At 50.1% G+C, this 58,512-nt stretch overlaps 21 protein-coding genes across 21 annotated transcripts; 11 read left to right on the top strand and 10 right to left on the bottom strand.

The window, feature by feature from the left end:
* Positions 1-668: 668 nt before the first annotated feature.
* CDV56_100219 (putative pH signal transduction protein PalA) lies at positions 669-3,416 on the bottom strand (the record flags this gene model as incomplete). Its single annotated transcript, XM_026753838.1, has 6 exons — positions 669-993; positions 1,041-2,018; positions 2,066-2,960; positions 3,010-3,064; positions 3,119-3,356; positions 3,409-3,416. 6 exons carry the CDS (start codon positions 3,414-3,416, stop codon positions 669-671), a joined length of 2,499 nt encoding a protein of 832 aa, XP_026612002.1.
* Positions 3,417-3,775: 359 nt separating this feature from the next.
* CDV56_100787 (putative mitochondrial carrier protein) lies at positions 3,776-5,043 on the bottom strand (the record flags this gene model as incomplete). Its single annotated transcript, XM_026754406.1, has 6 exons — positions 3,776-3,982; positions 4,033-4,370; positions 4,418-4,636; positions 4,695-4,768; positions 4,830-4,864; positions 4,930-5,043. 6 exons carry the CDS (start codon positions 5,041-5,043, stop codon positions 3,776-3,778), a joined length of 987 nt encoding a protein of 328 aa, XP_026612003.1.
* A 4,476-nt stretch (positions 5,044-9,519) lies between these two features.
* On the top strand, positions 9,520-10,959 carry CDV56_101643 (putative sterol carrier protein; the record flags this gene model as incomplete). The annotated part of the gene is made up of 2 exons (XM_026755262.1): positions 9,520-10,013; positions 10,077-10,959. 2 exons carry the CDS (start codon positions 9,520-9,522, stop codon positions 10,957-10,959), a joined length of 1,377 nt encoding a protein of 458 aa, XP_026612004.1.
* Positions 10,960-12,596: 1,637 nt separating this feature from the next.
* CDV56_102060 (uncharacterized protein) lies at positions 12,597-13,070 on the top strand (the record flags this gene model as incomplete). Its single annotated transcript, XM_026755679.1, has 2 exons — positions 12,597-12,731; positions 12,801-13,070. The coding sequence occupies 2 exons, from the start codon at positions 12,597-12,599 to the stop codon at positions 13,068-13,070; spliced, it is 405 nt and encodes a 134-aa protein (XP_026612005.1).
* An 875-nt stretch (positions 13,071-13,945) lies between these two features.
* Positions 13,946-14,641, bottom strand: CDV56_102253 (uncharacterized protein; the record flags this gene model as incomplete). Its single annotated transcript, XM_026755872.1, has 4 exons — positions 13,946-14,052; positions 14,109-14,220; positions 14,276-14,488; positions 14,540-14,641. 4 exons carry the CDS (start codon positions 14,639-14,641, stop codon positions 13,946-13,948), a joined length of 534 nt encoding a protein of 177 aa, XP_026612006.1.
* A 214-nt stretch (positions 14,642-14,855) lies between these two features.
* Positions 14,856-16,430, top strand: CDV56_102368 (RNA-binding protein; the record flags this gene model as incomplete). The annotated part of the gene is made up of 3 exons (XM_026755987.1): positions 14,856-14,889; positions 14,953-15,613; positions 15,683-16,430. 3 exons carry the CDS (start codon positions 14,856-14,858, stop codon positions 16,428-16,430), a joined length of 1,443 nt encoding a protein of 480 aa, XP_026612007.1.
* Positions 16,431-17,556: 1,126 nt separating this feature from the next.
* GET1 (guided entry of tail-anchored proteins factor 1) lies at positions 17,557-18,351 on the bottom strand (the record flags this gene model as incomplete). The annotated part of the gene is made up of 3 exons (XM_026756326.1): positions 17,557-17,885; positions 17,978-18,164; positions 18,265-18,351. The coding sequence occupies 3 exons, from the start codon at positions 18,349-18,351 to the stop codon at positions 17,557-17,559; spliced, it is 603 nt and encodes a 200-aa protein (XP_026612008.1).
* A 408-nt stretch (positions 18,352-18,759) lies between these two features.
* Positions 18,760-19,911, top strand: CDV56_102863 (uncharacterized protein; the record flags this gene model as incomplete). The annotated part of the gene is made up of 1 exon (XM_026756482.1): positions 18,760-19,911. The coding sequence occupies one exon, from the start codon at positions 18,760-18,762 to the stop codon at positions 19,909-19,911; it is 1,152 nt and encodes a 383-aa protein (XP_026612009.1).
* Positions 19,912-22,778: 2,867 nt separating this feature from the next.
* On the top strand, positions 22,779-23,666 carry CDV56_103335 (uncharacterized protein; the record flags this gene model as incomplete). Its single annotated transcript, XM_026756954.1, has 3 exons — positions 22,779-22,968; positions 23,030-23,271; positions 23,334-23,666. The coding sequence occupies 3 exons, from the start codon at positions 22,779-22,781 to the stop codon at positions 23,664-23,666; spliced, it is 765 nt and encodes a 254-aa protein (XP_026612010.1).
* Positions 23,667-24,064: 398 nt separating this feature from the next.
* CDV56_103461 (uncharacterized protein) lies at positions 24,065-25,269 on the top strand (the record flags this gene model as incomplete). The annotated part of the gene is made up of 2 exons (XM_026757080.1): positions 24,065-24,093; positions 24,150-25,269. 2 exons carry the CDS (start codon positions 24,065-24,067, stop codon positions 25,267-25,269), a joined length of 1,149 nt encoding a protein of 382 aa, XP_026612011.1.
* A 1,126-nt stretch (positions 25,270-26,395) lies between these two features.
* On the top strand, positions 26,396-28,002 carry CDV56_103704 (putative longevity-assurance protein (LAC1); the record flags this gene model as incomplete). Its single annotated transcript, XM_026757323.1, has 4 exons — positions 26,396-26,519; positions 26,687-26,997; positions 27,056-27,343; positions 27,403-28,002. The coding sequence occupies 4 exons, from the start codon at positions 26,396-26,398 to the stop codon at positions 28,000-28,002; spliced, it is 1,323 nt and encodes a 440-aa protein (XP_026612012.1).
* Positions 28,003-28,734: 732 nt separating this feature from the next.
* Positions 28,735-30,926, bottom strand: CDV56_103943 (uncharacterized protein; the record flags this gene model as incomplete). The annotated part of the gene is made up of 4 exons (XM_026757562.1): positions 28,735-29,608; positions 29,665-29,789; positions 29,843-30,129; positions 30,257-30,926. The coding sequence occupies 4 exons, from the start codon at positions 30,924-30,926 to the stop codon at positions 28,735-28,737; spliced, it is 1,956 nt and encodes a 651-aa protein (XP_026612013.1).
* A 1,038-nt stretch (positions 30,927-31,964) lies between these two features.
* Positions 31,965-32,993, bottom strand: CDV56_104261 (DNA repair protein RAD10; the record flags this gene model as incomplete). Its single annotated transcript, XM_026757880.1, has 1 exon — positions 31,965-32,993. The coding sequence occupies one exon, from the start codon at positions 32,991-32,993 to the stop codon at positions 31,965-31,967; it is 1,029 nt and encodes a 342-aa protein (XP_026612014.1).
* A 188-nt stretch (positions 32,994-33,181) lies between these two features.
* Positions 33,182-35,428, top strand: CDV56_104392 (mRNA-binding ribosome biosynthesis protein NOP4; the record flags this gene model as incomplete). The annotated part of the gene is made up of 1 exon (XM_026758011.1): positions 33,182-35,428. One exon carries the CDS (start codon positions 33,182-33,184, stop codon positions 35,426-35,428), a length of 2,247 nt encoding a protein of 748 aa, XP_026612015.1.
* A 226-nt stretch (positions 35,429-35,654) lies between these two features.
* Positions 35,655-36,183, bottom strand: CDV56_104614 (putative progesterone binding protein; the record flags this gene model as incomplete). The annotated part of the gene is made up of 3 exons (XM_026758233.1): positions 35,655-35,833; positions 35,916-36,011; positions 36,075-36,183. The coding sequence occupies 3 exons, from the start codon at positions 36,181-36,183 to the stop codon at positions 35,655-35,657; spliced, it is 384 nt and encodes a 127-aa protein (XP_026612016.1).
* Positions 36,184-39,811: 3,628 nt separating this feature from the next.
* Positions 39,812-42,201, top strand: CDV56_104970 (putative general amino acid permease (Agp2); the record flags this gene model as incomplete). Its single annotated transcript, XM_026758589.1, has 5 exons — positions 39,812-40,167; positions 40,541-40,584; positions 40,713-40,935; positions 41,013-41,748; positions 41,821-42,201. 5 exons carry the CDS (start codon positions 39,812-39,814, stop codon positions 42,199-42,201), a joined length of 1,740 nt encoding a protein of 579 aa, XP_026612017.1.
* A 302-nt stretch (positions 42,202-42,503) lies between these two features.
* CDV56_105173 (uncharacterized protein) lies at positions 42,504-43,082 on the bottom strand (the record flags this gene model as incomplete). Its single annotated transcript, XM_026758792.1, has 1 exon — positions 42,504-43,082. The coding sequence occupies one exon, from the start codon at positions 43,080-43,082 to the stop codon at positions 42,504-42,506; it is 579 nt and encodes a 192-aa protein (XP_026612018.1).
* Positions 43,083-43,388: 306 nt separating this feature from the next.
* Positions 43,389-44,417, bottom strand: CDV56_105241 (putative JmjC domain protein; the record flags this gene model as incomplete). The annotated part of the gene is made up of 1 exon (XM_026758860.1): positions 43,389-44,417. One exon carries the CDS (start codon positions 44,415-44,417, stop codon positions 43,389-43,391), a length of 1,029 nt encoding a protein of 342 aa, XP_026612019.1.
* Positions 44,418-45,148: 731 nt separating this feature from the next.
* Positions 45,149-47,159, top strand: CDV56_105390 (flavin-containing monooxygenase; the record flags this gene model as incomplete). The annotated part of the gene is made up of 3 exons (XM_026759009.1): positions 45,149-45,369; positions 45,432-46,826; positions 46,892-47,159. 3 exons carry the CDS (start codon positions 45,149-45,151, stop codon positions 47,157-47,159), a joined length of 1,884 nt encoding a protein of 627 aa, XP_026612020.1.
* A 319-nt stretch (positions 47,160-47,478) lies between these two features.
* Positions 47,479-52,255, top strand: CDV56_105564 (transcription factor domain-containing protein; the record flags this gene model as incomplete). The annotated part of the gene is made up of 8 exons (XM_026759183.1): positions 47,479-47,636; positions 47,781-47,857; positions 47,950-47,995; positions 48,075-48,816; positions 48,879-49,130; positions 49,186-49,210; positions 49,280-50,055; positions 50,987-52,255. The coding sequence occupies 8 exons, from the start codon at positions 47,479-47,481 to the stop codon at positions 52,253-52,255; spliced, it is 3,345 nt and encodes a 1,114-aa protein (XP_026612021.1).
* Positions 52,256-56,512: 4,257 nt separating this feature from the next.
* On the bottom strand, positions 56,513-57,528 carry CDV56_106195 (bZIP transcription factor; the record flags this gene model as incomplete). Its single annotated transcript, XM_026759814.1, has 3 exons — positions 56,513-56,644; positions 56,725-57,287; positions 57,354-57,528. The coding sequence occupies 3 exons, from the start codon at positions 57,526-57,528 to the stop codon at positions 56,513-56,515; spliced, it is 870 nt and encodes a 289-aa protein (XP_026612022.1).
* Positions 57,529-58,512: the final 984 nt, after the last annotated feature.

Genomic DNA, 58,512 nt, shown 5'->3' on the forward strand with positions numbered 1-58,512 from the left:
GTCACAATCGCAGCTGGCAGCCGCCATCGCCGACATTCTATCCGAGTACGAGGATGAGGACGAGGACGAGAATGCCGACTCATCCGAAAACGAAAATGAAAATGAGACTGCGACTGGGACTGGGACCGGGACCGGGACGAGCAAAGAGCAATGGGAGAATCTCCACGCCTTCTTGGCGTTTATTACCAAGGAGGGGATCGTGGGGTTGGAGGATGTGGGGATTCATATATTAAGAATTGCGCTGGAGAGGGGGGAGGATCATCACCACCACCATCCTCACCACCACCACCAGGCGAGTGCAGGGGAGAAAAGGGCGGTGTTTGTTTCGTGTGCGGCCATCTGGGCGTTGGTCATGGGGGAGGAACTGTGGGAGCGGAGGCATGAGGCGGAGGAAGTACCCGTGGGATTATCCCTGTCGCCGCGCTCGTCTGTTGCTGTTCAAGACCACGGTCAGGATCAGGGGCAGGAGGGGCAGGCGACTGTTTCCAAAAGCCGCTGGCAGATGTGGATTGATCGGTTCCAGTTTCTGAGTCTTACCGAAGATCTAGACATCAAGACCAGGGAATTGGCCGCCGAGGCTGCGGCCGTGATGCGAAGGGTAACTTAAGTCGTTAACGCATGCTACCTCTCTATATTCTTGTATATACATCTTGTCCTTTACCATATTATCACCCGAATCGGATTCCATCGCTACGATCCCATGCCCCCGGCTGTCCTCGGTTGTTGGCTCCCCCGAACCGGATCCCCATCTCCGGCGACCACATGCCAGGCGTCGGTACCGCGGGCGGTGCCACCGGCGCTCGAGTCGGTTGCGGCGCCGTCAGCGGTTCTGCAGGTGGCCGTGACGGTTGCACCTGGACGGGCGGTAGAATGGGTGCTGGAGCTGACGATAGTTGTGCTTGTGGCTGCGGGGGCTGCGGCTGCGGCGGCTGCTGGCGGAGGTGAGGTTGCGAGATATTCAGCGAAGCCATCGCTGCAACACTTGCAATATCACTAAAACAATCAGTACCGCCCCAAGAACGATCGACGGGGGGATATACCTCTCTAGTTGACTCGCCTCCATGCGGCGCTGATGCACAAACGCCTTGCAGTCGTCCCGGAACCTCCCCACAATCTTGGCCAGATCGTTGTAGAACTTCCGTCCCACTTCAATGTTCGAGATGATCTCCTTGTACTTCAGATACCCATTCTCCAGCTCCTGCAGCGCCTTCTCTCGCTCCTTGGTCGACGCATCCCCCTTGTGTGCCCGCGTGAATGCCCGGTTGGCTTCGCGTACCTGCGCCGCAATCTGGTCCTGATCATGCTGCTCCTGCGCAACCATCTCCAGGTCCGTGTCATACAGATGAAGCTCCTCCTCGAACAGATCCTCGAATTGGCTTGCCTGGATCGGCTGCATGGGAAACTCCCGCTCCAACCGCGCTGTCTCCTTCAAAAGCGCCTGGCTGATATCGTCCCCCCGAGCCTTCTCCTTCAACGCCTGCGCTCGCCGCTTCCTTCGGCTCTCTAACCGACTCACTTCGCTCAAGCATCCCCGCAGCCGGATCAACTCCCGCTCCACCTCCGGCGGGATCGCAGCGCGCCTGCTGCTGGGCACGTACATCTCCAGATCGCGATTGGTGCCTGTGAGCACCCGAAAGACCGCCTCCGAGTCCCTTAGTTTCTGCTCCACCAGATTGTCGCTGCTTTGCGCGGACGTAAAATACCCGCTGATCTCGCTGGACGTGGTGTACAGTTTCGGCGCCGCCGCCTCGGACGTCTCCCGGTTCCATCGATCAGTCCCGTATTTCCGCCGTGAAGCATCATCCTCCGCCTTCTCGGCCGCCAGGAGCTCTACGCCCTCATTGTAGACCGCCTTGTCGTTGGCCTTGACCTTGGCGGTATCTTCAAGCGACCTCCGCAGCCGGTGCAAACCGTCCTGCTGTCGCATCTCCTCGGCGTGAGCTACCAGCGCTGGAGGCAGTCCAAGCGGCTTTTCAAGCGCTTGCAAAGATCCGGGCAAGTTCAGCGACGATAGCAAACTAAATAAAGTCAGCATATATCACTACAAGTTGCCAATAGAACGTACTCCCGTAGTTTGTCCGTCATAGTCTCCAACTCCCCAATGATCGTCTCGTTGACCAGCCGATCGCGACGGTCCGAGTAAATACTGGCCGCAATATGAACGGCATACGGCACCAATCTAGCAAACAGCGGCTGCCCCAAAGGCCCCTTCTCCCCCAGCATGGATATCGCATCCGTCACCTGAGACGGCGCCTTGGCCGCAACCATACACGCCCGGTCGATGAGCTTGAGCTCCGACTTGGGCGGCACAGGGTTGAGATAGATGATATCATTGTCCTTGGTCGCCCGCTTGAGGTCTTCCGACACACGGCTCTTCAGCCCATTGAGATCCCCCAGCACGGCCCGGTTTATCCAGCGAGACTCCTTGAGCGCCTCGTTGACGCACGCCTCACTGTCCCGCAGCCGCGCCACTTCTTCACCGTACTTTCGCTTCTCCAGGCAGTCCAGCGACTGCCGGTATTGCGCCGCGGCCGCAAAGTGATGGTGCTTGGCCGTCATGTGGTGGATCCACTCAGGACTGATCGCGTTGGACTTGACCGCGTGGTCGCCGGCCTCGGCGTACAAGTCAGAAACCTTGGCCGCCAGCCGGGCGATCGAGGCATCCTTCAGTCCGTCCTTGACGGCCTTTTGCCAGAAGCACTCCTGGGCCTGGGCCAGAAGAAGTTGCTCCAGACTCTGCAGGGTCATTTCATCCATATCCTCGGGCGGGGACGTTCGCAGGTCGGGCAGGATATCGGTTCGCAGGTGCAGGAGAACCCCAGCAGACTGGCAAAAGTAATTGCATGCCTGCTTGAGTCCGTCTGAAGTCGTCCGGTTGAGTGAAAAGGCTAGCTGGGAGTATAGCGCGGCCAGGTTGAACAGGATGTTGGCCAATTCGAAGCGAAGGTTATTCTGTGAAACTTGACGACTGTCAGCGCTCATCCCCGGTATACGACTGTAATCACATACTAGGTCTTGTCATATTGAATCCAAAGGCAGGATACCATGGAAATTCCACCCCCACCTGTCACACCCAGTCAGCTTGTCGTACGCACAGAGATCGTTCCAGTACACTCACATCAACCGGAAACTTCCCACCCAGCCATTTCAGTTGCGCCGCATACGTGACCAGTCGACTGATCCCACTGACATGGGGCTCCTGAACATTGATAGCCTCATTTCGCAAACGGTCGATGATCAAGAGATCATCTGCGAACATATCCGGTCGCTGGTCATATTTGGACGAAATGTATCGAGTGATTGCATCGGATAAGGACACGGCATGGGAGCGCCGAAATGGAACCTGAAGGATATTGCTAGGCAAAACATCAGTAAACGCATCATTGAAAAGGTTTCAGCAGCACGTACGATGTCATTGTGGTGGTTGAGACATGGGGAAGCATCGCAGGCAAAAGAGGCCGTCGGCAAGGAACTTTTTGTTGACAGCGAGAGACGCCCAACCCCGCCTGCCTGGCCTGGCAACGGATGACGTCCTTGCTGCCTGAGGCATCCTACTCTGTACATCGTACGGAGTACATCGATAAGAATCGTCCATTATTAGAATTCATTGATTGCTATCATCAATTCATTCATTCTGGTATTTGCTACGAGCTTCTAGCTCATGTATTATGTACTCGAAACATAAGCCCAAACCATGCAAGAAATACAATGCATATCCCAGTGTCCCAAAGACCAGCTTCGCCGGTTGCAAGAAAAATCAACAATGCAATTTCCGCTAGCCCTCCAGCTGGTTGATCCGCATCTTAATGTATTCAAACATACTCAGGAGAATCATATTGTTGACTCCCGTACGAATAAGAATGATCGATAGACCCTTGTACATACTCGACTTGGAGACGGCCGCTGATGCCTCGCCCACCTCCTTGGACTTGCCAAGCAGCACGCTCTGGGCACGGGTCTTGCGAGTATCAAGTGGATAGGTCTGGGAAACGTTAGCAATTGAGCGTCTCACGACAATAACCTGTGCCTTACGCAGAACCAGGGCACCGTGCTACAAATGGCACCGGCAATCATCGGACCTCCGAAAGGAGATTTGTCCGGACCGAGTTCCCTTGCCGCGACCTGCTTGACAGTTTCGTAGACACTGAAATACAGGCCGGATCCGATTGTATCGCGCATCGCATGGAGATGGAAGCCGGTGTACAAGCCGCGAAACCCATAACGGCGAACAATCTGCCTGATCGCCTCGATGGTACCGAGGCGTGGTTTGCTGCGCAGAGATGGATCCCGGACCGCATCGGGAGATGCCTGAGCACGATTGGAGACCAAGACTGATGTCTGCACAACATTCTTGGCCAGCTCGAAGGGGCCTACCGAATCAGCCATTGTAGCGGTTGAATTCAATCACGAAACTTACATGCAAGCGGGGAGGTGATGAGGCCGGCAATGAAGCCGGCGGTAGTAAAGGTCAACAGAGTGGACACAGTGGGACTGCTGCCAGGCGTGTTGTAGGTTGCCAGAGGAGACTCGCCGGTAATTCTCTCGACAAACTCAGAAATGCGGTGTTTGGCTGCATTGTACGTGGAAAAATTCACGACACGGACGGCGGTGACGCTTGCCAGAGGAGGCAGAGCTCCTGCATTTGACGTATTAGATCATGGGTTGGGTAGAAGGCAAGAGCAATGTCAACCTACCAGCAACGTAGCCACGGGGTCCCTCGGTACGCCAGAGGTAGCGAACACATTGAAAGACATTTTGAAAGTTGTGTCTGTTCCAGTCAGTCCTGCCAACTCCCTTTTCGCAGTAACTTTCCCGGAAGGGTAACATACGTCTGCATACGAGTTTTGATATTCTCAAGAGGAGTCTTTAGACAACCAGGCATATCAGCATCCATCCTAACCAGGTCGACAGTGGACAATCCAAACCTACCACAGCGAGAGTCGCGCAGATCGTCGAAGTCGCCGACGCCACCTGGGTTTTGTAGTTCTTCAGGAGTTTGTTGCGTGTGGCATCATCCATAATCCAGGTGTTGTCCGCTGGCATTATGATAGTGGAAGGTTGTGGAGGTGAAGAAGCAAAGGGCGCATGTTCAGAGTGTTTGTCCAGAGTCATCCCCGAAAGCTGCCCATCTGGGGCAGAAAATAGAGGAGTTCTGCTAGGATTGATTGCTTAGTCGCCAGAAGCCAGGGTGTGACGCGCAAACATTCAATATCGTGAGCAGCAGGCTGGGGAACCCTATGGAACGCAAAGCGGTCTCTCAGGGTGCGAGCAGACCGTTCAGCGTCCCACAATTGTCCATGAAGCGGACTGAAACAGCCCTTGTATATATATGGTCCTCTTTCGTCTTTGAGGGGAACCAGAGGGTAGGATGGCCGGTAATGGAGGACCGCGATCTGGCAGAGCTTTGGCGACAATGTTGATCCACGAGCAAACCACCGCCGCAACCCAGCAACTTCAGCTAATTCCCGTAACAAAGGTAGCGGGCAATTCGATCGCACTCAACCTAGACAGTGACAGAGTTTCAATCAGCAAACCTCCTTCGACATCTCTCCTCTTTTGCGAGCAAGTAAGAAGATCCCGAACCTCGCATGGGGCGGACCATAGTCAAGCACTTACCTCGTGCCAGGTCGATGTCCCCTCTACAGTGGAAATACCAGTAGAATGGTCACCACTTGACCGAGTATGAAGAGGAGAGATTGCTACACGGGCAAACAGACACACAGAGAACGACTCGTCCAGTCGTGAACCGAGTTAATTACTCCCACCAGTGACTAGTCTAGTTCAAACAGCTAAACCTCAGAATTCGGGCAGGCATGTGGGCCGTCCTGCGGTGGTGGATCACTGACTGCTCGAAACGGCTTAGGCGCTCTGGCTCAGTGACGTCGTCGTGAAGCATCCAGTGCGCCCGTCTGGAGGAGTCGCATGTCATGAAGAAGGGGATCGTGGCCAGGTACAGGGTCGCTTGCAGCTCAATTCAGTCCTGATCTTGCTCGAGACGCTGTTCTACAGCTTACCAGCCGTTAAGCTTGAGCTATGGGCATAATTGCTGCTGAACTACTATCTATGAAGAACTAACTACCTAAGGCAAGTGTTGTCCACAGTTGACTAACAGACGAACCAATTATCGTGCAGAACTGTAGATGTGGCGGTCGTGGCAAGGGAGATGCTGCTTCGGACCAAGCCAGTCCGGTGCTGGTCGCGTTTACCCCGCCCTCTCTAGCGGCCATTTCGATTGGCTCATACATCGAAAAAAGGGTGTGCTCATCCTCAGGCATGGATCCAATGATGCTGTTATTGGATAGACACATCCAGCAGTGATCAGATCACAGTCTCAGGCCATTGCTGATGTCTGCTGTGAGGTTGAGAGTGCATAAGGTCATTCTAGGTACAGAAGAGGAGTGTTCACCGGAGCACGAGCAGAATTTCCCAATGGATAAGTACTCCGTACTACCTTACCTACCTACCAGTGGGATCGATCGATCAAGCACACATGGAATCAATGATGGCATTGACTCGGCTTCCTCAAGACGTCCCTTGAACTCAGTAGTGGTTGCTCCTATGGGGAAGATCATCTAATGATCCATGAATCTTATTCGGTCAGGTAAAATCCGATGCCCACCTTCACCCTGCAGGCCATAATAGTTAGAGTACGGAGTAGTAAGGTACAGCCCATACAATAGGTTGGGAAGTTGCCCTGATGGAACTATTTCAGACAAAGTTCAATGACGATCAATCCATTCAGCAAAGGTGCCATTGGTCAGGATGAAGTTGGGAACTTGGAACTTGGAATAGTCTATCTCAAACACATCCATAACTTGCTAAAGCAGGTGTTGACTATCTTGGTAGGTGCCGGCTCAGGAATCAGCAATGATGTCTATATGCATGAGTTGAAGGTTTTTATGTGCTTTCAGCTGTATGATCTGTGAGACTTGAATCATGCCTGGCGTCTTAATCTTAGAGCCGGAGATTTAACATTCCTTTCTGCATGTGTTTGAGTACAAGTATATATATCTACCTAGGCCTTCGATCATAGGAGTGGACAAGAGCAGAATCTCTATTGATACTATCCCCACCAGTCTTTAATACTGATTCGCTCCATGAATCATTTTCCCAGCTTATTGCTTTATTTGTTTACTGCTTTCTTTTGTCAGCTCCTGTTTGCTTGCGCTGGCTTGTTTTTATGTATTTTGGTATGCAAAGAAGGGAGAGGCTGCATGATGACTGCAATGAATCTTATGCAAGGGATAAACCATGATTTGATGGGTCTTGAGGAACAAATAATGAGACAATAATGATTTTGATAAGTCTCAATGAATGCATGATGAGATGCTAATAATCATAGGTTTAAGTGAAAGTGCAATCCTCACATCTAGTCCTACTCAGGTGGAGTATCTCTCTTGTCCATGCAACTATCTAAGAACTGCTTGCTTAACCCAAACCTAAGAATGTATCATTCACTACAGATAAAGGCAGTGAAATCAGCAGACCCTTTGTAGAGTCATTCACCCATAGTTAAGACACTTCAGTATCAATGAATTATACTAGAGACATCTAATATAAAAAGGAGATGTCTAAATCATTAGAGCTATAAATCACTAAGACGTCGCCATTATGCTCTATATCATGGGTATAAAACCTTCTCTATCTTGCTCTCCTTCTCTCTTCCAAATACCTTTGCATTTTTGCATCTATCCTACACCTCTACAAAGCTACAAGCTTCAGACACACCCTGCGACTCGTCACCAATATCAGAACCAATGCCACGACACCTCGTACATCTACATTGCCTAACTCGAGGGGAAACCAGAGAACTTACCATCGAAGGAACGGCGATAGCTAATGGCATCAATGAAGTTAAAGAGTCCCAACAATCGGCAACGCACCGGTCGAAATTCCGGAATGGTGACCTGGTACTCATTCGGGACTCCCAGCTTGACAAGGATCACAGCCGAAAATTGACGCCTCGCTGTACACAATCACATAAATCTCCACAGAGATATTCAAATCTTAAAGATATTAACCATGGCACAATCTACTGAAACCTTGACTATGTGTCTAAGGTGCTGACCTGAAGGGAAAGACCATCCATACCCTCGAAAGCATGTCCTCCGGGTCTAAAATGATCCCATCAGAGTTCTTGACCTTTGTACTTCTGGTCTCTGGTTGATGTTGAATCACCAGAGGATGAATCTCAGGCAGACAGCCTTCCTAAAGGTCAATGAGCTCTGGCCTCAGTGAGTGATATCCTTGACCGACCAGCCCTATCAGAACTAACAACCCCTCTAGGAGCGCAAACAAACATGCATGCTACGAATGCCGCACAATGCTCCCAGGCTTGGGGTCTTTGACACGCCAAAATATGGGACAGTTCTGATGTCTTCTGTTAAAATATACGATTATGGACATGTAATTTCCTAGACTAAGGAGTACATCGTCCGGACACCTTTTTAGCCTAGTGGTATTAGATTTCTATATCTTCAGTGACGAGCAATCACAGACTGGCTTATACTTGACTGCCGGACAACACAACCTCATCCCTACGGTAAGTGCATCCCATTACCTGTTGTACTTCTGCCGCTAAGCCGCTCATCACCCTGCAGGCGTGGGACATGGCCATCTTAGTCTTCACGATAAAACTTCCTTTCGGCAGAGATCTTGGACTCTACTAATTTTGTTGTATTCGAGAGATTCCCCTTGGCGTCACAGCACCCGCGTTGACCTCAGGTTAAAGAGACAAGGACAGCAGACTACTGCTATCACTGCGACCACAAGAGACAAGTGGCCGGCGTTGGAGACCCTTGAAGTTTTTTGGTCTCATTGTGCACAAACCATTTGCCCAAGGCCTACCTTGCCTAGGTTGTATGATTACATAGTAATGCCGCTGTCAGCGTCTGGCGCGACGAAGTTCGTCATATGTTCAGAGCCATCAACCTAGTTTGCAGCATTGAATGCAATCGGTCATGTGGCGTTCATGTCCATATCTCCCCGCCGGATAACTCCCCTGGAGTTGTATCTATTGGTGATGGGATTCTTGAATCTGACATTAAGACCGAGAGTGGAGGATTAAACAAGCTCTCGAGAACATTTGGCGCTATGGCTCCACGCAGAGAAATCACCCTGTGGTACGGAGTATATGGATACACTTTGTATTTGCGAGCCAAGTTCACCGTTGGTAGGGTAAAGCAAATAATTCCGGCCATGCAGGGACAATCATATGAATGAACCATACGACTACCACGTATAGATTCGCCTTTATGCGCTCTGGTGGCTGCATAATCGGCCAAATATCCTCGGGACCTCGGTCGCGGCAGCGGCTTTCTCCCCCGCAATCCAATGGAGATGCATTCAAACAACAGTTCTCCGCATTAAAGGAGCTCTCCACGCGCTCGCCGACTGCAAATCATATATATCTATGACAGTAATATCTCCGCTTGATTTGGTGCTCAAAATCTTCAACCTTTTACCACCCAACAGTACAACATTTACCTACCCCTCGGCCTCGACGTCCAACGAATCAACATGGGAAAGAAGCAAGTAGCGCCCGCCTATGTCCTAGGTGTGGGCATGACCAAGTTTATCAAGCCTCGTGGCAAGGTCGACTACCATGAACTCGGATTTGAGGCTGGTGTCAAGGCTATGTTGGACGCTCATATCAATTACGATGATGTCGACCAAGGCGTTGCATGCTACGTCTACGGTGATAGCACGTGCGGTCAGCGTGTCTTCTACCAGTTCGGTCTGACCAACATTCCCATCTACAATGTCAACAACAACTGCTCAACCGGCTCAACCGGTCTGGCCATGGCTCGCACCATGGTCTCCCACGGTGCGGCGGACTGTGTTCTGGTTATTGGTTTCGAGAAGATGAGCCCTGGAAGCTTGCAGTCGGTCTACAACGACCGGGCCAATCCGACTGGTCTCTTCGGTATGATGATGGCTGAGACGAGAGGAATCACCAACGCCCCCGGTGCTGCACAGATGTTCGGCAATGCTGGTCGGGAGTACATGGAGAAGTATGTTGGACCAAACCATACTCTATGCTGCATCATTCACCCTCCCGTACTGACTTCCTCCAGGTATGGAGCCAAGAACGAAGACTTTGCGGAAATCGCTCGTATCAACCATGAACACTCCAAGCGCAACCCCTACTCGCAGTTCCAGGATGAATACACGCTCGAGCAGATTCTCAAGGCGCCTATGATCCACGAGCCCCTGACCAAGCTGCAGTGCTGCCCAACCTCGGACGGAGGTGCTGCCGCTGTGATCGTCTCCCAGGCATTCCTGGATGCTCGTCCTCACCTCAAAGAACAGGCGATCCTGATCGCAGGTCAGCAACTTGCAACGGACACACCCACTCTCTACAATAGAAGCTCGATCGATCTGATGGGCTTTGGGATGAGCCGCTACGCCTGTCGGGCGGCCGCTGCTGAGGCTGGCGTCAACGTTAAGGACATCAAGGTCTGCGAACTGCACGACTGCTTCTCTGCCAATGAGATGATCACGATCGACGCACTCGAGCTCTGTGAGCCCGGCAAGGCGCATGAAATGGTCCGCAAAGGGGATATCACCTATGGAGGCAAGATGGTCATCAATCCCTCGGGCGGTCTCATCTCCAAGGGCCATCCCTTGGGTGCTACCGGTCTCGCGCAGTGTGCTGAGCTGGTCTGGCACCTGCGTGGCTGGGCCAACAACCGACTGGTCGAGGGAACCGATGCGGCACTACAGCACAACCTCGGCTTGGGGGGTGCCGTGGTCGTAACTGTGTACAAGCGTGCGGACGGCAAGGTTGCGGCCTCAGTTCCTTCAGACGTTGTCGGCAGAATCACTGGACTTGGATACAATCCAGCCGTCGAGGCAAAGGGCTTCACAATCGAGCAAGTTAAGTCGGTCCTGAGCAAGAAGCACAGCGACGAGTGGGCCCTGGGCGACACTCAGGAGAGAGTGCTCGCTCGTTTCTAAGTCAAAGGACGTTTTTAGTCAGAAACGATAAACATGACGCTTGTCATTTAATGAGGTTCTAAAGACTGCGATATATCCATTATTTCATAATTTATGAAACATGAAAGCCATTGTTTATGAATTCATACACTACTTCAGGTCTGCTTCGGCGTCGGCTGGAAGTTTGACCGCACAAGCCAACAGTGCTTACCTAATTCTAGAATCTCCCCCCACGGAATAAATTTTGCATTTCTCCTTCATCTCCCTTCGTCTCTTCTTTCTTTACCAGGTCTCCAACATACCCTTGTTGATGGATTGTTTTGTCCATCAAAGCTTATCCGTTCCGTCTGCAAATTTGAGATTTGAGACCGAGAGCGATCATCGCGTGCTCGTTCTAATCCCAACACCTGCCATACATGCACGAGGTGGTTGGGTTCGCTTTTGAGCATACATCCCTTGAAGGGAGTCCACTTCGCTATCTTCTTGGACGGATAGTTTGAATTACTTACTACTTTTCTTTTTGTTTCAATTGCAATCGCTGATCTTGCGGAATGGATATCCAAACGAGATGAAGATGATCATCTCCTGGACACCCTCCGTCGATCAATGCTCAATGCTCCCTCGCGAACTAACGTACAGGTCACTGTGGTATTGACTCACCGTATGCCACAACTTTCTCGCTTCTCTACACTTGATCATCAGGCATTTTCGAAGTCTCGTCCGTCATCTCTTCCATGATATTCGAGGTCAAAATCGTGCCGAGAATGAGTCAACATCTTGTTGCTTAAGACCTCCCTCGTGTTGCGTCCGCTCTAAGTTACATGGAGCGGTACGTGTCAAAAGAAGGGAGGTACATTCCAGTAGTACTATTCGCATGACTGCATGATCATCGACAGGTATCAACTAGCAGTAACATCGATGGTGGAATGTGTTGTGGTCGCTTAGTTGTCACAAATTCTGAACCTTGAATAAATCGAATCTACCTCTCATTGATGCTCTACCACCCATCCATCGTACTTCATCAACGCTGTCGCCATCTCTGTTTCAAATATCATTAAGCTTTTTCAAGTATCTTGACTCAAAGGGTGGACTCTCCTCATCAAGCCAACTACGTAAAGTGGCGCTTCCAAGGGTAGACGATGATCTACATTCTTTCCCTGTCTCTTTGGGTCAGAATGTAAATCGGTTTTGAAACCCTCAAGGGCCAATGCCGTGCCCTTCAAAGTTGCAGGAGTGAGCTTGATATTCCTCCCTTGCTTGGTACCAAGGCACGTAGCTGACCCGCGGAACTTGCATACGCAAACCTTCGTCAGGAGAAGATGCTTTTACATTCGGAAAACGAGGTTGGAGACATTCCTTCCTTAAGTATTCTCGTAGAGACGCGGTATTCGATAAGGGGAGCAGGGGCTCTCCCAGTTGACATTCCGATCCCCCTTCCACCTCCCAGGACGAGAATGTTGTCTATAAAGCATGGCCTCGACCTCGCTGATGGTCATCTGTTGAGTTCTCCTCCTTGACTGTCTCGTGGGAAGCACTGCAATTGCAAGCCAGATAACACTCTTGTTGTTGGTCGACGGCTGTCCTCTCCTTCAATATATCCTTTCCTTTCAGTATCACATTTACGATAATCGCAATACCCCATCTTCACCTCATCCAAAATGGCCCGTTTCAGCTTGTCCTTCCTTGCTCTCTGCTTCTTCCTGGCCCTCATGGCCTCCGCCTTGCCCGCCAAGCGTGACGACGGCGACTTGAACCCCTCTGATGCCGTTGCGGCCGCTTTCGATGCTCTCAAGGTGCGTATTTCTGCCGCTGACCCTTTCTCTCTGCAAGTTCAAACCAGGCTCACACACTATCTCGATCAGGCCTTTGACAATCTGGATCAGAAGCAGAAGGACACCGCTGATAAGACCTCGGCTGCTCATGGGGCCAACATGAATGAGGGAACCACCACGCCCCAGCCCATCCCTTCAGGCACTCGCACCACAGTGCAGACGCCGGCCGCTGCCAGCAGCTCTGGTGCCGCTGCTCCGAAGAAGTCGACCAGCTCGGACAACATGCTCTCGCACATTCCAATTTTGGGAGGTGTTTTGGGAGGTGGTGCGGGTCTGGGCAGCCTCCTGCCAACTCGGTGAACCATGCGCGTCGAAGACGAAGTGAGGGCGTGTAGCTCGCCCATGGTCGGTTGAACATTGTTGACTATAGTTTTCTGATTTCTCGGGGAGGGGATTATTTATCGGGACTGTCGAGTGCAGCCCCCGCCTTTCTGTTCTACTGTGAAGCGAGATTGTGCTGGATGTTTTGTGGTGCGGTGGGAAACAAGATTGGCCCTTTGACTGGTAGATTAATTAGATATCTCAAATGATTATGAAATTCCTTTCTACCTCCACTTCGAGTTTGATTCATTTGGGATATATCACGGACCTGCGGCATGTTACGATGGTAGAACAGGCTGTAAACTTCTGTCTTTGGGTGCACTGCACCGATGTTTTAATATCCAGTAGCTTGCTCGGGACAGACTGGAAACACGTGTTGAGTCGAATTGAGGGAAACAGGGCACCGATATCACGCCTAGATCGAAGATGATTAAAGGTCTCGATTTCCTGCCTGAGTTTCGCCTTGAACCTGAACACTATAGCACCTAGCCAAATTCTGTTGTAACGCTCCTGGCGAGCTTATATGTACAATAATGGAGATCATGGCGGCGGATGGACAGTGCTTGGTTTGTGCAAAGCACAATAAGCTGATGATCAAATAAACGCCTTCTTGTCTTCTCCATCCCCGCTCAAGCTGTCTGCCAGTATGACCTGATTGCTTCCAAAGATGTAGACTCACATGTGGAGATATATGTACATCCTACCACACCATTCTGGGTAGTCTCGTGGAACCAGTTCTGCTCTGGGGCGTGGACTCTTCTTGTGAGCTGTTTCCCATGTCGCAAAGCAGGCCCCTAAACTGACTGGCTGGTTCATATTTCAGAGTGGCATTCTTTTCGAGTATAAAGATAACATCATGAGCTGTTGTTCTGGCTCGCTCGTTGTTGCCCTTCATATAGACCGGTGTAGTACCCGGCGAAATACCAGGCCATCATCAGATTCTTCAGCCCTTCGTCCTGGACTAAAATGTTCAAAAGTTAGTTACCGCCGGCGCTTAGACTATGCAGGAAAGTTTACCTTGTGCTAAAGCAGCTTGTGGCATCGCAGCTGCTCCCATAGGAGCAGGCTCAGTTGGATGTTTCGTCTCGGAGGGCTGATGATCAGTCGCTGTCGGAAGCCCCTCCGCAGCCTGAAAAGAGTCAAAAGACAAATCCGCCTGCTCAACCAACAAGGAGACGACTCACATTCGGTGCATTCATTGATGAGCTTTGTTGTGCTGTAGCCGACGCTGTCGCAGCGCTGGGGTTCGTGACGGACGCCTCGCCATCATCCTCCATGGCATCGACAGCTTCATCAGGCTGCTGTACATCCTGACCCATCTCGGCATGCTCTGCAGCCTCTGCCTCTCTGAGAACATCTTCGACGTTCTCTCCTTTGGCATGGATGCTGTGATACAACTGTTGCAACTGTGTTAGATACATGTCACGTGAAAGATACAAGAAACGTACCTTGTACTCTTCGACCGCTTCATCCCAGCTTTGAACGAGGGCGGAATCGTCCCATATTTCTTCTTGTGTCAGAGGCCTATTCGTATTTCTGGCTTTCCCCATTTTATGAGCCGTTGTGATGGTCTCAAGGTGAATTTATGTTGATGATCAGTTACTGGTTCCTCTGTGATGCCTGCGGAGACCAAACTCACCGCTTGGCGGTTGACCCGTCGGAGAAAAAAATGGGAGACCAAAAAAAAGTTTCCCGCACCTTTTTTTGGTAGGGTCAGATCGCGGTGCTTCAACATAGCATACAACCCGCACAATAACCAGAAATATGGCTCCCGACAAGAAGGATAAGAAGCGCAAGGGTAGGTCCATACCGTGTTCATTTTTTATCCTATTGCCGTCATATTTTTTCTAACACCATACAGCTGCGACCACAGTAGCCGCCGACTCGCCCGCAAAGAAGACCAAGAAGGTCGAGGCCAAGCCCAGCGAAGCTCCCAAAGAAGCCCCCAAGTCCATTCTGAAGAAGAACAAGAAGGATGCCCCCGCTACGGAGGAAAAGTCCGCTTCCAAATTGAAGCTCAATGGCGAGCCGGCAAGACAGGTCAAGCCTCGCAAGCGTGCGGCCGATTTCCTCAGCGACGACGAGAACGAGCCGGAAGTTGCTGCGACCGAACCCAAGGCAGATATTGAGGAGAAGAAGCAGCCCAGTAAGAAGAAGTCGAAGAAGGAAGACGGCACCCCTGCGCCCGCTACAAAAGCCAAGACAAGAGCTGCTGCTTCGAAGCCCAAGGCGAAGAAGCCCGAGCCTGTGGTCGAAAAGTCGGACGATGAGGATAACGAGGAGGTCCCTGTGGTCTCTGAAGATAGCTCTGAAGACGAGGAAGACGGTGTACTAGACGATCAGACAGCCGCTTTGATCAAGGGTTTCGAGAGCAGCGGCGATGAGGACGAGTCTGGAGATGAAGGATTTGACCCTGACCAGCCGGTTCCGAAGATCCCCGACTCCAAGAAGGCGAAGCGCAAGATCTTGAAGAAGCAGAAGAAGCACGGTGAGCCTGAAGAGCCCGGAACGGTTTATATTGGGTAAGTTCCGCAGTCCTCCTCTGCTTGGCTCTTCCGTCATGACAATGTCTCATCATCTCATTTCCATAGACGTATCCCCCACGGTTTCTACGAACATCAGATGCGCGCTTACTTCTCCCAATTCGGCGATATCACTCGCCTGCGTCTCTCCCGTAACCGCATCACGGGTCGCTCGAAGCACTACGCTTTCGTGGAGTTCGCTTCGAACACTGTTGCCAAGATTGTCGCAGAGACTATGGACAACTACCTGATGTATGGTCATATCCTGAAATGCAAATACGTCCCCTCCGAACAGTTGCACCCGGAGGTTTGGAAGGGTGCCAACAGACGATTCAAACGCACCCCGTGGAACCGCATCGAGAAGAAGAGGCTGGAAAAGGGCAAGACGAGAGAACAATGGTCGGAGCGCATTGACCGGGAACAGAAGAGACGACTTGCAAAGGCCGAGAAGCTGAAGGCTCTGGGTTACGAGTTTGAGCTTCCCCAGCTGAAGAGCGTCGACGAAGTTCCTGTCCAAGAACAGACCAAGGCGATTGAAGCTGCCGATGCGACTGCCGATGAGCCCGTGAAGGCTATCGAGGCACCATCGGCCCAGGAGTCCAAAGAGGAGACTACCGTGGACGAGACGCCTAAGAAGTCTAAAAAGGAGAAGAAGGGAAGCCAATCGACTCCTAAGCAGGAGACACCCAAGCAGGCTGGTGAAAAGGCGTTGGCGAAAAAGGGAGTAAATGGAGCTGCCGCTTCGCCAGCTACCAAGGTTGGGGCCAAGGACAAGAAGGCGGAAAAGGCGAAGGGTAAGGCCAAGGTGAAGGCGTAAGTCAATTCTTTCTATGTTCTCTGTATTTTGTTAGCACAAAAGGGTTCTGCTATATGTTTGGGATAAATTGTTGAATGTATATGTCTGTGACAAGAGTTGCTGTGACCACTCTAGCCTACTCAGCCCCAAGTAGAATCTCGCAAGACTTTAACACTCAAGTCCATGATTTTAAAATATATATCTCAACGTATCCTACTTGTAATATTTGTTATTGATGTGCAGTGCATAGTTATTCTAAAGGTATGGACATCTTTGAGATGTCAAACGCAAAACATGAAGATGATTGGCGGACTTCGAGCTACATCACGTGGTACACTAATCCTCAAATAGACTAGACTCTACCAGCGGGGCAACCGAGCAATAAAAAACCGAAACTTTTTTTCTGCTAACTTCGTTTCTTCCTCAACTCCTCGCTCAAAGGATCGCATTCAAAGCTCACACACAGAATATCTACCCGATATTCTCGTTCCTCCACCAGAGGAACCTAGCTTTGGGAGAAAGTCCCCGGACACCCTGCCCGATCCTCTGGATTCGTGGCAGGCAATGCGGAAACGCGCCGCCATAGAAGCAATTTGATAGCGGCTGACTGCCCTACTCCCTCCCGGCGCCCATGACTATATCCGACGCCTTCGCGGTGGAAACAATGGTGGTATAGCGGGGTGTCGGAGAGGGGTTGTTTCATTGGGTTGCCTTTCGTCGTGTTTGGATAGTCATGCGATTGCCTGATCCTCTCTTTTGGAGGATCGGGTAACTCAATGGGGCTCATTCTTGAGGCGAGGAGTTCATCACTCTTTACTTTTGAGTCTGTAGCTTATTGCAAAGCGGTGGCTGGATCTATGGTCACAGAAGCCCTGTCGAAGGGGCCGGACTCGTTTTTCCATTTTTGTTTTTATGTTGTTGCCCATCTACATGCACATGCGTTCGTATGATGATATACCAATCATAGAGTCAAGCCCTGATACTCCTGCTACGGCATGGGGTTGTGACGATAAACGATTGTTTTCATATCTGACGAACTTTTTCACTCCTATGTGCTCATCATAGAACGAAACAATCAAGTTCCTGCATTTATCTTAGTCTACATTTTCCGTATGCGTAGTATATAACATGGTGAACATCATTCTATTCATTGCGTCTTTTGAGCCTTTGCTGCCGAAGCAGGGCTTGCGGTCCGACTTCTCATCTGCAGCAACATAGAGGTAACAATCTCTGCCATGACGGCAATCGCTGTCGCGCAGACACTATTCCAAACTTGCACGCTAACCGATCCACGAGGTGCTCGGGGGAATGACAGTACCCATTCAACGTAGGAGGGAAACCAGCCTGCCGGAAGCGCAAAGACGGGAGTCTTGGAGTAGTAGAACTGGAGAAACATCTTGAGACCGTTGGTGCTGAGCCAGCGAGCGATCTTGACACTCCAGTCAAACGAGGTTTTCTGTGCCGTGAGTTTCTTGTCTGTTTTTGAAACGATCAATCAGCTGGGCTTCAACCTCGACAATGTGAAGTGAAGAGCGTAATATTTGAGCGTAAAATAGCAGGGCACGCACTCATTGTCTCATATTCATCCATAATCTTGTCATGCTTCCTTCTCAACTTAGCCCACTTGGCAAACTCATCTTGGGAGCTCGTGTTGTTCATGTCGCGCTTGAGCTGGACGACTTCGCGCTTCAGTCGGCTCTGCTCGCGAGCATTCTTCGATGTCGATGTAGGGAGCTTGAGGTATAGAATCCATAGCTGCAGAACATGTCAGTTAAGAATGGTTGCTCGCTCGGTCTGGGGAAGTGGCAGACTGGCAGCGTTGCCTTGCCGGTGAGAGCACTAAGCAGGAACATACCAGAGTATCAATTGTGGTTGCGCCCACGGTATTCACCAAATATATGGCGACGTGGACAAAGAATATCGTTAGAATGAGTGATAGCATCTTGGTTCGTAAGCAATATGGCCGTTGGAAGTGTAGGAATTATTCTGAGGTTCGGAGAGGGGGTATCGAGGCCAGAATTTGAAGAGCCACGATCCCACTTGCAGAAAGTAGGTGGCGCAAGTTTCGTAAAGTCGTGATCCAGGAGTAAGTCAGAACCGAAGGAGATAAACACAATATTAAAATGGCATTTGTGAGGCTGATGGAGGAGAGCTCGTGATCAAGATGACGTTGTCAAGGTGGCCTCGATCTGTGCGTTCCGCCTGTCGGCGGTGCCACTAAAACAAAGGATAACAATCAATAGCCTGACTCTTTACTTGACCCTATTGCCATTGCCATACAACACGATGCTTAGACAGAGCTTCTAAGATTCTCACTGCCAATGTGGTCCAGATAAATAAGGACAATCAAATGTCTACCACAGAAAATGCGTACCAGGAACTTGCTCAGATTTTCAGAAGCAGAGACAGTCGCATTCTTGAAATCGAGATTCTGCCGCCGCAGGTTGGCCCACTCCTTCAAGATGGGTGTTCGATAGGCATCACCAAGAAATATTTGATACAGGCCTTTGTGACCGCCAGATGTATCTTCTTCGAGCATATGGGCTCTATGCCCGACCTTAATGCTCCGAGAATGAAGTGCCCAGATGCAATCACACAAGACGAAGCGTCCATCGCCTCTGAGATCATCCTGCTTTTTGACTGTGAACATACCACGGCATGCAATTGGCGGAAGAGGCGACTTGATGCCTTGATCAAGGGCCAGGATCTTTATAGTACGGACGAAGTTGATCGCGAGAGCCTGATCCACACCCTGGAAACAGAACGCTCGCTCATGACGACCTATCTATGTTCTCCGCTACATCGGCACACCAAGTCTCCAACACTATGGCAACATCGCTTATGGCTCTTGAACCGCATGGCCAAACTTCAGCGGCAAAGCCCGAAATTTCAACTACCGCGAACTGTCGTTCCGCAGCGACAAGACCCCGGTCGAGATATGCTTGGTCCTGCGGCAAAGTTCCAGGAAATGTTCCAGGCCGAGTTGGCCGTTGTACTCCGCGCAGGGGAGCTTCATCCCAAGAATTACTATGCTTTCAGCTATATGCGCCGGCTTCATGTGGCCTTGACTGACGCACTGAACGAGATTGAGCAGAGGGCGGATAGCTCCGCCCAATTGGCTTCGTCCATCACCGAAAAGTCTTTGGATTGGTGCCTCGCTCATCCAGCGGATATATCTGGCTGGGTGTTTCTGCTCTATTTGCTGGAAAGTATTTCGCACAGAGAAACACTTCTGGCTATCGTCAACAAGGCTGTCGAATTTGGAGTGCACGTCCGCTGGGAAGGAGAAAGTCTCTGGACGTTTGTACACCTGGCTACTACGACATTTGATGTGGTGGAAACTGTTCGGGGTCAGTTATGTGGACGGGAGGAGACCACACAGACTCGTCTCGTCACAATGGATATGTTGGCTCAGACTGCCAAAAGCGAGTCGAAGGAATCGTGGAAGACATGGATGGCCAGGGCAAAGGCATGTTGGTCGAGCGTCGAAACGGCTGCATAACAGCAGAACTGTAACGATCGATCGAGGAGCCTGGTCATGTCTGGTAGCAAACGAGTTATTAGTTTGGTCCCGGTCGTCATAGACCTCTTGTCCTCCTAGTAAAATGATCCAGCTTCGCTTGAATTTACAATGTAAACTGAACGCCATATTCTGAAAGAAACGCCTCGCTAATTGTAAAATGCTCTACTAAACGCGCCGATGACTCCAAAATACCTCCAGATCAACCCCACGGAACGGCAACCCGAGGGACTTATACGCAACCTCCGTTTTTCTGACACAAATATCATAGAGCAACCTCGTTCATCCAGGGTAGCAATCCGCGCAACCAAACTTGACCAACTAGCCAAGATCTGAGAGTCCTATGAGGTTGCGGAAGTGATATTAAGCACCGAACCGGAGCATGACGGCCGAAGGGTTGATAATAGCGATGGGAAAGCAGCGCGACTGAGGATCGGAATTGCAGGTGAAAGTTTGCTGACGAATTCCGTAATGAGAGTCGTTACTTCTTTTTCCCTGCTGCTTCGGCTGCCTTTTTCGCGTCCGCTGTAGAGAAAGGAGAAACAAATTAGCACATTCAAGCTCTATTGCAACAGTCGTAAAACTCCTGGGCGCGCTTACCCGCTGCCTGTTTTGCGCGCATGATCGCAGCGTTGTTTTCCTTTGCGCGCTGGAACTCGGTGCCACTCAAGGAATTTGCACCCTTCTATAGACACCAGAGATAGATTAGCAACTGCGTTCTAAATTGAAAGAGAATTTGAAGATGGACATGTTGCCATGAGACCTGTGGGACGGCTGCGGGGACGAAAACTGACCTGCTTGGCCTTGGCCTTGAGGTTCTTCTCACGATCTCTGTCTCTCTGGTTTCCGCGAGTCATTTTGACTGCTGAGTTGTCCTGTGCAGTCCTTGCAGTCAGAAATGGAGGGGAGCAATATTTTGCGATCTCAAGCTCCAAACTAGGTAAGGAGTTAAGGTAAGAAGAGAGTGAAGTTCCAGGCCGTTAAGTGAAGTTTCTGTCTGTATCCATAACTTTCCTTTTACAGTCCGCCGAGCCCCGAATCCCAGCTTTTCCATACTTTGCGCCCATACCACGACACCAGGGGAATCAGATTGATCTGACCTATAATATGGCACTTTTTGCATCTATTGCTTCAGGAATAAGGTAGTAACAAACAATTAGTGCGATTGTCTTCTGTGAACTATCACAAGGTGACGAGACAAGCATCTTGTCCAGTGCAGCATCCACCCATCAACACAGAAATGGCAATACCACAGATTTGAAGCAACATTTTCAAGAAAGTGGGCAGGCGGTTGATGTTTCAAGCTAATATATGAAATCATGCCCTTCTAAGATGGACCATGCCATGCATCACTTTTTGCTCCATTCAATACTCCTATGCCAACTGAGCCGGCCAGAAGATCGTGCACTTGCTTCCGTATCCTGTGTCAGAAGCTTGAACCCCAAGAAGAGAGTCACACTCAGGAGACATGAGCTTTGTTTACCATGATAGTTGCACTTATCGCGTGGCGTCTTGACTGCCATAGAAGCGCTTGGATCCTGGCGGCTGGACTAGGTGGCTAATTGGTCGAAGCTCCTCTTCAGGTCAGGTCATCATTCTATTCGAGCAGGAAGCAGATGCAATAACCGGAGTGCAGTGTGGTCTTAGTATTGTAGATGTGTCCTGTGTCCACTCTACCGAGGCCGATGACATCTATTGTGTAGGGAAGTAAATCCTAACTTCGCTCGTTAGCTCTGATCTCAGCCTTGCAAGATAGTATCTTCCCGAAATCTCAATGAAGAACTTAGCATCGCTTGGAGTGAAACCTTATGACCTTCACAGGCGCCTATTCTCGCCAGGTCTGCGGGCCTATAGGGCGCTGAATTTCGACGTTGACCAAGTCTCTGCGGACCCGTTACAAGAGTAAGCGCCTGATATGAGACCAAGTACCTCGTTTCCGATCCGAGGACCGGGAGAAGATCTATTGGAGCCCAGTGAAGTCTATTCAAACATCTGCTTGAAGCAAAAAAGAAGGTTGAACGACGCCCAATCGTCAGATGTAGCAAGGCAAGCGAATGAGACGGCAGTTTCAGGCTGGTTGACAATCTCGCAGCGATAACTACTCGCTTTGTCTTCGCAACGAGGGCTTGTGACCGAGTTTGACGCCTGAGAAAATTCAGGCTTGGGAACAATAGCTGATCAGCACATCAATTCAAGACTAATTTCAGTCCTGAGCTCCAGGGTCAGTATGATGGATCGTACCCCTCGGACGGCGCTGTGCAGCGTTGGTTGTAAGGAGAAGCCGCAACTCGACTAACGAAATTATTTTTGGATCAGTTTTTATTTATCTATGTCATTTCTGGAGACATTCCCATTGTTCATGGCATGAATAGATGGCTTGATCCCAATGCCCGTCAAATTGTGTTTCAGATTCAGAATGCTGTCCATTGTCGACAGCCTTTGTCTTCTTACATTCACTCAGGCCTCACTACCTATTCTTAAACGAACCAGGATTGTCTGGCGCTAGAGCCCAAAGGAAGGAACCTGAATGATGCTGGTTCAATAGGGCTCTTATCTTTTGTCGCTTCATTGTTTACTATCTTGCTCTTTCTTTAACACTCGAGTAGACCTCGCCGGTGTGCTCTTTCTCTCCTTCTTTCTCCTTCAGTCTTTGATTCAACACAGTCCTGCTGGTCAGTTCTTGTGCCTCTACTTTCATTTCTCCATTTTCATCTACTGTCTCGCGTAGCATCGTTTGAAAAGCATCTTAACTCGACCCGAGTCCTCGATATTCTTGCATGATCTTTTGGTAGTGGCGTCTTGTCGTGCTGAACTGAGTGCTTTCGCTTGCGATAATACATACTTTGATCATGATGGCTTCATTGAAAGAGTCCTTGGCTGGACCAGGATTTGTGATCTTGAACGCCATACGAGTACTCAATATTATCGTCTTCCTGGACATCATCGCTGCAAGCATTGTGATGATAGTGAAGATCTCTCTTTTGAGCAGCTTTTTCTTCTTCCAAGCAGTCTCTCATGTCATGGCTGCAGGAATCAGCAGTAAGTGGTCCCTTTGACTACGATAGATCATGGACTTGACAACAATACTGACGCACGACAGTCTTTCTTATACTCTCAGAATTACCCTTCTTCCGCGGCTACTTCGACCGCAATTGGCCTCTGCTAGGCCAAGATTCCGGCTTCGTCACACTGGCTGTGGCGATGCTTATACTTGGAATGGGGGTCTTGGGTGATCTGAATACGCCAGCCACGAGTCAGGAATCACTTGGCCTTGCATTTTGGAGGATTGTTGTATCTGCAGGTATTCTGGCCATGGTCATGAGTGTCATCAACCTGGCGTCGGTAAGGGAACCTTATCTTCTCAAGACCTAGGAAGCGAATACTAACTTTGTCAATTACCTTAGAGCTTCGTTTTCGCAGACCGCGCTGCTGGGGTCACCGCACGTCATGTACGAGTCTATGGGGCGGTGGCGCCTCAGAAAGTCGTCACGCGAGCGAGCTCCCAGCGATCGTTCAGACTCGGTATGAAGCGAGAGGACTCGCTCCCAACGTATACTCCTTCGCATTCACCTGTGAGGAGGCAAGCCTCCATGCGGAGCATGACTCGCTTTCCTTTGAAGATATCCCCGCCAATGAACTTGAACGATGCCGCGTCGTCCAAATACTCGCGAGACTCATCGGGCGTGACCATTCCAGATCTGACTCATCATCCGGCAATGTATTCTTCGCAGGTCTAGCCCTTGACCATTTTTGTGGTGAGAGCCGGCGTTTCAACGGGTTGTTGTCCCAAGGTATATTAGCGAGGGCGTTAACTGACTGGCAAAATTCTTTCCTCCAAGAGCTTGGCATTACTGGCTGCACACCCATGATTTTATTCAAAGACTGTCTATGTTGTATTTCCGTAGAAATTTTAATTATCAAATTCAGCTGACCAATACCTATGATTCTGTGCTTCGTCGAAAGAACCATACAAATGACCTTTGATTGGTCAGCGTTAAGCGCCTCTTGGCACCAGCGATAAGATCCGCGATACGGGATACTGAAAAGGGACCATCAGACTCGTCCGCTTAGCTGTCATCATCATCCATCTCCAGGACATGTGGCAGCCAGGTGGTTGAATAAATTGACGGGCAAGATGGTTGAAGTCGAGATATCGTTCGCGACGTAAGTTTCTGTATTTCAACTGACGTCAATTTTCTTATGGCCTGACCACTTCACAGCATCAAGTCGTTATTGATCTTCTTCGCCCCCGTCATCATTCCTCGCGCCATCAACTTCTACCGCAGTTTCCGAGTTGCTATAGCATCACGTCCCACGCCTCGTCCCCTCCCTCAGGCTACCCGCCGTGCTCTCAATGTCCTCTTCTTCGCCATTTTGCTCTGTTTTCTCCTCAGCCTCCCGTTCAACCCTCATGCGCCTTCTCCAAGTATATTTACACTGACACGATCGCGCATCAACACCCCGACCGATGTCATTTTCAGCAGGCTGGCACGGTTTCGGCCAGACAGTACCTTGAGCGAGACAGACAATTTGCTGCGATCCAAGTTTACCTCGGTGGTGGCGCGCCGGGTGTACCTGCGCTACGGACCCGATGCATTGACATCCTGCGAGTATTGCTCGCTCGACAACCTCAAAACATATCTTCTATACTATCTCCCTTTCAACACATTAGTCCCTCATCTCTTCCATATGGTCCTCGTGGGCTTGGTGACCTCGGCACCCTTCGCCGGCCGGGAAGCCGCCAGCTGGCGCAACAAGTTCACCATCGCCGGGTTGGCTTTGGCCGCCATCGACATCTACATTGTCTCGACATACGACCCCGTCCAGTCGGCCTCGGCTGCTGTACGGGCGGGTATGGCCCCGCCTTCGAGCTTGTACCACCAGATCACCCTGCTCCGTCCGCTGGTGTTTGCGATCTTTGACGGGATCTGTGCCCTGTTAATCTATGTGACCGCCACAAACCGATTCTTTTTCGCGCCTCCCTCGCAGGCCGACCAAGTCGACCAGCTGGTCTCGACTTCGCTAACGTCATTGGCTGGGGCTAGCTCGAAGTTGCACGCAGTGAGCGTGGCGCGGAATGCCGTGGTTAGAGATAAGGTCTTGAAAGACCGGGATGACGCGTATTGGCGGACTGTTGTCGCGATGAGCTCCGGTAACACGGATGGCGATGCTTCAATAGCTCCGAGCAGTATCTGGGAGGAAGAGGAAGTGGTGCGAGCCATGTCCCGGGCGATGGCGGGACAGGGAGGAGTAGATTTGGCCAAGCTTGGTGTCAGTGCGGCTGAATATGTCAATGGCGTCACGGCAGGCTTGGATGAGGTTGATTCGCCCGAGAGGTAATCAACTACACTACACTAGAAGTAGTTGGTGCGTCAAAGGTGAAATTCATGCTCATCGCCTTGTTCAGGTGCATTGGTACACCATACAAGTATCTACATAGGTACTCTGACGGAATTGTTCGTTACTCTGATTCGTTCAATACGTATATCTGGGACGATCCGATCGCATAAGGAACTCGATGATCAGACGACCAGCAAGCCTACATTAGCTGTGGAAAGTAGTCGATGCGGGACAACCTCTGGATAGAAGGTGTGAAGTATTCAGCTGCTGCGATTGGGGAGAAAGCGAGAGATGCGGGACAGCAATGCGGAGGCCGGGAACTTTATCCAGACCAGGACAGGGAAGAGGGCAGGGCATTGTTGATGGGCGGTGAGCCTTATTGTTGCAGTATTACCGGGTGTACAAGCTGTGTACTCCGTATGATACCTTGGAGACTTGCATGAACAGTGCCAGGAGTCTAGAGTACATGTACTGATGGACAGTGTAAAAGCAGTGCAAATGGCAAGCTCCAAGTACACGTCTGTAAAAGTTGAAACACTCATATAGTAGTGGGGTTCTCCTGTGGATGGTCTGGATATTCGAAACAATCCCCTCATCATCCTGTGTTTCATTGGCGTAATAAATTACGTTCCGCCATTCCTATCTGCCCACCAACTTACGTACCTCTTTTCTCCAAAGTACAGGAAGTCTACGTCTAGGGCTTCAACAGATGAGGTCGACTTTTCTTTGGTTTTCGATCTTTGTCTTGCACTGTCACTGATACCTACCATCTCTACGAACACACCTATTTTGTTGTCCCTTTTCTGTGTCTCTGCCACTGGCAACAAGAAAAGACACGGTCCCCTCCCTCCTCCCAACAGGTACCCGCTGCGGAACGGCGGATCGCAGTGGCAGAAAGTCCCAGACTCTGGTTGTTGTCAAGTATCCATTCCAAGGTACATAACGGAGTAGTTCCAGGTACTCTCTTTTACAGCAAACCACCTATCTGCGAAACTTTTGTCCATTATAGTCTCTTTCTTGATGACCAGCGATTGACTTTTCGTAATTTTCTTCGCAGACACGGTTACTGTTGCTGCTCCTTCCAGCATCAGTGATCCCTAGATCTCCAGGATCACAACCCCCCGTCATGGCAAAAGACGAGCCCACGCAATCGCACTCCGTTTCGGAGCTCAATACTTGCGTGTCCACCGGTCACCGAACTGCTGCCAAAGAAGCGACATTTCGAGAATGGATGGTCGCGAATCAAATCGGTATGCGTGAAATCTCCAAGTTGCCTTGGATCGGAGTCCATTGATGGTTTTACACTGCTCCAATCCATCTCTCGCTTAATCTGGTTCCGCGGGAGAAGCATGCGCTCGACCGTAATTGTGACAGAACTGGACTCGATGACTGACCGTTGCTGTGTATGCGTATTTAGGAATCTCATTGACCATCCTTGCCACGCTTTTGGCGGCTCATAACCTTTACCCAACCCTCCGACCGTACACGGCGCCGTTCTTCCAATTGTCGTACTACCAACCTTCCGAAGGGGTCTATGTCCAAGGCTTTGACGATGTGTACTTTGTTATCAGCTCCGCCATCACATTCACCGCCGTCCGAGCGATTGCCATTGAATGGATCTTCCGACCTGCTGCCAGATTTGCGGGATTGAAGCGGAAGGCTTCAATTCGTTTTGCCGAGCAGGCGTGGATGTGGGTGTACTATGCGTTCTTCTGGACATTCGGAATGGTTTGTCTCACTGCACCCATTGCCCTTCTGGACGGTGGAACTGACATGCCGGGTGTAGTATATCTGGTCAAACTCTTATTACTGGATGGATTTCAAGGCCATTTGGGTTCAATGGCCTGCGCGGGGTGTCTCTGCAAACCTGAAGTGGTATCTCCTGGCGCAGCTGTCATTCTGGTTCCAGCAGATCCTGGTTATCAACATGGAAGAAAGGCGAAAGGATCATTACCAGATGTTGACTCATCACATCCTCACCAGCACTCTCTTGACCTCTGCCTATATCTACGGTTTCTATAACGTTTCGAACGTTGTCCTGTGTCTGATGGATATTGTCGACCTGTTGCTGCCGGTATGCCATGAGATCCATCTCCCCCCCAAAAAGTGGCCGAGCTGACATTTGCGCGACAGACTGCCAAGATTCTCAAGTACTTCAAGTTCGAACTTTGCTGCAACATCACCTTCGGTCTCTTTATGGTGACCTGGTTGATTACTCGTCACATTTTCTACCCGCTACTCTGCTGGTCTATCTACAAGGATGTCCCTGATGCAATGGCCTACGGCTGCTACTCTGGTACCACCGCCGAGATGATTTCCGCCGATGGATACCCGAACCGATTCCGCTACCTCTTTTACCCGTTCTTGAACATCAACGGTACCATCTGCATGAATCGCACCGTCAAGTGGATTTTCCTTGGTTTCCTTCTGGCTTTACAATTGCTTTCTCTCATATGGTTTGTGATGGTTGTGCGCGTGGCCGTGAACGTGCTCCGAACCGGCAATGCCGAGGACACTCGAAGCGACGACGAAGAGGAAGCGGACGTCCAATCTGCGCGCAAGGACGCACCCAACAGCAACACAGTCGGTGTGGACGGGGCGAATGCCGACTGGCGACGAGCCTCGAACGGCTCAGCCAGCGTACGACCTCGCGGGCGGGGACGAATCCACCTCGGCGACCAGAGCGATCGCAAAGCCCTCCTTGGCAGAATCGGATGCGACAAGCCGACGTAGAATCCTCTGATGCCACGGATCCACCCAGCACTCGTGCTTCTTCTAATGTTATTATGATTTGTGCCGATGTTCTAACATCAAAATGAACTACCTCGAACTCATCTACCAAAAAGGGAAAAAAAATGGGAGAAGTGCGGAGGCAGCCTCAATACCCAGCAGTGTTCTTCTACGTTCTCGTTAGACCTCGATGTTTTTGATATCATGGGAATCGATCGATTGGTTTTCTTATCTTCTTATGATCTGCCGCTATGCTATGCCACTGTTACCGGGGGAGGTCCGGCAGGATTGATTGTTTGTTATGGTTTTCCTCCTCGTTTACGCATGATTGTCTACCCTGGAAGGTGATCTTGCTTTTTCTTCGATGACGTGCCTGATAGATGGATGGCCGTTGCTTCTGTGTTTCATGTTCTAGAGAGACAATCCAATACCCACCTGATTGATGTGCATGTATGATAGACCTGGTAATGAGATGAACATTGAGCTTGGATGGATTCCTCGAAAATTCGTACCATGCTGTTCCATTTCTTGATGTCAAAGGAGTATTGCTCGCTAATTACAATAGCATAACCATGTACATTGAAATGGAGCGTAAGTGCAGGAATACATGTCATCAATCATCATGTCATAATATGTTGTTCCGAGTACGGAGTATATGCGTATGTCATTCCTGAGGTATCATTTAATTCATCAAGATGCCTTTCTGATACCGGCCAAGTAATCAAGGCATGTCGATTATGCAATAGTTGTATGCGGCTGAGGATACGGCGTCACGACCGCCGACGGTTGCGATCCCAGTATTTCCTCGCGCATTTCGTCCTCGTCCCAGAAATACTCGCTTGATTGAAGGCGTCTCTGTTGGCGGGCGATCAACACTTCTTCGTCAACGCTATCCGACCCCAGAGCGCATTCCTGCTGGGTTAGGATAAAGTTGATCAGGACCTGCCGGAGACGGTCCCAGACGGTGCCCTTCCGTTTCCACTCGAGGCGTTTCGCAATGCGTACCATGCGGGACACGACCCAGCATCTTTCGCCGGCGTCGCCTGCTTCTCCTTGCGGGTAGCCGCCGTTGTTGAAAAAAATCCAAAGGACAGATGTGATGCTCGGGTTGGTAAAGGGGTTGAGCTTTTGGACTTCCAGGTCCAGCCAGTCGAGGTAGCGGTCAAAATTGGTAGAGTTGCGATAGGAGTCGTAGAGTGCGACGGCCAGGAAGAACAGACAGGACATACAGGTGTATTCATCGATGAATCGGATATCCCGAATCCCGTGGTCATAATCGGGCAGCATGGTCAGAATGGAATGGAGCTGTGTTCCCGGGCTGAAGCGTCTGACGCGAGGAGCTGCGCTGCTTCTGGAGACATCACCAGGAAAGCCTAACGCAGCCTTCTCCAGCTCGTGTAGACGGCGGAAAAATCGCAGAAAATCCTCACAAGCACGGTATTGATCGCATAGGCTCTCTGATGATTCTACCGCTGTCGGCGTGTGGGGAATAGCGAGGTGCACATCAGGAGCAAGAAAGTCAAGGCTCTCTGGAGAAGTGTCGGGTATGGCACCAGTCCATGGAAGACAAGAGGTGCAAATCGCTTTGGGTGCGCAGCTTACGTCCACCCTATGCCAAGTCAGCCACATCATGCATGCCACCGTACGACTCTGTCAAAGCATTACCAGTACAGAACCTTCTCTAAAAAAGGACTAGAAGCCCGCATGCCTCGCATCCCGCCTCGGTTCCGGACCATGGATGCTAGGCCCATGCAGTGCATCCTTTCAATAGAAGCATCCTTGGACCATTTCTTGACGGCATGAGCAACTTGCATGTCCAGAGCACAGGGGGGACTTCAATTACCTCGATCACTGCCATTGTGGCTACGGCGTATATTGTGCCGTCCTGCAGACCCTGGGAGTCTGCTTGAATTCGCTCATTCATTAATCGAAGCGCCCGCATTTTATGAGTGAGGCTCTGAACAGAGTCCGCCTTGCCTTCCACTCCAGCTCGATGTTTTGAGGCAATAGCAAGCATCGCCTGGAATGAAAGATTGTCATGCAGCGCAATCTGCCGGAAAATCTCCATCATTGGGTTGTTCGCGACGGAATCGGCAAATTTATACATCATGGATGGATATGTCACAATAACTTTGCAGTGTAAGCCATCAGCCAACATGAGATCAAGATTTATTGTGCCAGACGCCCCTCTTGCTCTGCTATCGAGCTCTGCGTGATATTCAACCGTAAGAGTATGGGCTTCCAAAGAAGAACTTACAGTGTTGGATCAGCTCATGGTCAGCGTGGCTTATAGGAATTGGATAACAGCTAAAAGGATCCTTGGCGGCCCCATGACCAGGACTGGCCCGAGGATCTGATAGTGTATAGCTAACGATGGGGAGGGAAGGAGAAGATGGCTCTTCAGATTTGACTTCAGATGATCTCGACGCTAAAGGCATCAGTGGCCCTATCCCATTTACTGGGGTGCGTGGCTCCCCATCGTTCATCAGAGACAATTTCTCCTCGTCCGAAGGGATATCTTTGACAGAGACTTCAACTGGGGAGGATGGACTGCTAGATGAAGAAGCTTCCGATATCATCTGGCGGCTGACCCAGCCACCAATTGGCAAACGAGGCGTCTCCAGTCGAGCAATGCTGTCCAAGCGCCGCTGACGCATGTATTGCCGCATTGCATGGCGGCGGACCTGACGCCGTGACTCGTTATCTGTAACGAGGACAAATTCAAAGTTTTTGGACTGCGGGTTCTGTGCTTGCTGAGCCGCCCTAGCAGACGGGTTCCTGGACGATCCTGTCAGATCCCCCGCATGACGACCAGAAGACCGGCGCACAGGTAGTGCACCCGCAAGACCGGCTCCATTCGAAATTTGCGGATCCTGATAGGGTTGTCTTTTTGAGGATGCATTCGTGTTATCCTCCTCTCCCATCATCTCATGATCCGGCCTTGGCTGGGCGAGTAGGACGAAAGTACAGGTCAAGCTTATAAGCGATCGAGTGGGGAAGATCTTGTCCGGCTTGTCAGTGGAGGACACTGACTCGCTGCTCGGACGCTTAAGCAACGTTCATTACACGCTGGCTTTCATTGGGGCTTTGATTTGAATTCGCTGGTGCATCTGAAGAACAGGAGTGATTTAGACTAGTCCAACGGGAAATTGCACAACTCCAATGTTCGGCGTCATCCCGATTTCCCTTTCGGGCTATAGTGCCCCACACTCTACCATCACGTGATTATCGGATCGTGCATCTGACTCAGCGGAACCTCAATATCAAGCGGTTATCCGTGGCAGACGGGTTGTGTAGAAGTAATTGAATCGGAAATATCATTCATGTGTGCAGAGTCTTCTGGAATGTGAACATTCCATGTCTTTTAATTCAAGTCTTCTTCGCTGAATCGTTCTGGTCGAGCACCATCACCAAAAGCAATTATTGAATCATGAAATACGAGGTGCTTAACTCCACTAAAGCGCTTATCATACATTGTTGCCTGCGCTGTTGATCCTCAGTGGCTGACTGGCCTTGCAATGGCCTTGATTCCGCAACACCATGTCGGCCCATCCCGCTGAAAGATAGCACGAGGGCCCGAGCTATCTGGGTTTCATGACTCTGTCATCAGGCAGTATCGAACATCTAGCTACATAAGACCCGCCATTCGTGGTCAAGAACGGATGCTTTCACTAATATGCGCAGCTGACAGGAAGCTATCAGAAAATGATTGAAAGCAAACGCATCGTAGCCGGTTGGGTGGGCTTTGCTTTCCAGAGGGATAGCGCTATGCGCTGAATTAGCCGGCTTATCAGCAGTTCACCAATTTTCTCCTGCCTTGGGCAGACTGGACATCGTAACTTCCAGAACTGTCCTGATAGAATCTTCGCCGGACGGGTCGGAAGCCTGCTGTCTCCTAGGTCAATCTATGTGGAGCAGCCTTCCATAATATCGCAATTGACAATCAGAGTATTCATCAATCAAATTCAACCTCCGGTTTCCCGAAGTCTCGCGAGGGCTGCGCTAATGCCGTCACTCATTTCTTCCTGATTAAGTTGGTGTGGAGTGTCGACTTCAGAGGCTCCTTTCTGCGCCTCTACATGACTCCTCCGTTCCGCTTCCGAGAGGTACATGGCTGCTTCATAATCATCATTCATATCTACGGGCCCTGTCCTGCTCGCAGTGCCGGGGCCCGAAGATCTGCTTTCTTTACGCCCAATGTTCCTCTCAGGCGCCTTCGATTTCTTCGCATTTTCCACCCGAAAGTCTTCCCTCACTGCATTGCTCCATTGACGAACTTTCTTTTCGCCCCAGCCGGGTACAGCACTGATCTGTTCCGGCTGCGCGTTGATAGCGTTTTGTAGACTCCCGAACGTGGATATTAGACTCGCAGCATCAGATTTGTTGATACTTCTGGGAGTCGTAACGAATTCCACCAGAGACTCCTTGTAAGACTGGGCTTGTTGGGTGCGGATCGCGGTCGGTTGAGCGTTTTCGGACGACTTGTATAGTTCGAGATAGTGAGCTGCTTCCGGAGCCGACCAGCAGAGCATCAGGGTAAAATTATTGATGATCGATGTCTTTGCGAGTTCCTTCAAGCTCTCTTCGTGATTGGCGATATCGACCATGACCAATATAATTCGGAGCATGTATTTCCCACCAAGAGCCTTTATCCGGGAGTATATGTACTCGGGATGTAACCGGTGGTATTTCAACGATAAGAACAGGGCACATGTGGTTGATCCAATGACATAGTCGGCGGGTATATCTGCATACTCCCAAGGCAACAATTTGATGTGGTTCAGTATTGGATTGCCCTTTTGCCTGGTCGAAACAAGAATTGCTGAAGGACCGGTTCTGTTGGCAAGCGCCTGCGGTTTTGGTTGCTGGACCTTGGAGGACGTGGATTGAGCAGTAGCTGAATTCAAGGTATCCCCTGCAGCTCGAGGGGTGGCGCTTCCTTCAGGGAGACTATAGTCGGGATCTGCGTTATCAGCACCGAAGTCCTTAGCCATGTTTGCGTCAACCTCGAGGCTTCGAGCAGTTGCTGTTATCGGTTCGGTCTATCTAATCGCAGCAGCCAAAGGTCGGGCCAGCTGTGCTCACCGCCTGTACCCACTTTCTCGCTGGAAATATTGACGCTGGGAATTTTCTGCCGCTACAAAAAAAAGGCCGAAGGAAAAAGTGGACGATCTCAAAAGCCATGACTGAACAGCACAAGAAAGGAGGTCTGGGCGAAAGTAGTGGTGGTCAACAAGACACACAGACTACGATGGGCTCCCCGAAAAAAGAGAAAGCTCAGGACGACAAAGTCTCCACGCAGCCAAGAAGGACCCTCTTCGTTCGGTCGCTTCCCACCTCAGCTACGACCGAGAGCCTTACGGAATACTTCTCACAATCCTACGTTATCAAGCACGCAACTGTTGTCAATGATCCGGAAACGAAGCAGTGCAAGGGTTATGGTTTCGTTACCTTTGCCGACCTCGAGGATGCGCAAGCTGCGCTAAAGGAGCTGAACGGGTCCGTCTTCGAAGGGAAAAAAATCAGAGTCGACTACGCTCAGCCGCGTCACCGTGAGATTGATGAAAATCTCGGGAAAAGTGTGCCAACTTCCGCTGCTCTTGAGCTTAAGAAACAACGGGAGCAACAGAAAGCAGCTGCCCAACCCCCGAAGCTGATTGTCCGGAACTTGCCTTGGAGCATCAAAGAACCAGAAGATCTAGCAGTACATTTCAGAAGTTTCGGCAAAGTTAAATATGTCACGCTTCCTAAGAAAGGTGATCAGTTGGCAGGTTTCGGCTTCGTTGTTTTACGAGGAAAGAAAAATGCCGAAAAGGCGCTACAGGCCGTCAACGGCAAAGAGGTGGACGGAAGAACGCTGGCGGTTGATTGGGCTGTAGAAAAGGAAGTATGGGAGAACTTGAAGAAGGAGTCCGAGAAGCAGGAGGAAACTCAGGAGGGAACCAAGGGGGAAGCGGGATCGAGCGATGTTGAAATGGCAGATGACGCGGAAGCGGCATCCGACAACGAAGATGTCGAGTCTGATGACGAAGATGAGGAGATGGATGACGACGAGGACGAGGACGAGGACGAGGATGAGGAAGATGTGGATGAGGAAGATGTGGATGAGGACGAAGAGGATGAGGACGAGGGTGACGAAGACGAAGGAGAAGAGAAAGAAGATGAGCGAAATGCTTGTACAATTTTCATTCGGAACCTGCCCTTCACATGTACAGATGAGACGCTTTACGAGCACTTTACGCAATTCGGCCCCCTTCGATACGCGCGGATTGTCGTCGACCCGGAAACAGAACGTCCTCGTGGTACCGGTTTTGTCTGCTTCTGGAAGGTCGAGGATGCCGCATCGTGCGTGCGCGAAGCCCCGAAACAACAAGATACTTTGATCGCGGAGAAGGACAAAGGAAAGAAGTCTTCCACCGCACTCAAGCACTCTATCCTGCAGAATGAGAATTCCGACCCCAGCGGTCGCTATACCTTGGACGGTCGTGTGCTGCAGGTCGCCCGCGCCGTGAGCAAATCACAAGCTGCCAGACTGGAAGAGGAGGGTATATCGAATCGACTGGTTCGTGATACTGACAAGCGCCGTCTTTTCCTCTTGTCAGAAGGTACCATCTCTCCCAACTCCTCTTTGTACCAGAAGCTTTCGCCGTCCGAAATCAAGATGAGAGAGGATAGCTTCAAGCAACGACAGAACTTCATCCGGAAGAACCCGGCTCTGCATTTTAGTTTGACCCGTCTCTCGATACGCAACATCCCACGTCACGTCACCTCCAAGGACCTCAAGCAGCTTGCTCGACAGGCTGTGGTTGGTTTCGCCAAAGATGTCAAGGAAGGTCAACGTCAGCGTCTCTCCAAAGAGGAACTCACACGATCAGCCGACGCTATGAAAGAGGCAGAGCAGTTCCGGAAGGCAAAGGGCAAGGGTATTGTGAAGCAAGCCAAGATTGTCTTTGAGAGTCGAGATGGAAGCAAGGTCAACGAGGACAGCGGAGCAGGCCGAAGCAGGGGCTACGGTTTCATCGAATACTACACACATCGACATGCGCTTATGGGTCTAAGATGGCTTAACGGTCATGCTGTGGAAGCCCCTAAGAGCGGGTCGACGGACATCAAAGAAAGGAAGAAGCGACTAATTGTCGAGTTCGCCATTGAGAACGCCCAGGTTGTCAAACGACGGAATGAGATGGAGGCCAGAGCACGCGCCTCCAAGAAGGAAGGTCAACAGAACAACGGAAGCACCCCGAGCAAAGATGATTCGAACAGCAAAGCTACACCAAATGGCAAGAAGCGGAAGCGATCCGAAAGCCGTGGCAGCGGCAAGGAGCAGGACGGAGACCGCGATGTGGAAGAAGAGAACAAGCTCGCCAAACGCAATCGGATCATTTCTCGGAAAAGGATGCAGCGAAAAGCTCGAAAAGGGAAGGCCTAGTTGGGTTGACCAAAAGTGACTGTATAGAGCTCTATTTATAATTATCTCTATTCCCCGGCGTACTTGGGTGCATTCTGGCTGTAGTAGCAAAAATAAAAGCATTTGTTGTATTCTCCGAATTGGCAATGGAAAAGAGTGTAGAATTTCATGAATTCGTGGGGTATAGTACCTTCATACAATAGCATAACTCAGCGCCGTTACAGACCATGGCTTGTCTTCAGGCGCACTAGTAGTTCGTAGCATCCTTCACCTTTCCGACGATATTGTATCTCTTGCTGAAGAAGGTAAACCATTCACTCAAAACCGTCTTCTCCTTATCATCCAAATCATACCAATCAGGCCTGCAATCCTCAGGCTTCAGAGACGAGCAGGCAAGGGCCCGGGAAGGATCCTTTCCAGCGAAAACTATACAGTGGAATCAGTAACGCGAACTACAGACCTAGCCAGCAATTATTTTGCAACGCATGGGAAGGGAGCATCGACATACCGTGGTACTGGCCACTGGTACCATAAGCAGGATTTTTGCTCACATCAAAGACAATTCCCTTGATTGCGACGAGAGTTGGGCGGCTGGGATCCGTGCCTGCAAAAAGCGCATCAGTAGATTCATTCTATCATTGACGAATCCAGCCGAGGAATCACATACCGTCGCACTTGGACAATTCCTCCACGGTGATCGGGTCATCCTTCGGAGGATCCAGCTGAACAGGGACTTTGGGTTCGAAGCGCTTGGGTTCTGGCTCGTGTTCCACCATTGTGACTGTATGATTGGAGACTTCGAATGTGAGAAGGATATTATTGAAAGGACGTAATCGAAGGAAGAAAAGTCGGAGTTCAGCCCACGGGAGCTCACTTGGACGCGGGGCAGGCGGGGGAGCTCGGAGGCCGGCATAACCGTGGGTCTTACTCTTGCGCAAACACGGCAACTGGCGTCATCTTCAACTGTGACATTGTTGGAGATGTCTTTGCATCTTCTTTCATTGGCTCATCGAGCGGGATGAAGACGCCTTCGAGCGCATGGCTATTGCAGCTAACTTTCGCAGCCATCTAAGCTGTACTCCGTACTCCGTAAATGAACCACAATCAAGCTTCTGGGCCCTGTGACAGGTTGTTCAAAACTGAGCTGTCTGCATTCGATCGTCGACAGTACATCGCCCGGCTCAACTATAACTTTAATTCAGTTCGGAGAATCAAGTCTTCTTTTTGGGATCGAGCAGACTATGAGCCGCTCGGAATCTTCACTCGGCCACTAATCGTCAACAGAGATGATGACGATCTCAGAGACCACAGCGCTGTTTCTTTGAGCCTCTCCCACGCGAAGATCTTGATCAAAATCCTTTTGACTCTGGATACTCCAAAGAGCTTCAAAATGATATCGAGAGTCAAGCAAAGGAGATCGGTCGATGCTCAGCTCGACAGCCTGATGCCTACATGAGTGCATGCTAACTCGGCTATCTCTTGAGCTGGAATTTAGATATGTTTCCCAGGAGAAATCTGGACAGTCCGGGTGATTCGATTGGCACCCTCTGCCCGTGGTTCTGGAGCTAGGTGTATTCATGATCCTATCGTTTCAATACATCTGTATATGCTAATCGTTCTGCTGTAGTGCCCCTGGTGAGAAGTATTCTTTAGAGACACTATAAATGTTAGATGGACTACCAAATTGATACCCGCGAAGCCTGGCAGCTTTCTTCCAAAGACTATACCCACATACGAAGTTCTTTTTGAAGCACGATGTGATAGGAGATCACAGGTTGCTCAGAGCAGAGTGACAAGACTTAGGCTGCCACTTATCTGAACACAACATCATACCTGTGATTATCCGTTCAGGGTGTACCTGGCCCTGACTACGTAGGTACGATGGGAGGATATCGCGAGCTTACTACGGATACGACGGGAGCATGCTCAATATCTCGCCGACACCACTTTTCGACTTTACCACTTCAGAAACTGCTCTTCCAAACTCCGACATATTCATACCTCATATAGTCAACAAGCTGGTCAGAAACACTAAAGAAGCGTCATCAATGCTGGTCAAGGACTTTGCGTCAAGTCACGACCGGTAGGCACCGTTGTCCCTGAGGTAGTCTTCTGTGCTATGTCTCCAAGTGCCGTGTATATGCCTCTGATCCTGGGATGCTTAGTACGTCAACTCTCTTTGATCCTGTGGTTTATAGTGTCTCTTGCTCTTGCTCTAAGTAACAATTGATGATTGTTCATGGACATGTCAATGATTTCCTTGTGGAAGGATAAATGTTGCTTTGAAGTAGACAAAGGCTCCGATAGAATTCTTAGAGTAAAGGAGATGATCAAATTGTTTCAAGAATGAAAGCGTAAGTATCTCTCCTGTCAATGTATCTTCGGATTTATTCGATACACATACCGAGAGGTAGAGACCATCACCCATTGCCTCTATTAATGTACAAAGTATATCCATGTGAAGATGACGTCACGGCATATACCAGTCAGCTGCGCAGAACAGCCCAGGTTGTATTTAAACTGTTTATTAATGTGAGGTGTTATGTATGGGCTCAATATAATGACATTAGCTGATGTCCCTTGCTTTTTACCGTTGCACAATGCGGGGCAACCTCAACTTTCGATGACATTCGGAAGATCATTTACTTCAGCTCAGAGCTATCATCTATCATATCGATATAGTTCTCAAGAGCAATATCATCGAAATGTCCTCTTGCCAGGAAAATCTTTCCAGAGACTGTCAAACAAAACCTCCTCGTCCCTCGAATCGTAGGTCATCTACAGAAACCGGACCGGATGGTCAAGGGCGCAGTAGGACGACTTCCGTGGACTCGGACCTATCTCACTACCTCTACTTCGAAGACAACGATTGCTTTTTCCCACCTAGCGAACTCGGAGAGAAGCCATCGCCAGATGGAAAAGATCGGAGTCACTTGACGACAGGGAGGCCCCCTCCATATGTGGATTCGTCTATACAGACCTGAGACGAGGCTTTTTGGAATCGGGGTCTTGGAGACCTCTTTATTTCTGATGCTTATTTTGATTGCTCCGACAGTTATTAGGGCTTGGATGATGATCGACCTGACTGAAAATATAATTTATGACTTTGCATGCGGTTTAGATTGAGATATTATGTTGGCTGTTGTTTTCTAAATGCGGGCGAAGGATGGGCTCTTCATGTTGCTTGTTCAGCAAATTGTCCAGATGCAGACAATTTTTATGTGACAAACTTCTAGTATTAAATAATGACAAATGACCTTTTTTCTTCCGCAGAGTAGCCATGTATCCATAAGTTCTTTTGATGTCGAGGTCGAAATTGAGGTCTTGTCGGTTTGATGCAGTGGCTGAGACTAATCCGGTAGTAGTCGATTCCTTAGGCATTTTGTTGTCAGCCACCGTGCCATCATCCCATGTCAATCTTGCTATTCGCATCAGGTCTCAGAAATTGTCATTGTTGGGTCAGATTCTACTGGTACTCTGCCATATCTTCTTGAACAGCCATGATGTTTATCCAATTCCTCATCCCACTCTTCCTTTCTTCTTCTTCTTTTGTAACTCTGTTGAACCTCGGCAAAATGGAGGTTAACTTTTCCCCAAGATGAAGGCCCACAGCAGGACACTTGGGCTCTGATATGGATCTATGGTGAATCAACTAAACTAATCTCAGCCTCTTGGTTACGTTTACTAGCCCAAACAGGCACAGTTTCCTTGTTGCATCCCATGCCCCTCCATCCCACCAACTACGTACATCTCGATGATTTCCTCCATTGCCGTCCGTTTGCCTCTGCCATGACTTTCCAAGAGTTACTAACGGCTACTCCGTCCTGCTACTACACTCGGGAATATTAAGCTGAGAGAGAAAGATGCTGAAATTCCCCCTGCTGCCTTGATGCGTGATGGACAGATAAATGTCTATCAGTACCTCCCACGGCACACCCGTCGATTTTTATGGGGACTATGACTGTGGGGATTTCATGGAGTCCTCAGAACGGCTTCAGACCTAGAGGAACGTTTTCCAGGACGATGATTTGCTGCCACCACTGATCCAATCTTATTCTCCTTATTACAATGGCAAGCGCAATAATGGTGAAAAGCTTCCGGTCTTTCCTTGGGCGAGAAAATGGTCGAGCTGATTCACTTTCGTGGGTCGTTGGTGATACTACTTCAATGCCGGCTTTGGCCTAGCTGACTTATTATCTCCAAAGTGTCCCGCATTTTAATCTCACATGGTCTTTTACTCTATCTGCTTAATGCGTTAGTGTCGCTTTTCTCACCGTGACATTTTTTTTTTTTTTCCCTTGTTCTTGGAAACTTGGCTTTGCGGTTATTGCACTTTACCTCGCCCTTTTTGGATCTTCTCCATGCTTGGGATGTGTACAAAGAGGTTGTTACTTGTCGTCAATTATGTCGAAGCCTAATCCAGACACGAGTTTCCATCAGACATCATTGCCCACGGCTATCAGCAATGATAGATCTCCCCACTCGACGGACGACTTCGACTTGGCCACAGCCAATTTGACAAAAAGAAATGGCTGTCCTACGACTTACTCAGAGAAGACTACTGTTATCGAGGATAGTGAAGAATCGATAGGTGGCGCATCGTCGAAGCCCACTTATGATCATACGCAGCGGAAGCTGAAGCCCAGGCATATCCAGCTTATCGGTATCGGTGGTACGATTGGTACAGCTCTCTACGTCCAGATTGGTAAAAGTCTGATTAAGGGTGGCCCTGGCAGTCTGTTCCTGGCGTTTTCAATCTGGTAAGTATTAGATGCCCAATTTGATAAGCTCTTTTCCCTTTATTTGCCTCTGGTTGTTGCGATCTTGGCCTTTCAGGGGTCTCCACTGGGTGAGCCCATGGCTACAAAAAAGAGCAAGATCTTTTGCGCGAGACCACATCAGAAATGTCGCGACAAATTCAATTGATGCCGAGAAGATACGACGAAGAGCCCAGGAAGCTCAATTTGTGCTTTAGTGCAGAGCAGTGTCATACTTCGCACCCGCATTTTGCTTGACTGCCCTTTTATCAAGCCATGAAATCTTATACGTATCTACTTCTAGGTGTTTCGTCATCCTGGCCATTACTGTTTGTACGCAATCCCAGTCTTCAAGCTCCTGAATTGCTCTCCCCAGCAATGCCGCCTGCAACCTGCGCTCCAGAAGCAGCTCTCCTCTTCGTACGGTTGAAGTGCCCTGAAGCGACAATCCCCCCTTTCTCCTTCACCCTCCCCATGCGACTTCCTGGCTATTCTACAATACGGCTCCTTGGCTATGTAGTCCGTGCTAAATACAGGTTGCATCCTAGGTCTGGCTGAGATGGTCACGTACCTGCCAATTTCATCACCCTTTATTCGATTTGCCGGCCGCTATGTCGATGAAGCCTTTGGGGTTGCCGCCGGCTACAACTTCTTCATCTTTGAGGCTGCCCTGGTGCCCTTTGAGATCACCGCGTGTAATATGATCATAAACTACTGGAGCGACGTCATTCCAGTGAGCGGGATCATCGTCATCGTGCTTGTCCTTTACATGTACGTAACCGTCTTATGGGACGGCAAAACCCCCTGCCCATCTTGAATCGACTGAGTGTTGACTTCTAGCACGATAGACTTCTTAACGTCTTTGCAGTCCAATGGTACGGCGAATCCGAGTTTTGGCTTGCTCTTTCGAAAGTGTTGCTCAGCATTGGATTGATTATCTTCACATTCATTGTGATGCTGGGCGGGAACCCGAAGGGAGATCGATTCGGATTTAGATATTGGAACGAGCCGGGCGCCTTTGCAGAATATTACGAGACGGGTGATCTTGGCCGATGGCTTGGTTTTCTTGCATGTCTGATCCAGGCCAGTTTCACCATTGCAGGACCTGATTATGTGTCGATGGCAGCTGGAGAGGCAGTCAACCCCCGCGCAGTCTTGCCCAGGACGTATAACGGCATATTCTATCGACTCACAGCTTTCTTCGTTCTGGGTGTCTTATGTATCGGCATTCTCGTCCCCCACAATGATCCTACTATGGCCGAAGCCTTCGCCAAGGGCCTGCCTGGCGCCGCTGCGTCTCCTTATGTTATCGCGATGGACAGACTTGGGATCCCTATCCTCCCCCACATTGTCAACGCCATGATCCTGCTGGCAGCGTTCAGTGCTGGGAATAGTTATGTTTATTGCGCCAGCAGAAGTTTGTATGGGCTTGCCCTAGATGGCAAGGCGCCACGACTGTTCACCAAGTGCACCAAGCGGGGTGTACCAATATACTGTGTCTCAGTTGTTATGCTGATTGCGCTTCTTGCCTTCCTCCAAGTGTCAAACAGCGCATCTGTCGTCCTGGACTGGTTCGTTAATCTGGTACGTGTTGCTTATGAGACTTGGACCACCTTGGCTTTCTATTTCAAGAAAAATATCTCTAACAGTTGGTAGGTAACTGCTTCGCAACTCATCAACTTCTCGGTCATCACTTTTACCTATACTCGTTTCCGGAAAGCTATAATAGCACAAGGTATTCCACGCGAATCGCTCCCATACCAGAGTTGGTGGCAACCCTATACTGCCTACATTGCTCTGGTTTCCACAACGGTCATGGCGTTTGTAGGCGGCTACACTGTCTTTCTGCCTGGAAATTGGGATATCCCGACCTTCCTCTTCTCTTATACGATGATTGGAGTGTTTCCGGTTCTTTACTGCGCTTGGAAGTTTGTTCGCCGCACAAAGACGAAGAAGCCGGAAGAAGTTGATCTAGTGACAGGCCTCGACGAGATCGAGGAGTACGAGAGAAACTACATTCCCGAAAAACCGAGGTAAGGATAGTTTTGTCGAAACCCCGAATCTTCTCGAGCAGGCCAACTGATTTGTGTTTCTAGCAACGCACTCTCGAGGTTCGGTGATTGGCTTTTCGCATAGGCGACCTGTTATATACCTGCATGCCCTAGATGCCGTAACATTGAATGTCTGTGTTACGATGATGTTATGATTGGAATGAGTAAATGGTTGTTGTGAGGAACTGTACAAAGAACTATTCGAGTAATCGGGAAAATCTATAGTACAATAGAGACATGAAATGTATCATCCTTTAGCCCATCGACAAACGCCATACTCGCAGTCAATCATTTGCCCTCCTCCTTCTCACCCTCTGCCCCCTTCAACGCATTTAACCTTAATTTATTCCGCTTGCCGAGGACGCGCAGTGTATTCCGCCTCTCGATTTCAGTCATCTGCTCCCAGTTGGCGATCCGCGACAGCGACCCGTCCTGGTTGACCACCAGTGGACCCAGAGCGTCGAGCTTCACCGTCGACCCCCCACCACTAACGTCGATCTGCGTGGCTTGCGATTCTGCGGAGGGAGCCTCTGGCAGCGCAAGGATAGGTTTGTTTTGTTCCTGCTCCTGCTCCTGCTCTTCTTCTTGCTGACGTTGGTGTTGCGACTGGCTCTCGTTGGAGGGAGAGGCAGGGTCGGCGGACATGGTCGCGGATGTAGAGTAGGTATGTTCTTGGTTACGAATGTGGATTGAGCTCAAATGCGTAGGATGGTAGAGGTTGCCGGATGGGCAGGTGGGATATAATGCTGAGTATGAGCGGAGGTTTGGTGATGTTGTGGTTGCGGCGCGGACTCCGGTTGAGAAAAGAGGGTTCAGACTGAGATGGAGGAGTGTAGCGCGGGATATGGCTTTGAGCGACGTGTACATTTCTGGAGGATTAGAATGGGGGTTCGAGTGGTAGGTTTGAGAGACGAGGGAATTATTATAGCGGAGATTGACGTTCTGGAGAGGTAAAGTGGAGAGAGGATCCGCGGAGAGGATTCTAGAATGATGCTTTGGAGACCACGACCATGATTGTGCGTTATGCTCAGATATAATCATGAATTTCTATCTAGATCTAGGTCTAATGTTGAGAAACGATTTCCATGGCGTTATACAGCACAGTCAATCTGGACTACGAGGATTCTTTGCAGCTTCTTCTACCGAAACCACCAATTGACCTGATTTTATGGGTTAGGGCAGTACGCACTCAAGCAGAGGGTAGATGGAACTCACCGACGCAGTAACGCCCTCTCCAACGCCCTTGATGCTATGCCACCATCCCTTTGGTATAAATAGCCCGTCACCAGTTTCCAAATGGGCTTCGTATCCTTCATCTGGCACATTATTGATATCGTCCGAGTCTGCATCAGCCCAAACTGCCTGCTCCAGCAAAGTCCTTTCCTGTCCCTGCATCATCTCCTCACCCCGAAAGGCAGCTGCCTCGCGATCCCCACTCCGACCCAATCGGCGCCTGACCGATGCGAATATCCTCTGGCCGGCATCGGGAGCCAAAAGTCGTACGACCTTTTGTCCGGCGATTTGCACGAAGAGATTCGGGTTCGGATCACGGTGCAAAGGAGTATATGTAGGCGGGTGCCCGATCCATACGTTCGTATCGTAGACGTCCCCTTTGCCCGCCTGTAGAACGAGTTCGGGGGTGGGGAAATCATCGCGAAGAACCGGCGGAAGATCGAGCAGCTGGCATTGCGCCAGGTAGAGTCGCGTAGCCTGCGACTGCAATTCCATCCAATCTAGAAACAGACTCAATGGGGCGTGGAACTGCCGGAAGCTCAGCTCGCTCAATTCAGGTACTGTTGCGCCCGGCGACTTGGTTTCTGCAGGCGATTGCGTGAGCTCGAGAGGAACGAATGCATCACCGCCATGCTCTTGTAGATAAGCCGTGTTTAATCTGCGGTCATGGCCGTTGGAGGAAGGGACCGTTTGGAACCATCGCTCGCATGCGGGAAGGTCGCGAAAGTGCCGGCGGGGGAAAAGGACTGGGAATTCTGGATGGAAGTAGTTATTGCGGAATTCATCAATTTTCACCTCGCGGAGGGGTTTCAGGGGATGGTATCGGTTCTGAGAGGTCGAAGATATCGAGGGTCCATCCTTGGAGCTGATCAAGGATATTGACCCCGGTTGTTTGCTCCGGACGACGCGTGATGGCCGCTTGAGAACCCGCAGGTTATTGCAGGAAAGCAGCCATTGCTGATACTTCATCCAGAACAATTATGCCGACGCTGCCACTTCGGTTGATTTCAGAGAGTCGTTATCTTTTCTGGAGGGTCAAGGAATGTTTGTATCACAAGGCGGAATCAGAGTATTGTGCCGGCTACACAGCTCGACAAGAAGGTGACATTTGACAGAAACTAGTCGCTGTGGATCTTCATGTCAGGTCCAATCCATGGACCACATTGAACTATCCCCCACAGGGTTGACTGCTTCTGTGGAGAATATGACGAGACCACTTGGATTCATTGTTATCGATGATTGCATGATCTCTAGCTCCTCAGAAAAGCAATGGTTCTCGATTGCCGGACGTGACTCTTCGCCTTACTGAATGAGGAGCACAAATCATGATGTTTCCTCGGTCAATCCAATCACGCGTTTATGGTCTGATTGTCAAATCCAGCGAACAACCGAGGCGAGGCCGATGCTCTCAGCTCCTGTGACTCTGTCGATCTTGGCTTCCCCTCATTTGAGATCCATGCTAACCAGCATTCTCGGCTTTATGATGAATAAATGATAATAATGAGGGGGTTTGCATTAGCATGGCTATCCATCCTGAGGAAGCCCAATGAACCCCCTAGGAGTGTGAGCTTGCACATAGCTTAACAACCCTCCTCTGCTGCCTATCTCTATCATTTCAAGTCTCTAGGGAGTTCTACGCTTTCTTGCTACTCTGTATTGCCGCTCTGTGCCTTCAAATCTATTGCAACTGATCAGACAAGATGCCTTCTTCGGTGGCAAGGATTCACAAACGCCACGCATATGGCAAAGATGCTCACACCTACTACCCTGTTGTTGTGATTGGTGCAGGGGAGTCCGGCATTGCTACAGGATGTCGACTCAAGGAAGCGCTGGGTTTTGATCAATTCAGAATCTTTGAAAGACAATCGGGTATTGGAGGTACTTGGTGGATCAACCGCTACCCAGGAGTTGCATGCGACGTGTATGGACATCCTGAGGCATATATGCTTTGTCAAGGCGGCTCTTTTGCTGAGTGTTTGTTAGGCCCGCGCTGTTGTACTCTTTCTCGTTTGCTCCGAAGAAAGACTGGACTACGCTACGACCCCCCGGACCGGAGATTGTTCAGTACCTGGCTGATGTCTGCGAGAAATATGAGATAGTGGACAAGATCCAACTCAACACAAATGTCAAAGAACTGCGATGGCTAGAGGATGCGGAAGAGTGGGAAGTCACGTTATTGCATCTTGTTCCTGGCACCGGAGACTTGTCCGAAGGGGAAAGAAATGCGCGAATAGCCAAAGAAGGCGAGCGCAGTGTCTATGTCAAAACAGAGATTGTGCGAGCAAAGATTGTTGTCAGCGGTGTGGGTGTGCTTGTAGAGCCTAAGAAATGGCCTGAAAACGTACCCGGGATTGAGACGTTCGAAGGCGAGGTTATTCATACGGCTCGATGGAAGAGCGACGTTGATCTGTCCGGGAAAGATGTTGTTATCATTGGCTCTGGCTGCAGTGCAGCCCAGGTAGTCCCTGAGCTGACGAAACCCGAGTCCAAGGTTAAGTCAGTCACGCAGCTCATGAGGTCGCCTCCCTGGTTCATGCCCGATTTGGTGCCGCCGAAGTCGCTCGAGAAATGGGAGAAGTACACGCCGTCATTGTTCAGAAACTTCCCTGGTCTTGCTTTTGGTGCAAGGGCTTTGCTGTTCTTCTTACTGGAGTGGGATTTTATCAGAATCTTCAGGGACAATGAGTTTGCCCGTCAGCATCGTTCCAAGTTGGAGACGACATTCCTAGAGCACATGCGAGCGACTGCCCCAGAGAAATATCACGACATACTCACTCCCAACTACAGCCTGGGCTGCAAGCGACGGATTGTCGAGTCCAACTACTATGCCAGCATTCATGCGCCCAATTTTGAGCTGACAACGAAGCCCTTGACAAGCGTCCAAGCCAGAAGCGTGACATTAGGCCCTGGACGACATTATCCGCCGGAAAGTAAGGAGTCAACGGATGAAGTGAGACAGATACCGGCGGATGTCATCGTTTTGGCCAACGGATACGAGACCCATAAATGGCTTCATCCGCTTCGGGTTGTCGGTCGGCGCGGCAAGACCCTTGACGAGATTTGGGAGGAGCGTGGAGGAGCACAAGCATACCTGGGCATTGCCATGGACCATATGCCGAATCTCTTCCTTTCGTTTGGCCCGAACACAGCAACCGGTCATACCAGCGTCATTTTCGCGATCGAGAATGCCGTCAATTACTCTCTGAACTTCATCAAACCCATTCTCGAGGGACGCGTCAGTACTTTCGAGGTGAAAGAGAATGCTGAGCGCGACTGGACGGACAAAGTACAGAGAAGTCTTCAAGGCACCGTCTTTCGACGCGGAGCTTGCACAAGCTGGTACCAGACTGATGATGGTTGGAACTCGTCCACCTATCCGTGAGTCTCCTACAACTAGATTAAGTCACAACCGATAGAATACGCCCGCTGATAATCTTGTCTAGATTTACTCAGATTGACTACTATTTCAGATGCACCTTTCCTGTGTGGCACCACTGGACAGCCAAGTATACACGCAAGGGACTCATGCTTCAGAGGGTGAAGTCCGGGCTGAGGAGGTTCGCGCTCGTGGCAATCATTTCCAGTCTGTTCTGGCTCAAGAGGCATCCTAAAGATACTCAACGGTTGGTCGAGTTCTTTGTTGGAGCCCGAACTACTGTAGTCTCAGCTATCCGAGAGGGTCTGCTTCGCGCTCATCGAATGCTCTTGTGATTGATTTTGCGGTTATATATGATCTATCTGATCCAGCGCTAGGTGATCTGAATTTCAAAGATAGATTTATGTCTGTCATATATGCCAATCTGTCATTACCTTAAATACCTTTGATTAGTGATAATCTACCTATAGTAATCGAGAGATGTGCTTGTTACTCAGGGTCTGCGCTGATTGGCTCTTGGGAGATTCTGGGGAAACGGAAACCCCGCGCGGTCATCGAGACCCGGCTGGAGCATGAAAGGAATCTCTCCGCACTCTTTTCACTGCCTTATGCTGCGCAGAACAACGCGATCAGCCCTTACTAACAGCAGCTGACATGGCTTCCGAGTCGTCTCAGGTCGATATGGCCACCCCTCAGGCGGGAAAAGCAGACCATGATGCCGCCACAGCTGAGGACAGCGCAAAGAGGAAAGCGGAACAGACCAACGGAACTCACACGCGCACAAAGCGGAATCGCTACATCTCAATCGCCTGGTATGATCCCGGCTGAGGAAACTCCGAATTTACCCCATGTTTGCTTCTGTGAATGGCTGTAAATTCATGATGGTTATTATCATAGTTGTGATACAGCAGCCATTGGACCGATACAGTTTGACTAACGTGGGTCCCTTGCTACAGCAATGAATGTAAGCGACGCAAGATCAAGTGCAACGGTCAAGTGCCATGCCAACGCTGTGGCCATCTGAATCTCGAGTGTCAGTACTATGTCTCAAGCAACTGTCTCCATCGCTCTGCCGATGATATGAAGTTTGAGTTCGCAAAGGGAGAGAGAATGACTCTGCGATAGGCCGATACGCCCCCAATTGCTGCAACAATAACTTCAAGGATTCCGAGTACGTTTCTCCCTTTATATCTTCCGTCTGGCTTACTTTGCCCTCAGTATGGTGACTGACGAACGATGATACCGAACAGAGAGTTCCGTTCGATGAAAGATCAGATCACAACTCTGCAGGAACAGGTGAACAGTCTCTTCAGCAGTCTGAATGATCTTCGGAGTCAAAGATCATCTTTGGACTCGCCGAATCTCGAGAACATCTCTCGAGATGGCTCACAGTCGGTCTTTACACCGATGCAAGCGGCCACCGTCAGACCTCGCGTAAGACATCTACGGTTTCATGGTCCCACTAGCTCCGCCTTCAATTTCGATGTCGCCAGATCCAGTCTTCAGAACATGGGCATTGCACCCGCCGAAGAAGTCATGAATGACGATCTGACAACGGCCCAAGCCACGCCGGCCGCTTCGCCGCCTGCTCAGCAGGCTGTATTTACACAGCCCATACATCCGACCAAAGATCCGATATGGGCAATCAAACGGGAGGAGGCTCTACGACTATGTCACGTCTACGAGGAAGAAGTCGGTATTATGTATCCGCTTGTGGATATTGAGAAGGTGACCAATCAAGTCAACCTCCTATATACTTTCATGGAAGCTGCAATGCGGACTGGCTTGGCGCAGCGAGCATTCCCGGGCTCAGATGCCCTTCATGATGATAATACAATTCTCCTCAAGATGATTCTCGCCATAACGTTGATCATAGAGGGGAGCGGGCGAAGTGATCTGGGCCAACGTCTGTTCCTGAGTGTCAAGCCTGTCATTGAGGCTAAGCTTTGGGGACCGATCGACACCAAGACCATCCAACTCTTTGGCATGGTGGTATGTATTGTCCTTCTGATGATATCTAGCCCGCCCGAGACCCTGGCTAAATGCCCTGACAGGCAACCTACCATTTCCACACGGATGACGATGCGATGGCCTACCGTGTGATAGGATTCGCTGCACGTATGTGCCTTGAACTGGGTCTGCACCGACGGGAGGCGTTGATGAAATCCTTTCCGAACGAGGATCAATGGTCTGACGTCACCAAGATCTTCTGGACGATCTACAGTTTGGATAGACGCTGGAGTCTGGGTACCGGGCTACCCTTTGTCATTCAAGATGAGGATGTCGACCCTAACCTCCCCGAGCCTGTAAGTTAAAAGCAAGGAACGACACGCGTCATCCACGTCTGACTAACAGGTCTAGGACGGATCGTTGCCTTACTTGAGGTGTATGATCTCATATAATCGTATAAGCTCAAAGATATGGTATTCCGGACTTGGCTCTGAAGGCACGACAGACATACGCAGAGATGAGATCGGGTATCTGGACTACCAGGTTCTCCAGTGGTACAAGCAGGTTCCAGATGCGTTGAAATTTTACCCTGGCGACTCTCCGAAGCATGGCGAGACGGCCAGCCGGGGTTTGCGGCGGCTACGGGTGCTGCTGTACTTGCGCATGAATCAGCTTCGGATTCTCATTTATCGGCCCGTACTACATTCTTCTGCAAGTATCGCCGAAGACAAAGGTCATGCTCAAACGGTGGTGGATGTCGCCAAAGATACAGTTCGAGTGCTCACACAGCTTAACCATGCTTCTGACATCTATCGCACTCAACAAATTACCTTCAACTACTTCCTTGTCGCCGCTCTCGCGGTGCTCTTTCTGGCCGTATGTCACGCGCCAAACGAATTCAACCGACAGGTGCGGGACGAGTTCTACATGGCACTCGATCTGATCAACGGATTCAGTACAAAATCGTACGTATCAAAGCGGCTCTGGAAGACAATCAAGAGTCTGAGAATGATCGGGGAACGGCTGGGCGTGCTGGCGCGCCCGTTCGGCTCGGACTCGAACGACCCCCATTCAACGGCTGCTGTCGCCATGGCGGGCCTGGCGGGCCATTCGATCGAGGATCTGTCCGTCTATGGTCCGATGAATGGGGTCAATGAACTGGGAAACAGTCCTTTGAACGGACTGCAGATGAGTCATGAGCTCACCAACCTCTTCGAGGCTGTTGGAGGCTTCAGCAGCTTCATTGCATCCGGTACAGCACCCGAAGGTATACCCGGATTTGTGGGTCATGATGGAGAGCTTCAAAACACGGGCGAGGGGCTTTCAGGCATTTTTGGCGATGATGGAGAGCTCTCCAGGGTCATCAGGGAGCTGTTTTGATTTCTTGACAGTATTACGTCGCATGAATCATGTATATATCAGGAAGATCCTACCGTGACGATAAGCAGGGGATTCATGATGGGAATATAATGATTTGGATTCAATTATGCTCGCTTTTCGAGATGATATTCACTGTAGATGTAGGCTTGTCGGAAGAGTCATCTGTATGGGACTGAATCATGCACGTGACTTAGAGTGAATCCAGCCACTTGAACATCCTACGCAGTACCGACACAACACTGCCAGTCATCAGGGGCATCAAGGTCTGGTGTTTAAATGTTGTGACCATCATTCTCGGACAGGAAAGCCAGTTTTCACGCATCTCCGTCTCGCGACGGCTGTCAAGTCCTCTCGATTATAGCAGAGGTAACGAAAGCGACGTTTTTCCCACCGCCCCACGAACCTAAACTCGGGATTCCCTCGACGCCGTTGATCGACCACCGCACCACCACGAAGAAAGAGACCAGAGAGGTCTGGTGTTTCCGCTCTACAATCGATTGTGTTGGCCGCTCGCTGCAGGTGAAAGAAATTTGCTAGGATTTGTACTCCAGAACCCACCGGATGACTTCGACCTCTGTTTGAGAGCAGTACAGAGTTAGTGGGGGGTTTTCCACCTTCAAGCGCTATCTCGTCAACACTTCCTCATCGCACAACGATCCGCCGTCCCGCACATTGGGATGACCCCTCCATTTATCAGGTAGACGAGAAACCCGACCTCTTCCCTTATTTCATGACCAACCCCAGACCGAGTTACGGTCCACCTTGAATTTACGGCTCTTTCGACATCGATCTTCCGAGGCAATTGGGCTCAGGTCTGTGCCCGATCGGCCAGTGTCGAAGAAATCAAAGCGAAGAGCTTCCATCTTCGTTCGATCCATCGTTTTCCGTTTCGCTACTCGGCAACGTGTCGAGAGAGACAGGTTCGGCGTTGGCCGACGGCCTGGACAGGCTGGATCTGAGTCAACTGTCTGAATCATCAGCCTCGTCGTCATCCGAGTCCGGCTCGTTCGATATGTCGTCTTCGGAAGGGGCCCCGGAGTCATGGATCTCCTCGTTCTGCTCGCTGATGGGTCATGAATTCTTCGCAGAGGTGTCGGAGGACTTTATCGAGGATGACTTCAACCTCACCGGTCTGCAGTCGCAGGTGCCCATGTACAAGGAGGCGCTCGAGATGATTCTGGATGTGGAACCGGAGGAGGATGAAGACGAGGAGGAGGAAGAGGAGGAGGAGGAGGAGGATGACGACGAGATTCTCGGTGATGAGCGACCCCCGGGCTACCGCAGAGCTGGGGACCGGAGACACGCACGGGTGGCCAGCGACCTGAGTGTGATCGAAAGTTCTGCGGAACTGCTCTACGGCCTCATCCACCAGCGCTACATCACTTCGCGACCGGGAATCCAGCAGATGCTGGAGAAGTACGAAATGCAGCACTTCGGTGTCTGTCCGCGCGCATACTGCAATGGAAGCAAGGTCCTACCCGTGGGCTGCTCCGACACCCCTGGACAAGAGACGGTGAAGCTGTTTTGCCCCAGTTGCCAGGATCTGTACACTCCGCCCAACAGTCGTTTCCACTCGGTCGATGGGGCCTTCTTCGGGACCACGTTCGGATACCTCTTCTTCATGACCTTCCCCGACCTGGACATTGGCCCCCGTCTGGATCCCTCCATGTTAACCGTTGCACCTGCGCATGCAAACAATCAATCTCGCTCCTCGTCTATGACGTCTGGGGTCAACCGCGCGACTCCCGATCTGCCGCCCCCGAACCAGCCAACGGAGATCAACGGCGTGCGAACCGTCAACTTCTGCCCCGGTCTGGGACCAGGTAGGATTTACGAATCGAAGATCTACGGATTCCGCGTTTCGGAGCGATCCAGAGTCGGTCCGCGCATGAAGTGGCTGCGGATGAAGCCGACGGATATCCGGGAGTTGGACGAGTTGGCGCAGTACGAGGCCATCCACGGCTCAGCCAACAATGCCGGCGATACCGAGATGATTGTTGAAGCACAGAATGCAGCCGCAATCGCAGCTAGGAAGAAAGCGCCCATGCGGAGACGGCGGCATAATCCCGATCAGATGAGCATCAACGGGGTGGAAGGTTGATAAATGCTGCCGGCTGGAAGGAGACGATATGATCGAGCTGTGATACCGACGGTTGGGGTTTTGTCATTTTGATGTGGATAGGAACTGTATCGCTTAAAGCTTTTCCTTTCTTTCCATTTCCTTTATCTTCTTTTCTCACCACTTTGGTTCATATCTACTGATGTTTTGTGTGTGTGTGCGCGCGCCGAGACTACCTCAAGAAACCTCATCTGCTCATGGGAATGACTTCTCTAATGTCGGAGGAACATATGTCTTTGTTTCTCGATCTTTTTGACCTGCATCAAGGCGTCGTTGACTTCTATGTTCTCTGTGTTTAGGGCATACAGCTTATCAAGTTCAAGTACAGTACAAGAGGGAAATCATATGGAATTGTCATGATTTATTACCAAGCTTGACCAGCCTTGTACCATCGGGACATGAGATCCTATGGCAAGACCGCGATCCTCGAATGTTGCCAAGTTTATTTGAGTCGTTCCCCTCAAGAATGTCTGCCTGAGTTGGCTTGGACTACATTCCGACCCCAAGTCTCATACTGCAGATGTCACAGTATGAAACTGATGGACCAACGAACTGTCGGTAGTATCAACTGTCAAATCAGAACGTGGAAGTCCTTTTTTTAGCCACGCACCGACTCCCCTCGTGGAGTCGGTCACGATTTCTGCTGTAAGCCTGTAATAATGGGCACGATGGGCCCGTTCTAGATGTCAGTCAGATGGCTGGCTCTGACGGGCGTTGAGCACGCCGTAATCTTCAGAGGAGACTAAGGTAGTCTATCACTTGGCGATTACTCTGTGGGCTCTGAACCATTTGCCTTATCTGGAGTAGCTTGAGTAGGAGCAATACAGAAGATGATGTAAGATGATGGGTGATGCTTGATAATCATTTGAAATCAAAGCAGACGGATTGTCATGGACACCATCAGATGATTTGTTGCCAACATCATTCCTTGTGAAGCATTTCCTATTCGCATGTCACCATCACAGAGTCAATAATCATCTGCATGGGGGGCAATCATTGAGGGTGAACAGTGAACACCTTTCTACCTAGCACCAAGGGGACAATCTATTTGCTCATACTGCATAGTAGTTCCATCATGCAAGGGGGAGGGGCTCGCTCGGCTTTCGCCGTCGTTGCCAGTGAGCTCAGTCGAGGTTGAAGCATCATCGAAGTCTGCGGCTTGGTTGTGACACTGTGATTTGAGTTTCTTTGTCTGCATATTATTATTTGCTCACATATTCTTTAAAATGTGAGTCGGGATAACCGAAGACGGGAAGTGATGTTCCTAACCCCTCTGGCCTGGGATTTGGAGGGGTCGAGTGCAGCTTGTCGAATGGACGCGGTTCCTCTGAGCCGCTTTGGGTTACACAATGACAGGATCTCCACTTGATCTGCTGCCTGGCACTTGTTTCACTGTACCTAGACGAAGTCTTGAAGCCAATACGGAGAATCTAATCTATCTACTGGTTACCCGTATACGAGCTCAAATGGTTTGGGGTCTCACTACCTGACACGATTGGTGGAGTTCACCCCCATGTAACCGTCTTGAATGACAATAATGTAACGTGCGCTTTCATCGTACCATCGCACATTGCTTGGTGTCAATGCAGTCTCTCTTTATTTTTTATTTTTATTTTTTTTTTCTCTTTTGTTTTCTTTTTTGTGATTATTGTGGAGGGCTGGAAGGATCTCACAGTCATGGTACGGGATCTCTACCATCGCAGCTTCGATGAAGCGTCGGGGTTTGATCTTTCGGCCGTTTGTTCAGCCCGACGCCAGAACGCGGCATTTCCTACTGGAATATCAAATTAGATAAGTCAAAGGGAAAAAGAAAAAGAAAAGAGAAAGAAAACCCGCTAGAGCGGACCGTCAGCATTCAGTTTCGCGAGCTTAAATCGTAAGCTGGATGTCTTGTCTTGACTCTTGATCCTACGGAGTACATCGAAGAATGGTCTCCGCCTCTCAAGCTGTCATGGACAGACGGCTAAATCAGGGCTGAGTTGTGCTGACTGCTGATGATTTACTACTACTGAAGCCTGCCGGTCACTGTCACTCCGCATGATCCGCACAGACATAAGGCTGAAGAGTGAAGACCCTACGGAGGACCAAACCCAGTCAAATGCTCAATCAAACGGAAGGGTATCAAAGGATCTTCGCTTTGTGTGTCCACTCTCCAGCGTCCACGGACAATTCCGTATGCTCATAGTCATAGCCGAGTTTGAAGAACAAAACCAGAAGCGAGCTCGTATCTAACAGTCTTAAGACATTTTGGTTGGTCTGCGCCTGATGTACTACTCTGTCTCAATACCTAGGACTGACTCGAAACAGTGAATGGTATCCGTTCGTCGTAGCTTCCAGTAGGGAGTATCGATCATCCTCAAACATGATTGTAGCCTAGGCGAGATCGAAAGCGATTTGATGGCCTGGACCAACTGTGTAAATTTGGCTGTTTTGCACCCCTGAGTGGTCTGAAGACTGCTCCTTTGAAAGGCAGAATCAGAATCGACGATTAGACGAAGGAATTAGAAATCATTGTTCTTCCCATTTGGTTCCAATTCTGCGCAGAGACATCTGCATATGCGCTGACGGGTTGAGATAAGGATTAACTACTCTGTATGGAGCTAGAATTGATAGCATCATCGAGCATGCAGGACCGACAAGTGGAATAATGACCCATCCTGTCATGATGAGATTATGAATCAAGCAAGACGCAGCTTCAAATTGATGAGTAATCCTGCTCCAGGATATAGCTTCAGCAAGTGGAAATTCATGCCCGCAACGGACACTTAGATAGTCGTCACTTGAGTTCATATCGCTGAGACAGTCCGAATTGCTCCAGTCTCCCTGTCTTACACGGAAAGGAAAGGGAGCAGGACATCATCCACCTGCTGTCCATGGATGTAGCACAAGGTCAATTGATCACAGTCCAAAGCAAAAGTCCAGGAAGTACCAAGGCCACCCGAATTCGCTTGATTCCCCTTGCCAGTGGCCCGTGTCTCCTTGACCAATGCACTGTACCACATCAGGCTGGAGCTGTGGAGGCGCAGCATGCTCGATGGTTCGTACGTACTTACTACTAGTAGTACTAGACTAGTAGGACTTACTTGCGCAGAGCCCCACTGAGAACTAACCAGCAACTGGCCCGTGGCATCTGTCGAGTGCCAATTTAGAAGAATAATGATACGGGCAAGAATGGCTTCTATCCCATGGCAACTGGCAAGGAGGGACACCGCGACCAAACCAACGCAATTTCCAGCGCGAAACCAATCGTTTTTCTGGCCCTGCCAATGGAAAGCTGCAGTGGACCGTGACTACTGAGTCATCGGTCTCCCTATCAGGTGTAGGAGTAGGACGGATTGGCTCGGAGGGACTGTCGTATTCGTCGCCTGGCAATTTGAGTACTTACGGAGTATTCCGTCGACGTACAGTGTTGACTGTTGACATTGTTCGGAAACTCGCTCCGATCCACCCAAACTGATCCCTTGTCCCTATCAAATTATAGTGTATGTTATTTATTGACTGGGACCTTGATCCTTTTGGAGCAGGCAGCCAGAAATGCGAAGTTCGAGACGGATGGCGATGGAATGGAATCCTGGCACTCGAAAAGCCCAAAGAATGGGTGCACAAGCAGAAATGGACGGGAGTGTTTGTGGAGTTTTGGGGGCCAAAACCAACCAATACGGGCTAATACATGGAACATACCCGATTTACCATACGTCCTACAGTCTCGGAGTCGGCGCATCAAGTTGCCGTTCCTCCGCAGCTGTAGTACAGAAGTACTGATATTATTCATGATGATCAGAGTAAAGACCCTGGGCCAATTGTTTGGTGACAAATCCATATGCTATTCTAATAAATCCAAATTGAACCGGAAGACAAAACGGGCAAAAAGGACATGGACAAAAAAAAAAAAAGAGAGAACCAAGTCGGCGTTGCTGCCAATTCCCATTGCAACTCCCAAGATGAAGTTCCGTCTCTTAGTGTAAACCACAATTGAACGCCCCGAGTCATGCATCAATCTGTTCCCTAAATGCCACATGGGCATTCCAAAATCCCAGAAACCTTCATATGAACGGAGATGTTCTCCGAGCACGATTATTCAGCCCGTGAGCGAATGTAAGTCCAAAATGAGCGAGGAAAAAGAAGCCAAGATCGCCGCTGAGAGCAACATCCAAGTGTTATCCCATCCGGCCAAGCGTATCGTAACATCATTAAGAGAAATCATTAATTCAACAACTCAAATAAGCAACGACAGCTCAATCACAGAAAGGGAAATGAATGCGGGGAGCACGAGTCCGACTCGGGTGTGAGAGGACATGTGAGCATGGACGCCTCTGCGGGTGTCGACGGAGAGGAATGATCCTCAGCGAATATTTGACAGAGAGATGGGATCTAATGAATACCGAGTCAGCTTTCTTGCTTCTTTCTTTTCGTGGATGGCATCGATGCAGGCCAGGAGATAGGTCACGTACCGAAATATTAGATTCAACCGGATGGTGAGGAGTCGGACACAAGTCAATGCCAGCCATAGTCGCATAGCTCATACTGAAGGGACTGATGATCTCTTCGTCTGCAAAGGTATGAGGTCTCTTCAGCGGCCCGCCTGCAGACATTGCAACGGGCATGATTGAAGGCACCGGGGTTCCATACTCCCCTTGAAATGACGACAGGTCACTGTAAGTGGAACTGTATGCGGGAGAGGTGCCATAGTTGGACTGTCTGTATGGGTCTAGATGGGGATACGAGGGGTATGAGAATACAGGTGGGGGTGACGCTGACAGTTGCCGTGTGCATTGGTGAGAGAACATGGCCCCCCGGTCGTCTTGGCCATTGTAGCAGTCGTATGGAGGAAGGCGTTCGGTGGAGCGGTGACTGGTCTCCGAGTTTGACTTGGACGAGCGGTGGTTTCTGGTGCGAGATTTGACAGGATTCGCATGCTTCGGCAACTCCGGTTTCTCGTGAGACCGTTCTGGGGACACTGAAGCAGAGGCAGCCCTCTTTTCCAGGTCCTCCAAGCGACGCTTCAGTTTCTTGCCTGTTGCATCCGGAGATTGTCAGAACACATTTTCAGCGCCAGTCAGTTAGCAAATATGCTACTTACGATAGTTTCTCTGAGCAATGCGATTCTGTATCCGTCGGCGTTCAGCAAGATCTGAGATCTTTGTCCAGTCCTCGTTAGGGTTGGCATTGGGACTGAAAGCACTGCTGGAGCCGTGGTTTGATGAGCTTCGGGAGCTCGAAGACTGATGGTACGAGTTGTTCGTAGAGCGATGCATCTTGTGAGAGAAGGAATAAGATATGTTCAGCAATTCAAAAGCACAGTAGCAAGTATAGATGGCCGGAAGTATAAAGTCAGATGGTTTGGGAGGTTAGCCGAAGCCCAGGCAGAGCAGAGAACCTAGGAGGGTTTAAGTGATCTATACGAAGTAGGATGTAGACTAATAATAATGTCACAACCGGTAATTGAGAATCAACAAAGGAGATCCATCAGAATGAACAGGAAGCATCAGAGTATTTAAAAGAAGTCTGAGCCTAAGGTCGATCAGCTGGAGAATCAGGCGTCTAGCTTATGGGCTGCTAAGCCGCCATTGTATCCGGACCGAAATCAATTCATGATGATGAATCAAATCGTTGATAACAGCTCAAGTCCGAGCTCCGACAATTAATTTATTAAAAAAAAAAATGATTTTACAATTGTTGAGTAATATGTTTGCTAAATTTATTATTTTTCCATTCCTCGATTATTTTTTTGGGGATGGTGGAAAATGGACCTACCCGCTAATCTTCTGGGGGGTCATGGCATGGATCTGGAACCATGTGTTGTTGGTGAGGAACCTTTCCTGAATGGAGGAGTAGATGTGCAGGGCTGCGTCACGACTAATGGACCTGGTCGGCCAGGTGGGCTGAAGGAATGTCAAGGGTGTGAGGCTGTTTTAGAGATTAGGCCGATTGCCGACCAGGAAGAATGAATAATAATTGAATACTGGATGGAGGGATAAACATGGAGGAGTGGAGGTCTGGAGGACCAAGGCCCAGACAGAATTGGGAGGACAAGATCAGGCAGTGCTGAGTCTTTACCCCCCCTCTTCCCCCGAGACCTCCACAGTCCACACACCCTGTTTCTTATACACATTTCTGAGCCCACGAGATTAAGGCGAACGACGCAAGCCGTCTTCTCCTTGAAAAAAAAAAACTAGAGCTCCAATCGTCCACACTCACGCTAATCTCGTGTGCTGCAAGAGGCACTATCACGGAAATAT

The sequence above is a fragment of the Aspergillus thermomutatus genome, assembly GCF_002237265.1.
Source record: "Aspergillus thermomutatus strain HMR AF 39 chromosome Unknown NODE_193, whole genome shotgun sequence".
Classification (NCBI taxonomy): domain Eukaryota; kingdom Fungi; phylum Ascomycota; class Eurotiomycetes; order Eurotiales; family Aspergillaceae; genus Aspergillus; species Aspergillus thermomutatus.